Below are 72089 nucleotides of genomic sequence, written 5' to 3' on the forward strand. Positions count from 1 at the left end.
TAGATATGACAATGGCATCACAAAGCCTACACAAGCTCAGTGCCCAGATGAAGAGCAGCTGGCTCATACTGAAGCCAAAGAAGACTGAAATGATACTGTTGAGCAGTGCCAGAACCATGGCACTGACCTCTCCATCAACCTATCCTCCATTAATCAAGATGGTATGACATCTCATGGTCTTCCTAGTGTCATCACTAATCCTGGATGCCTAGGCAGAAACAATGTCAAGAAATGCCTTCTTCCATCTCCTTCTTGCCAAGAAACTGCACCTGTTCCTCTCAGATGATTATTTCACCACAGTGACCCATATGTTTGTCATTCTCTAGGGCTGAAGATGGAAGCAAGATGGAAACTCCAGCTTACCCAGAACTCAGTGTCCAGCCTTGAGAACAAATCACATCACTGTCCCCACATACCCTGTCCTCCACATCCCATCCAGTTCCTGGCCAATGCCAATTTGAGGGCTTGAAGAAGGCCCAGCTACCTCAGAAACAACCCCGCCAAGCACAACCCATCAGTACAGCTGAACTTCCATGTGTCAGAACACAGAGTCCAGGGTAAAACTCTTGAGAGACAGAGATAAGGTTTTTTTTTGTCAAGAGCCTTCAGTAGTGGGATGACATACCAGCATCAAAAAGACCGAGCCCAACTTGGCTTATTTTCAGAGCATGTTTTATAGTTTTTCATAAAAGTTTTCTTGCTATAACCAAAGGCAAGGAATTAGAACAAGAAGACAAAACAAACCACCCCAAAGACACAGTTAATCAAGGCTGCTGAACCAGGGGAGGCAAAGCAAAGAGACTGCTATGAACAATTCTGGTGAATCTTCCTACTTAATTATTTGATGTTCTGTGCTCCCTAGAAACACTTTAGATATACTATCTATATCTATATAAATCTATTAATTTGTGTTGCAAAAGCATTGCAGTATTGAATATCTGGCAGCCATTGCAAATAGTAACTAGAAATCTCAATGAGAAATGTCAGAAAAGTATTAAATTAAATATATACTTGAAAAAAGGAAACTCAAATGTAATAGCTGCTGGTTGAATTATAACAGCTCTATATAATGAAGGGTATGACCCACACCCTGTGTCTGGGGGAGAAAAGGTTTAAACTCTCAATGAGCAGAGAAGGGAAGCCCGTTGTCTGTTAAACTGCAAAGGTTGCACTGGGGTGGAAAAGGTGGAATCCAGCGGAGATTATTCTTCATCAGGACAAGCAGGATGGAGGGACACAGTTTGGGGTTCCTCCCAATGAGAACTCAAGGGACAGAGTCTGTCTGAAGAAGTTTTTATGGAATTGAAAGACTCTGGCTGCAGAAGTTGGCTGCAAGGAAGGTGTATTAACTCCTTACAGGCTCTGGCTGAGAAGAATTTATATTCTTCTGTTTAAATACCTTGCCTGCTGGACACTTTTCTCTCTCAGAAGGCTATGGATAAGACAGCTTTCTTTAATTACTAAGCACAGACCTGGGCCAGGCACCCTTTGCTGTGTGTCTCCGCAGAGCCCTAGTTTTAAATCCTGAAAGCTGGACAAGGAATAGATGCTGATGTACGCTTACCAAAATAACTGCTATATGCCCAACTCACCAAAGGAGAAAGGAAACGAGGAGGCCAAAAGAAATGCTTTAAAGACATCCTCAAGGTAAACATCAAGAGATGTGGCATCGACACCGCACACTGGGAGACAGCACCCCAGGATAGGGGTAACTGGCGAAGACTTGTCAGAGAGGGAACATCTACTTTTGAGGAAAATCGCCTTGCCCTGGTCTCAGAAAAACACCAGAAAAGAAAAGAAAGACAACGGTCATGCAGCAATCGCGGCCCAACCGTATCTTCCAACACCACCTGCAATGTCTGCCAATGAGGCTGTGGCACAAGAATCGGACTTTTCAGTCACCAAAGGACCCATGAAAAATAAAACCTGTGAAAGAGATCATCCTCGACCTTGAGGGATTGCCAACGATGATAAATACCTATATGGGGAACAACTATCTAATAACAGGCTCTTCAATCTAGCACACAAAGGTATAACGTGATCCAGTGGCTGGAAGTTGAAGTTGAAGCTACAGAAATTCTGACTGGAAAAAAGGAGAAACAATGAGAGTAAATAATCATTGTAACAACTTATTAAGGATCATGGTGGAGTCTTCATCAGTGACAATTTTTAAATCAAGATTGGATGTTTTTCTAAAAGCTCTGCTCTAGAAATTATTTTGGGAAGTTCCATGGCCTGTGTTACACAGGAGGTCAGGCTAGATGATCACAATGGTCCCTTCTGGCCTTGGAATCTGTGAAATCAACTGTTGTCATGAACAGTAAAAATATATTGTTAAAATCAATTAAATGCAAAGTGATGCCTTGAAAGATTTATTTAAAGTAAGCTTCAGACAAACAGATGTTTTAGAAATAGTAGCAAATTACTTTTATGTCTTTAAAATATTGCAGCAGACTAGCTAGTGTGCCCTCTGCTGGAGAGAATAAGGGCTGCTCAACCACGTGGGGGTTGGCTCTGTACTAGTGACAGAGATTAAGAGCCTATGCTTTTGGAGTAGGAAGAGTTGAGGCTCTGAAGTTTCATGTGGCATGGTGACAGACATGATATTCATAATTGGCATCAGATCTGTGACAATATGAATTTTAAATATTCTAAAACTGGGGAAACCTCAAAAGCTCTATAGTTCAGGTGCATTTAGTTTGAGCACTCAAAATTTGGAGGCTTTTTTTTAACTTTCCAAAATTATAGATTCTGCAGAATTGCACTGGAAATCCTGAGTGCCTGGTGTCTCTATTTTCCATTTCTACAGCTGAAAATGCCACAAGTAGAGCCTCTCTCAAGGGATTTTGTCATTTCTGGTTTTGATCTTTGCCAGAACTGGAAGGGAGGAAGGGGAAGTGAGGGAAAGAGAGGACCTACCTGAACACTGAACCTATGTAAACATTTTGGAATCTCACAAAACATTCAATTAGTGATTGAGTCTAGAAATGAGCAAATGTTTTTGGGGAAAATTCTGAATTGCTTCACTATATAGATTGTGAAGACTGGGGGGCTTTACAGTACAGTGCCTAGCACAAGTGGGAGCTGTTTCCTGACTGGGGCCTCTGGGCATTATACCAATATAAATAATAATTCACCCCTCCCTAAATACTCTCTTCTACAGAGGTTTTATTGCACTCAGCACCATAGTATGTGGGCCCAATCCTGATAATAAGGGTCTAATCCCAGTCCCAATTCGTTCATCGGGAATGTTGCCATTGACTTCAATGGGAGCAGGATGGGCACCTACGTACCACAGTAACGGGGAAGTTAATTTAATGACATGTTTCCTAAGTTTTGCCCTTCTGAGAAATCCCGTAAGCAGCTACACCTGTGAGGAGCTGCGGTCAGCCTCGCAGACTGGAAGTTACCAGGGGAACCAGCTCCCTCCTCTCCTAGCAAGAGCGATCAATCACTGACCAAGGGGAACCGCTCCACTGAGGGAGGACACCTGAGGTTTACAGCGGGCTGGGACTGCAGCCCTGGACTTGTCAGGCGTTAGGACCCAAGGGAAAGGCTGCTGTAGCCGGTGTCAAGGAGAGCGCTGGGCAGGTAAGGAAGCCAGTGCCTGGGGAGACAAGGGAAGAGGGCAGAGAGCTGCGGCACCAGAATCGCTTTCAGGGGGAGACAGGCGGGGAGCGGCTGAGCCCAGCACCAGCTGTGTTACGGGGGCAGGCGAGGGAAGCCCTGGCAATAAAAGCTTAGAGCTAGCTGTGTACAAGAAGGCTGGGGAGAGGCTGTAGCTGGGAGGGAACCGCACTGAGCCTACAGGTAGCTGGGGCAAAGTCCAGGAGGTGGGTGCCTAGAGCCAGCTGTGCAGAGGAGGCTGGGGGATAAATGCTGGGCATTGAGTCCTAAAGGCAGCTGTGTGCAGGGGACAGACGCTAGGCACTGAATGCTAGAGCCAGCTGTGTGCAGGTGGGATGGGACAGACGGTGGGGATTGAGGGCTAGAGCCAGCTGTGTGCCGCGGAGGCTGGAGGAGGAGCAGGTGCAAGCGCCGTCCGCTCTGCAGCATGGCGAGGAAGCCTAGCACCCAGCTGCCAAGTGTCCTGCCCGCCCAGAGGAAGCTCCGCAGCGGTTTTGCCGAGCCCCGGCCCCTGTGAGGTGGGGAGTCTCACACAGCAGCCAGCCCCCAGCCTCTGCCTGGCCCCGGCGCCCTGGGGAGGAGTCAGGTGTCTCCAGCGGGGCAGCTCAGCTGCGCCGGACGCCGCTACACCCGCCGGGAGGAGGATGAGGAGCCGCCCTGCCCCAGGGGAGATTGCCGAGGTAACCAGCCCAGTCCCCAGCGGCGCGGCCGCTGCCCGGGGGAGCCCGTCTCATTGGGATTTTTGCCTGACGCGGGGATCTTGCTGGTCTGTTTGAGGAGGCTCTAAAGTCCCACGGGGTAAAGTTCTGGGCTCTCCCGCGGTCGGCTTGTCCCAGCCTCGCCACGGCCCTTTTAGCCCTCCACGGGTTAGAAGGGTTTTCCCGTTGCACTAAACATAACTAAAAAGTGCAGCCGAAGCCCCGAACTGAAACATGACCCCTCTGTAAAGGGCTAGCAGCAGCATGTGCTTGAAGAAGAACAGGAGTACTTGTGGCACCTTAGAGACTAACAGTTTCTAAGGTGCCACAAGTACTCCTGTTCTTCTTTTTGCGGATACAGACTAACACGGCTGTTACTCTGAAGTATGTGCTTGGTTACTTTACCCAGTCTGAAAACCCGGGCAGAGGTCTTCTGAGCACGTGCTTGCTTTAAAACAAAAAATTACTCCCTGTTAGTGAGTGATGTTGCTCTGTCCTTCAGAGGCCTAAAAATGAAAACCACAGGCCCATGCGAGCTACAACCCCATGTCTTGTATTCTTGCACTCTAACATTAGGGAAAGTATCCAGGGCATTATACTGTGATATTGTCTTCTCTTTGTCAGATGCAGCCAGCCTGCTGTCTTTGGCAAATTGCAGGAGTGAGATGGCAATGTAGCTACATAACTGATAAAGCACTTATTTTGAAGGAGTGTCAGACAATCCCCACAGTCAATGGTTGGGTTCTAGAAACAATTGAGTTAATTCCACCCCCTCCCCCTCTATATAATCACTAATCTGAAGACTAAAGTTTAGCTCTACAGGTTTCACAAGAACTACATTATTGTAAACCCACACTGCAACAGCAATGTGCTCTGTAATTCATGCTGTGTCTGGCTATTGCAAGAAGTGTTCCCTAAGAGTGACTAGGAACAGAGTTAGGAGAGGGTGTTGGAGAAATTGATTGGGGCCAGCCTTTAACTGTAACCACTTGGTTTATTGGTATTTAAAAATTTAAATATTAAGAGCTGATTGAAATGTGAATTGACATGTGCATGCATTAGGTTTATATACATACAAAATGTAAAATATTGGAGTGCAGATTATCATTCCATGCTGATATATACAAGGTTCCTGTGTAAGGAAAATAAACTGTGCTTAACTTTACGTACCAGACTGTTCATGTGTGTAAAGTTAGACATGCATAAATGTTTGTTGGATCAGGGCATTAGTTTTTATAACTTCACTCAATCTTTGTCACTTTTGCTAGTGGGATAAAGGTAGTTCTGTGTAACTTCAGCTGGCAAAGTATCAGTTGTAGACATTGGTAATCACTTATCTGTTCATGAGAGGTGCTGAGGGCTCACAACTTCCATTGACTTGAGTGGGAAGTCAAATTGAGTCAATGGGACTGAAGAAATCCATCTATGTGCTACAGCTTGCAATATTGGGGCTTTTTGTTTTTTATTACAATCTCATATTAGTTTTAAGCTGACAGTATCCCATTAAAAATCTGCTTGCAACAGGTCTTTCCTCCAAGTTGCAAACAGCCAAGAATGGAGCTTGATGGTGGAACTAGTTACATTCAACTATAGAATCATTAACTTTGCATAAATTATGCCATAGTCCATTTGTAATTCAGAATTCTCACATTGAATCAATTACTAAATCATCATTACTGCATGAAGTTGTTTGATTTAAAATTAAAATATTTCATGTAAACCAAGACTGATTATGACCAAAATCCAACTGGGCATTGTTCATTCTTAAACTCAGACAAGGAGCATTGTAACTAATCTAATCACGTGCAAAGGAGCTCTTTACAGAACTAGTGGTTTAGCCGAACCACAAACAAAAGTAGAGTATTGTCAACGAGGCATCTCTCCCTTATTAGCAACAGAACACACCTCATATCAACATATTCCAAATTTATAATATGCTTTGTCTATTAACCCTGGTCTATTAACCTCCAGGTATCATTTGTGAATTGGAAGTGGCTTCAAAACATCCTGTTCTAAAGCCAGGCTGTACTTTTGTTAATGCATTCTGTATGCTTGGGTTATTGGGTGTGTTCAGGCACTCTAGTCATTAAAGTAGCACTGTAAGAATAAAGATTCGTTGTAATTAAGCTCATCTTATAACTTTCTTTAAGCATTAGGCATGCTGCCATACTGAAAGCAACACATTTCACTAGTTAAGAATGAAAGGGCAAATATTGTGGCACTGAATCTCCTCTAACTTACACTGGTGTATATTGGCAGTAACTCCACTGAAGTCAATGAAGTTGTAACAATGAGAGGAGGAGAACTAGGTTCTGGACTTTCCTCACTAGCAAATATGACAATAATACTCTTAACTTTGACTTTGCTTGATTGATTGAAATGACCCACTGATTGAGATGAGTTTTGTTTTGTGTTTTTTCTGACCATTAGCAAAACTACTCATTCCCTTCTTACTTTGGGCTTTTATTTAATTTTGCAACCTAGCTAACTGTATTTAGAGCAAGCTAGTACATTTCTTCAGATGCCTTAAATCTGGTAAATATCCTCTCTAATCTTACTCAGACAAATCCCTAACTCCCCAAAAACAGAATTTGGGACCTGCTCCTTTTGAAGTCAAGGGTCAAACTCTTACTGACTTCAAAGAGAGCATTGTGTTAAATCCGGTTATCCACCCACTGAATAACAGTATTCCATTTCCCTGGCAGCCTGATTGCATCAATGGATGAAGCCCCTCTTCCTCCAGCCATCTAGATGATGAGAGAATTGTTAATGATAATGGGTGTGTGTGTGTGTGTGTGTGTGTGTGTTACGATTAAAATGTTCTAAATAAATTTTACTTGGATAGCAAACAAACAATTTGAAGATTTGCATTGTGACCCTTAGGGCTGGTCCACACTAAGCCCCCAGTTCGAACTAAGATACTTCGACTTCAGCTACATGAATAATGTAGCTGAAGTATCTTAGTTCGAACTTAAAGGTACTTACTGTGGGTCCACACGCGGCAGGCAGGATCCCCCGTTGACTCCGCCTACTCCTCTCACGGAGCAGGATTACCGGCGTCGACGGCGAGCACTTCTGGGATCGATTTATTGTGTCTAGACAAGACGCGATAAATCGATCCCAGAAGATTGATTGCTTGCCGCCGAACCAGCGGGTAAGTATAGACGTACCCTTAGGGTACGTAGCTGAAGTTGCGTATCTTAGTTCGAACTGGGGGCTTAGTGTGGACCAGCTCTTAGAGAGAACAGTCAGCGATTGGGGATACATCATGAACTCTGAATACATTTTATGTAAATATGAGAGGCGGTGGCGCGCGTGTGTGGTGTGTGTGTGTGTGTGTGATTGGATTCTGAATAAGAATCTGCTTAGGGATTTCCCAGAGGACCTGATCCTGCAAATAGTTATGCACATGCTTAACTTTACTCATAGGAGTAGTTCCATTGAACTGCGAAGGTTTACTTGTGAATATAGTTAAACATGAGCATAAATATATTTAGGATTGGAGCCTAAACTGGGAGGACAGTCAGATCCTGGGTTTGGTTTGAACCTATCTGTACTGCACAATGTCTCCTAACTATGTTAGCCCATCAGAACATACAGAATTCTCTAGGTCATGTGTCTTCTGCTTAGTGTGTGTGTTTGTCTGCCTGTCATCTTAGCTAGGTTTTACCTGATCAGTGCTTTAATAATTAATAATAAAAACCTAAAACCACCCTCACTATAAATGCTGATGCTTATTTTCTCTCTGGATTGCACCCCTGAATTTGTTCTGAAATTCTGTACTCTAGTGAAAATTGAAAATATTTCCTCAGCTCTAGTGAGGAGTTCATTTTCTTGAGCTGTCCGTCCATACACCAAAAGTATCTTAGGTGTGTCTTACATAGTTTTGGGGCTCAAGAGATCTGGATTCTATTCAATGCTCTGCTTAGTGTGTTACTTTGAGCAAGTTACTAAGGGACACACTTTCCAAGTTGGGCCTCAAATCTAGCCTAAGGGTACGTCTTCGCTACCCGCCGTATCAGCAGGTAGCAATCGATTTATCTGGGATCGATATATCACGTCTCGTTAAGATGCGATATATCGATCCCCGAATGCGCTCACCGTGGACTCCGGAACTACACCAGAGCGAGTGGCGGTAGCGCGGTCAATAGGGGACCCGCGGCTGTCGATCCCACGCCATGTGGACCCCAGGTAATTTGATCCAAGATACTTCAGCTACGCGAATAAGTTGCGTATCTTGGATTGATTTCTCCCCCCCTGCCCCCCAGTGTAGACCAGCCCTTTGACACCGAAGTGATAAGATCTCTTCTGCCTACAGTATTCCCTCCTGGTTATAGTGTTTGTGAATGCTTACAAATGGCTCCAGTTCTTCAAGTATCAAAGGCATAGCAAAATACCTGATAGTTCTATTCTCTCACTACTCTTTTTTCCATCTCATGTAAGAAAGAGGAGAGAGACTTCTGGGTGCAAAAACATCTTGGAATCACAATAAATTTAGAACATGTTAGATAAAGTAAACCCCTTATACTTAAACTACATCTCTACCCCGATATAACGCAACCTGATGTAACACAAATTCGGATACAATGCAGTAAAGCAGCACTCGGGGGGGGGGGGGAAGGGTGTGTGTGCGCACTCCAGCAGATGAAAGCAAGTTCGATAGAACGCGGTTTCACCTATAACACAGTAAGTGTGTTTTTGTTTGTTTGTTTGGGGGGGGGGGGAAGCTCCTGAGGACAGCGTTACCTCGGGGTAGAGGTGTAGATTATAAAGTAACCATTGATGACTAGGATAAAGTCACTAGTCTGCTGGGTTAGAATGGATAAAGCTTCTCATGTTGGAACTACTTCCACATTTTCACTAAAAGTCATAAAAAGAACAGGAGTACTTGTGGCACCTTAGAGACTAACAAATTTATTAGAGCATAAGCTTTCGTGGACTACAGCCCACTTCCACGAAAGCTTATGCTCTAATAAATTTGTTAGTCTCTAAGGTGTCACAAGTACTCCTGTTCTTTTTGCGGATACAGACTAACACGGCTGCTTCTCTGAAACTAAAAGTCATGTTGTTCTTGCAGAAGTTTCATTCTCAGTTTTCTTTCATTGCCAGCCCCCATCTGAATCTGAATGATCATGCTAGCTGACATAATCGATTCATTCATTTGCATTAACCACCTCCACAACTTATTTCACTGTCCTTTCTTGTCCAAGTCAGTGAACATATCTCCAGCTCTCAGGAACAATGTTATCAATACAATAATTGCAGTGGTACTTGCCTAATGCTGTGTTAGGCACATGGTTATAGTACTTCGAACAGCTATTACAGGCCATGGGTGGGGCGTGCATGTTTCAGTATATTTAAAAAAAATAGGTCTTAAGCATTATCATGGGACCACTTTATAATGTCCTTTCCTTTATATTTGAGCTAATCTTGCATGTGAAGAATTGGTTGAGATTTATGGATATTATGCTTTTGGCCCTCTTTAAACTATATTAATCCTCTGGTTATTAGGACTTGGATGATGAGTGTATTTAAGAACTGCAGGTGCAAGACTATAATACTAACTTAAAAAAAGTGATTTGGACACCAGCGAACAGCTGCTCAACTCACTGGAGGCTCCTGTTGCTGCAATGTTTTCCTCCAAGGGGCTTTTTAAAAAGTCTTGGCTTAAGATGCTCTTTCACTTTTTTTCCGTTAATTTTTGTCTCTCCAAAGCACACTGGCCCAGCATCAGGGGAAGATTGCCTCCATTCTTGTGACTATTGGGATGCGGGGGAGGAGTGTGTGGGTCAAAGCAGAGTTGTCATTTGGGGCTATGTCACAGGAACAACTGCCCATAGTATTCTCCTGCCAAAGTTTAGTTCCCCCTTCTCGGAGGGGTGTCTTAAGAGCAGAGGCAATTGTTCTGACAGCTGCAAAGGTTCAAACACACGCTTGCTCAACTTTATTTTTCTTCAGGGAAGTAGCTAGCAGCAATTCAGTTTTACTTTGTGCCTTATTACTGTGCTGGTGGTCTGTTCCTGGGCTCTGTGCACAGATGTATTGGTTTGGGGTGGGCGGGTGAGGGGGTTTTATCTACCTTCCCCAGTATTTGCGCTCTGTGCCTGACGAAGCAGCTGCTAAACCCATAGAGCTAAAGCTAGAGTACACAAGTTCTCATCCTGCAGAGTTCAGTTAAAGGCCCGCCTGGAGGGAAACATGTACGTAGATCTTCTTTGTAAGGGCGGAGACATCTGAACAAGTTACTGTTGGCCAAGCACGGTAGTTAAGAGGTGTCGGCTATTCTGCTGCAGGCAAAACCCCGTTCACAGGCCACTGTGGTAGTTCAGCTATATCTATGTGCCCCCTCAGCACAGGAGCCAGTGAAATGAATAGTAGAACCACAGTGAACTGTATTTCTGTTATCAACAAACCATCTTCCTTTGTCTGCACATGGATGTTACATCAGAGTAACTGTAGTTTGTTTGCTTCACAGTGCCAACACATTTTGGGGGGCGGGGCGGGGGGGGGGGAGAAAAGTTAAGAAAATTCTTTAGTGTCTTAGGCTGCAGCAAGTAATCCCTCTTGGAACAGGAGTAACTCTACTTTTGCAGTGAGTTTGTTCATTTAAGGTACAGGTGGTCCCTTTCCTAACTATTCCACTGCTGGCAGTCTTCCCAATGCTATCCTACACTGCCCTGCATCACACCTCAAACAGCCTGCCTGTGTGCCTTCCACTGCTCCAAAGTCGTCATAATTGGGTGTCATCTCTCTGTTTAAATGTTAGTGTAATGCTGACAGACCCTGGTTATCAGTGGACAGGATTGAACCAGGGACCTCTGGAATTTAGTGCATGAGCCTCTACTGCAGGGGTAAGCAACCTATGGCACACATGCCAAAGGGAGCACGTGAGCTGATTTTCAGTGGCACTCCCACTGCCCGGGTCCTCGCCACCGGTCCGGGGGGCTCTGCATTTTAATTTAACTTTTAAAGGAAGCTTCTTAAACTTTTTTAAAACGTTACTTTACATACAATAGTTTATATGTTATAGACTTATAGAAAGACCTTCTAAAAACATTAAAATGTATTACTGACACATGAAACCTTAAATCAGACTGAATAAATGAAGACTCGGCACACCACTTCTGAAAGGCTGCTGACCCCTGCTCTACTGCATGCACTAAAAGCCAACTGGCTGTTAGCTAAGGTTGCAGAGCAGACTCATTTTCTCTCTCTAAGTGGTCTTGGTGCCACTAGATGGGACAGAATACCACACCCAGGAGGTGTGTGGGTTACATTAGCACTTAACCAGGTATAACCCTTATGGATACCAGGTCACACACCTAGTCGTATACCTGTTATAGCAGCTATGCTCCCCCGTCCCTGCTTCTATGTAAACCTTTGCAAAACTCCTGGAATTGACTGCCCTCTTTGAAGAGCTGCATGTTCAGTCCAATCTGGAGAAGTCACCAGAATGCAGACATCTACCAGATGCTTTCTGAGCAAATGAAGATGAGGGAATGTTCCTGGAGGTGGGGCCAGTGCTGATTCAAAGCCCAGGAGCACCAGCACAAGGCAAAGGACCAGAACAAGACTTCTAGTAATGCTCCCACTGCCTCCCCATAATGTTAGTACCTGGAATTTCATTTTTCGAAGGGATGCTCATGCCACCGCCACGACACAAAAATGATGTGATGGAAAGCTTTCCAGAAAGCAACCAAAATCCACGCAGGTGCTTTTGACTGCCCTAAAATCCAGGGGATCCAAGTAGGAGGGATTTTTTTTCTGGGCAGGCAAGAACTGTGTGACCCAGCAGATTCAGAGATTACATGGGAACCCCATGCAGTGGAACAGAGCTCTACCAGCAGCCAGCCTGAAAATGCTGCAAAGGGGAGCTATAGCAGTCAGTATTATGGGCTGTATTACAAAACAACCTTTTCTGGGTACTAGCTGTCCACCACTATGTTTGATGGAGCTGGGAGCCTCTCTCCAGCTGCTTGGCATTTTAACCCTCACCCTATAACTATGCTCAAAATGGCATCTACACCAGAGAAGCGACACTATCAAGTTTTAGTTCCCTGTAGTATCCGATCCCAGAATCACTGGCCACACTTGCCACCCCCCAGTCCCCTTCCTGAGCTGCTTGCTGTTGTGGACCCCCTTTTTGCCCCTCAAGCTATCAGCACCATGGTGATTAAAAATCAAATGCTTTGCCTGGCAGATGCAGTCAGAGAAAGGGCAATAGACAAAGTAGCTTGGCTCAAAGTTCTATAAAAGCCCTCAGCTTTTAGCTAACATGAGAAATTCCCCCAACCAGCCTTCAAAGATAGTTCAGAATGCGTAGACATTTTAAGCCACGAGGCATTCATTCCTGGCTATCTGGAACTCTTGGGTTCAGAAGAATTACTGCAGTTTTATATATTTTTGCAGTGCACCTTATACTGAGGGGAGAGTGTCATAAAGAGAATTTAAGACACAGACAGTGCTCTCTTGGTGCGCACAAATTACATGGAAGGATGGAGAGGTTGGATGGTCCAATGGTTAGTACCCTAGTCTAGGATTTGAGGCACGCTAATTCAGTTGCCTGCCCCACCACAGACTTCCCGTGTGACCTTGGCCAGGTCACTTAGCTTCTCTGCATCTCATTTTCCCATCTGTGAAATGGGAATAAGAATAATCCTCTACCTCCACAGGGGTGTTGAGGCATTTGATACTATTGTGATAGGGGCTATATACATTCCTAAGACAGAAGGCAATGCACCTCTGCTGGGACACCTGTATATAGCTAGTGTTTCCCTCCTTCTACTCCTGCAACAATTGGAGCATCACCCTCCTAGCCAATAACAGGGCTGTATAGCTTTCTGGTTTGCCCATTGCCTTTTTGAATAAGACCCTTCTGTGTCTCCTGGGGAATTTGTCTCAGAAGGACATATGACAGCCTACAGAAGTGCACATGTAACTACTAGCCTGCCTATGCCCACCCAACATTTTTACAGTGCTATACAAGGCAGGGGAAACTTGGAAAACACAATATTGTCTCAAAGCAAACCCCAGCATGGGAAGAAGAGATGGGAATGGCATCCCCAAATGGTGGGGAAAGCAGCCCTTTATCAGTGCTGGCACAGCAACTAGGATTGGGAAGATAAATACTTGGGCTTTTTCTGACTTCCCTCAGCACCTGCAATGCCCCAGCTTGCACATACAGGGGACTTATTACTTGCTGAGAGAGGGACAAACCTCAGAAGGAGAAAAAGGCAAGAGGCGGTGTTCAAAGGATGAATGACTGCAGCCCAGCAGAGGGCTGGGAAGCCCAGAAGTGTGGAGGGAATGGCTTCCTGGAGCACAGTCAGAGGCTCAAAAGGGCGTGTGTGTGGTCCTGGAAAATGTGATGCAGAGGCAATAGCTGCAGTGCAGCACCTTCTGTTACAAAGGTCAAGCACAGCGCCTGATCCTAGCACTGTCCTGCAAGCTATGGGGAGCATGCCATACTGGGATCACCCTTTCAAGCAACTAAATTTCAGGTTCTTCCCACTGCAATCCACCCCCTGAAACTAAAAATAGCTTACAGGAGTGTGTGAGCACGCTACACTTTGAGCATGCCACAGTTCCAATGGTTTTGTGTTTGCACTATGTTCTTGGTTATTTTTTAAGCTCAAGCAGTGTTATCTGTTACCTATGAAACTTATAAATGGTTTTTAATATAACTCTGCTGATAAAGTTTGAGGAAATTGAGGAGGGAAAAAAAATCATCCTGATCACAGTGCATGTCTTCCATGATGCCTGACAGCAATGCGAAAATGGCACTGGCAAAATACAGATGCCAGGAGAGGAATGATGGGAGTTTGATACTAGGTCCCAGAATTCCTTAAGTTCTAGTAGGCATCCCACAGCGCACTGCGAGAATACCACTGTACACAGCTGAGTGGCAGAACGTTGTACCACAGGATATCTACCCAGAATGCTTCATAGTTAATTTAAACAAGCATAGAGCGGTGTATGCAGTGATTCATAAGGAACGTACTTTAAACCAGCATAACAAAGCGGTGAGAGTTCAGTTCAATATAGTTGAACTGGGATTGTTTAGTCTCCAGAAGAGAAGAATGAGGAGGGGATTTGATAGCAGCCTTCAACTACCTGAAGGGGGGTTCCAAAGAGGATGGAGCTTGGCTGTTCTCAGTGGTGGCAGATGACAGAACAAGGAGCAGTGGTCTCAACTTGCAGTGGGGAAGGTCCAGGTTGGATATTAGGAAAAACTATTTCACTAGGAGGGTGGTGAAACACTGGAATGCGTTACCTAGGGAGGTGGTGGAATCTCCTTCCTTGGAGGTTTTTAAGGCCCGGCTTGACAAAGCCCTGGCTGGGATGATTTAGTTGGGACTTGGTCCTGCTTTGAGCAGGGGGTTGGACTAGATGACCTCTTGAGGTCCCTTCCAACCCTGATATTCTATGATTCTGTGATAGTTAGTTCACTGTTTCTAGAGGGAACAAACTAATCCAATGGAACATCTTCATGTACACAGTGCCTTAGAGCAGTGGTTCTTAACCAGCATGTGTGTAGCCATGGGAGTACGCACAGGTCTTCCAGGGGGTACATCAACTCATCTAGATATTTGCCTAGTTTTACATCAGGCTATATAAAAAGCACTAGTGAAGTCAGTACAAACTAAAATTTCATACAATTACTTGTTTATACTGCTCTATATACTATACACTGAAATGTAGGTACACTATTTATATTCCAATTGATTTATTTCATAATAAGGTAAAAAGGAGAAAGCAAGCAATTTTTCAGTAAGTGTTCTGTGAAGCTTTTATATTTTTATGTCTGATTTTGTAAGCAAGTAGTTTTTAAGTGAGGTGAAACTTGGAGGTACGCAAGACAAATCAGACTCCTGAAAGGGGTAACAGGTCTCTGGAAAGGTTGAGAACCACTGCACTAGAGATTTGCTCAGAGTAGGGTCATCAAAAGTCTCCCATTCGAGGATTCCACAGAAGACTTTCTTTTAAGAACATTTCTGCTTTTGTTGCATTGCTGGACAAACTATTGTGTAACGTCATCCATCTGGAATGATGTTGACACTTTAAATGAGGCCTCTAGGTTTGACTGTTAAGAACTGGGATGCTAGAAAACCTGAAATGGTTTCTGCAGCACAGGGAACTGCAGTATCTGTATTTGGCCTGTGATTTTTGATTGCCTATTATTAGCTCTGTTGCACAATAGCAACATAGTTTATTTGTATATTATACCCCAACTAAAGACTGCTTCCTGAGCTGATGCTCTTCCTCCACCTTGGCTAACAACCTTCTAAAGTTGATAGTAATAGCAGTACTTTCTAGACACATCTTGAATGCTAGCAACAAAATGCAGGACAAATCTGTTGGTCATGAATACTTTTTAAAGTTTGGTCTAATTTTAGCTGTGGCTGTCTTCCCTGGTGAACATAGCAGTCAGCTCTATCTGAATCTGAAGGTTCTGTCTGAGGCTGTTAATGGAGGGATGGGGAAGATTGGAGATCATTCATAATGGCAATGGGATCATTGGGCTAGGGAACGAGAGTGAAAATGACTCTCTAGCCTGGTGGTTAGGACAGTCACCTAGGATGTGGGGAAACCCATGTTCAAGTCAATGCTCCAATGATTCTTTATTTACACACAGTGGAACAGCTTCAATGGGAGAGTTGGAGGGAGCTCTCTGCCAGAATATCCCCTAGCCCTATGGCTAGGGTGCTCTCCTACAAAATGGGAGACCCAAGTTTAAATCCCTTCTCCACATCAGGCAGAGGGGGGCAGTTGAACTCAAGTCTTCCACAGCCCAGGTGAGTATTCAATTCACTTTTTTTTTTTTTTTAATTGCAATTTTTGTATTTGGTTTGGGTTGAACCAAATATATATTTTTAAATGGGGCACTCCCAGCAAACCAAACAAAATCAGTTATTCTCCCAATTGTAGGTTTAAATTTACATGGAGGACTTGCTGTGGGAGACCTAAGGAGCTCAATCTATTTATCAAAGAGAAGGCTAGGAGGTTATTTGGTCTATAAGTGCCTATGTGGGGAGAAGATATCTGATATTAAAGATTTCTGTTAATCTAGTGGGCAAAGGCATAAAAGATCCAATGGCTGGAAGTGTAAAGATAGAAAAATTTCAAACTGAAAACTTTCAACCCTGAAGGTAATTTACCACATTCCTTGATTATCTGTTCCAATGGTTGATTCTGTTGTCCAGTCTTGATATCAAGACTCCATCTTGCTGAAGGACTTGCCCTAGTTCAGTCATATACTGCACTTGATGCAGGAATAACTGGATGTAATTCTCTGACTTGTATTATATAGAGGGTCAGACTAGATGGTCGCAATGGTCCCTTTGGCCTTAAAATCCATGATTCTATTGTAGGTGAGGGTTATCCTCATTATGATTGGGAAGCCTTCTGGAGAGGAAAGTCTGGTGCCTGGAGAAGTGGTGTTGGTGTCGTGGTCTTTTGTTTTTGTGTGTGTGCGCAAGTTTCAAGCAGAGGACTCGCCAGTGGAAATATGACGGGTGGGCTGCATGCTGATTAAGAAGAGAAACAGAATGGTGGGCATGCTGAAGACTATCAAAGCTATGTCCTGCTGTGCAACCTGGGAAATCCAACTACTTGTATTTACAGAAGGAGAAAATATCTTTTGTGGTCAGGCCTCAGAAGGAGCCACTTGTCAGGCTCAAAAGAAAAAGCACTGGGAACTCTATGGACCCTCCCATCCTGCATCAGTTTCTTCTTGCTCCCACCACTCTTGAAAACTAAACAAAATAAGCATGTTCCCTCCGTTTCTATGGATCCAATTAAAGTAGTGAATACACATAAGAAAAAAATCTCAGACATTTTAACTTTAAAATGGATGTTATGAGTAGTATATTTTAAATGTAGTTTTAAACTTCAGCCTCCTTCCTCCTCTGACCCTGAGGTTGTGAGGTGGCTCTGGTTGACTCATCACAGCGGCTGGCACTTAAGCATCTGATACAAATATGTAGTTGTCTATATCCTGGCAGCTGCTCAGCAAGCACCAAAGCAGCACTCCCAGAAGATCAAAGGCTGAGGTAGCCAGGGGCGGCCCCCGATTTCCGCATTACAGGATATAACTCCTGCTGACTTCAATGTTACTCATATTCTGCAGTGACTCTGAGCTAGCAGATCAGATCTACATCTCACAGTCCAGGACATTCATTTCCAGTGTCCGGGTATCCTCAATGCCTCTCTTGTATTGAGGATACCCAAACATGGATACTGCCATGCTGCTGCCGACCAGTATTCCATCTAGTCCTGTATCCTGTCTCTGACCATTGCTAGTACCAGATGCTTTACGTGAAGGTATAAAGCCCCCACACTGGACCATTATGCAATAACCTAAGCAAGTGGGACATTTCTTCCTAGCCCCAGGCAGTTAGTGGTTTGTTTGCAGCATGCCGTTTTCTCTTACCCTGTGTAACTGTATTTTTATTACTCGTATTTATATGGGATTTTTTTTAAACCCTGCTATGCTCTTTGCCTCAGTACTGTTTTGTGAGAGTCCATCATAGCTTTGTGTGTATATTAAAAATTCCACAACTTTTTATCAGTTAGAAATTTATTCTTTTATGGTGTGTCATCTTGTTTCTTGTATTATGAGAGGCTTAATAGCAAAGCCAGATTTACTCTGTTCATGATGTAATACTTGGTCACATTGCCTCTTATTTGTCTCTTCCTCACATTGAAGTCTTTCTGCCCGTAATAATTTTCATTGCCCTTCTCGGGAACTTTTCTATTTCTACTCTAACCCTTTTGGCATCTCTTCCAAGATCCAGTGGTTTGAGGGGCTACATCTCCTGTCTCTCCTGGGGATGGGAACAAATGCCCTCCCTGCATTTTCCCAAAAGACACAAGAATTGGAAAGAGACTCTGTTTGCCAACTCCCAGGGTTTCCACGCTCTTAAGTTATATCTATCTAGGGAAGAATAGGGTCCTTGGTGCGTAGATATTGTAATGTACCACTAGCTTGCTATAAGCATTACTGGCTGTAGGGGTTCTGCTACTCTAGGCAAACCTGCTAGCATCCCTCTCTACCAGGCTGTAGTTACATACATAGTAACTTCTACCAGCAGAATTCAGTAGTCTGATCACTTAAATTTTTACTTGTTTAACTTGAATTCACTAGAATTGAGTAATGGTAACTTGGACACAAGTGTGTGTTCCTACTCAAACAACCTTCTGCTGCCTAGGGTTAAACTCCACTAGGAACAAATGTTTGTGTCTGGCCTATTAACAATTGTTTGTACACAATTAAAAAGTCAAGTTTAGATCTACCTGAAGTGACAGCATATTTTACCTGTATGGTCTGAACCAGCCAAGCCTAGCTACAGAACTGTTTGTTTTAAAAAAAAAAAAAAAAAAAAACCAAAACCAACACACTCACTTTGGCTTATGGGTGAACGACGTACACGTGTACTTACCTTGCTGCTACTGTTGCAAAACATCTTTGTCTGAAGGCAAATTTCTCAAAACCATTTGCTCTGCTCCTCCAGTTTCTTGATATTTTAATCTGGGAGCCTTCCCTTTCCAATTGCATGGTCTCCCCAGCCCAGCGTCACTTACGCAGCTACTCCCAACAACCCACCCGACATTCGGCTGCAACCAGTTGGTCCTGCTAAGACATGCACTGAGTGTCTGAGGGAGCCTTTCCAGCCTGCAGTGGAAGCAGTTTTTGCTGTAGTGTGTTTTGTTAGACCTCCAGTGATGTGTGGTGTTACAGCTATGCTCTTTGCAGGATTTACAAGGCTTAAAGTGGACTGGATCTCCTAGGATTGAGATCCAGCCAGCAGAGAAAACAGAGGCTTGAGTGATCAGTACCTGGTGAGGGAGTGGTAAAGTCCAAAGTGGCACTGTTCAAGGGGCAGATGGTCAGCTGGCATAAATGCTCCCAGTGCCAATGAAGTCAGTGGAGCTATGACCTCTGTCAGCTGAGCATTTGCCCCCAGATGGCTAATAGGTACTGACCATTCCTCCTCCTAGTTATTTTGCTGAATACTTCCCATTTTGTCAGGACACGTTACTATTTGCAGTGGTGCTGTAATGTACTTGTGGAATGAAAGTCTGGGAATGAGTTGCATGTATTTCAGGCTCGAAATAAATCTCATAACTGTTTTGGTGTGTCCTCTAAATGTAATCCTTTGGGAAACTGCAGTATGGCAGATCCAGTCAGGGATCAGAATATTTCACTTTTATCTTCCTTTAAAAACATCTGTCCACCTCCAAAAAGCAGTGGTATTATTAAATAAACAAGCTATTTTAGCTCTAATTTTTTTAAATAATATATTTGCATCATGGGACAGTAACAAGTCTGCCATTTCTTTGAGACCACTTCCAGCCTTGAATATTTATACTACATTCAGCTATTTCCGATCCTGTTTAGTTTATTTAATGAGTTGTTGAAAATATTTGCATCTCTGTCCAAACATTTGTGTCTCTCATCTTGCAATTATTCTGAAAGCATCTGGGAGTAAAGTCTTTTGATATCCAGTTTATCTGATTTAACTCATTTAAAATTTCTATCTGAGAAACCTGGAAATCATTAAGGTAATTATCTTCTCTGGGCTAAATAAATTAAAAAAGGAGTGATTTAATTCTCTGGATTGTGTATGGTGTGTGTGTGGTTTTTTTTTTTGTTGTTTTTTTTTTTTTAAACAATTCTTTCATCTTGTCTTCTATGTTATTAGGGGAATAATTGGACTTTCACTTTATATGTTTTGTTAGAGTATTATCACTGAGTTATATTGGATTATCCAACTGTTGGATGATCGGGGAAGATAAAGCTTACTAAAGTCAAATTCATATTGAGATGTGATGTGAGGAAAGATTGGGCTTTGTGGATAAAGCACTGGATTGGCACTCAGGAGAGCTGGGTTCAGTTTCTGCTCTGCTACGGTCTTCCTGTGTGACTCTTGGGCAAGTCACTTAATTTCTCTGTCCCTCTTCTGTAAGTTGGGGATAACAACTCTTCCTTTCCTCCATCCTCTTTGTCTTGTCCATTTTTACACTGTAAGTTCTTCGCATCAGGGACTCTCTATGTATGGACCTAACAAAATGGGGCCCCAGCCTCAGTGACTGGAAGATAAAGCAGGGCAGGATTCCTGATGCTGACACAGCCTTTCTTTGGTGCAGTGGGACATCAATCTCTCATGTGTGCTTAACATATATTTTTGCTATTTTATAAGTGTTTCTTTCAATTGGGGCTAAATATAGATTGGCCTTCATTTATATGTGAGTATAGTAGTGAGGCACTGTACTGAAAATTTGTAACTAGATGTCTGAGCAAAGGGTTCTGGTTTACAGAATCCTTCCTCCTTTAGAGCCAGCACCTAAATCATGCAGTACTTGATAATTACTGGAACCTAAAGGACAGGCCTATACTATTCCCCAGCAGGTTTTTTTTTTATTAAATAGTGTATAAAACAGAACTTCAGTATTGCCAATCTTAAGAGAACCAAAATCATGAGTCAGAACCCTCTAAAATTGAGACTTGCCCCAAAAAATCACAAGATATTTTTAAACAAACCAATCCTTGTGTGTTTTTTAGTCTCTTTTGACTTTTTAACTCCTCTCTATTCCTCTGCCACTGTGTGTGTGGGAATTTCAGGTTGAAAAGTCAACTTTAGTACAAACCCAAATATACACCTCTCCCTAGCTGCTCAGGTGGTGACTCCTTCCCTCATCCCTATGAGAGGGAACAGACATCCATTTTCTAATACTCTCTGGGACTTCTCCATCCAGGATCCACCAGCATCACCCTTCCCCCATTCTACTGCCCCAGGTCCCCCTCTCTGCTCTAGGACCATACATGAAGGTAGGGCTCAGTGGCAGATCGCCATCACTATTCTCTGCCCCCACCATTCTCCTGCAATTCCATGATCAGCCCCCTTCATTCTCCCCATCTTCCTTTCAGAATCTCTACTGCTCCTCACAGCCCCGGTGTCCTGTCTAGCCCTCTGAACCCTGGAGTGGCAGCCATTTTGCCTATGGGCATTGCTTAAATCTCACTGAAAACAGTGGGAGATCTCACCCAACTTTCTCAGGCAGCCTCACTTCCATGTGCACACAGACTGTAGGGAAGTATCGGCCATATTGCTGCCCTCAGCCCCATGGGCAGTAACCGAAGATATTTTCAATTTTGAATAAGAGAAGATTCATGAGTTGGCAGCTTTTGATCAGGTTTTCATGAGAAGTTAAAAACATGCCAGAATTGCTAAAGTCCTGATAAAATTGTGGGAGTTGGCAATGCTGGAACCTGTTAACAAATCTCTATCCCACATAACTTCACTATTACTAGATTCATAAAATCAGTGTCAGTTGTGGCTAATCCTATATGACTCTTTGAAAATGTAGGAGTGAGAAGCTAAGTGCACTGCAGACTGGTAGATAAATTTTTCTGAATTATTTTAACTGCTACTTAGTTTCTAAAGTGGAAACAAGGGGCTGTAACATCTGAATATAGCGAAAGGCTTTACTCTCAAATTCAGGGTATTCTGTTGTTCATGGTTAGCTTTAAAAAGTAGTTTTTAGAGCATCCACTTTATCACACAGCAACCATGTCAGACACGCTAAGCAACATAAGTCAAAACCATGTTTTAGATGATCAGTCCCTCAGCAAGCCTTCAACATGCTTCTGTAATGTGCTTGTGGCACAAGCAGAGGCTTCAAAACTGCATCCAAAACATGCCACCTGCTTTGAAACCATTATGTTCTTTAACACACACAATGCTAGCACAAACATGGCTTTTAGTTACCCATTTGCTCTAGGAACTTTCTTTTTTTAAAAAAGTCTAATTTAAACTAATGCTGTGATGTAGACATTAAGTACGTGTCTATATACTCTGCAGCTTGCCATTGATATTTCTCTGCCAGTAAAACATTAATGTGTAAATAGCATTATCTGAGCATGTTTGTTTCTGTACAGTAGATGATGAATTACTCTTATACATACTTACAGTACAGAAATGTGTGGCTGGTCCCACACTGGACTTGACCTCCTGTTTTCATTAATCAAATGATAAAGTCATAGTTTGTTTTAATGTGGCCTGCTTTTATTTAAAACAAAAATCTGCCTAGGATACAGAAATAAGATACTACTATTATTATAAAGTCCATTAAAACAATGCTTATGCCCTTCCTCCCAAGCAAGGGACTCAGCACAGTGGTGAAAAGGATAATTTTGTCATTGGGTATAACTATATCTGTATCACAGTGGGTCCTGCTCAATAATGTTAGGAGTATGAGTTAGTAGATCTGTTACTTACTGAACTTTTTCTGGTACGTGTGTGGAAAATTAGTTTTTCCTGCCCTTGGAAGCCTGGGGCAGTTCCAAAAGACTTTTGGTCTCTGTGATAGTGGTGGTGATAAATTCAACCTGGTCATTCTAAGATAGAGAATGTTCTGCCCAAGCAAAGTGTCGTCAAGTCTTAGGTACCATTGTTACAGAGGTTAGAGCAGGGGTGGGCAAACTCTTTGGCCTGAGGGCCACATCGGGGTTCCGAAACTGTATGGAGGGCCAGGTAGGGAAGGCTGCGCGCCCCCCTCCTCCCCCCGCCAAACAGCCTGGCTCCCATCCCCATCTGCCCCCTCCCACTTCCTGGCCCCTGACTGCCCCCCTCAGAGCTCCTGACCCATCCAACCCCCTCCTGCTCCTTGTCCCCTGACTGATCCCTCCCAGGACCCCCCACCCCTAACTGCCCCATGGCACCCCAGCCCCTATTCAATGCCCCCTGACAGGCCCCCAGGACTCCCACGCCTATCCAACCTCTCCGTCCCCTGACCGCCACCCTACCCAACCACCCCCTGCTCCCTGTCCCCTGCCTGCCCCCCAGAATCCCCTGCCCCTTCTCCACCCCCTGCCCCCTTACCGTGCCGCTCAGAGCAGCAGGACTGGCAGCCGCCCTGCCCGTCCAGAGCCGGCCAAGCCGCCACGCTGCCCGGCAGGAGCTCGCAGCCCTGCTGCCCAGAGCACTGGTGGCACGGCGAGCTGAGGCTGCGGGAGAGGGTGGATAGTGGGGGAGGGGCCAGGCGCTAGCATCCCCGGCCGGGAGCTCAATGGCCGGGCAGGATGGTCCCACAGGCCGGATGTGGCCCACAGGTCATAGTTTTCACACCGCTGGGTTAGAGCAAACTTAGCAGCTGTTACAAGCCCAGTTTAAATACTGTGAAAGAGAGAAAATAATATAGGCTCCAGTTGTGTACTGATAAAAACTGGGAAGGAAAATCAGTAAAGTAAACCTCTAATTCCACAATGCTTAGCCAAGAGGTGGTATGGGCCTGAGGGGTAGGGGCAGTCCATCAGATTTGGTGTTGTATAGTATCTTGCTTCCCTTCATCAATCAGATAAACAGTTAAATTCTTATACTGTACATCTTTTTAATTGATGTGCAGAAAATCTATTGGTGTAATCTATTGGTAGTATTCTAACGTCTGAAGATTGTAGATTCAAATCCCACATGGTAAAATGAGCTCATTAATGATTCTGAGGCCACTTCCTACAGTATATATCACTTCCTTAATGCTCAATGAGAAGTGTTCTCTTTGGAATGGGATATTAAACCAAGGTCCTGCCTATCGTTGAAAGTTAAAGATCCCGTAACTCCTTTTCCAAAGGAGCAGAATATTCTCCAGTTTCCTGGGTAGCATTCTGTCTTTCAGCAAAATATGTCCCATATTCAGGCTGCTTCTGAGCCAATAATAGTTACCATATTTGAATATATAATCATTGGGCTACTGGTGTTTAACTCGGCTCACAGTGAGATCTTGAGCATGAAGGGAAATAGATAAGAAACCATATTAGATGAAGTTGTGGTCTCCAGCTTCATTTCTGAAAATAACCACAACCCTTCAGAGAAGTTAAAGTAAATTAAAATTACCATAGGCTCTTGCCACACTGGTGGAACATTCACTTTTGTGACTTACGAGTGTTTCAAACACCTGAAACTAAAAGCAAGAGGGCTATATGGGACATGTATTTCCAACCACAGCTCCCAGTTGAGAAAGAGAGAGAGTTGATGAAGCAATATCCATTTGCAGTTAGCCATTCTGGACCTTTTATGCAGCAATTGTAATAATGACAAACCTTTTTCTAGAGAGAGGGCATTTCCATTTACTTTTCACTTACATTGCCATCTTGAACTCGTGTATTCACAGCCTTCTAAGTGAAACCACTTGTGGGTTATGCATGATCATGGCTAACAAATTAAAACATATATGCTATGCTTGTCATTAGTATAATTAGGTACCCACTGGTCACTTATTTCCCACTGATAGGTATAGTTGAAAGAAAAGTCTCACATGGCAAAATGCCTGTGTGTTTTTTCTTACTTAGATGAAATTTATACAAGTTACAATGGCTCCAGAAGGAATTTATTGGAATATTTGGTGGCATCTAATAGAAACCGTATTTGTTAATAGAATTGACATTTAGCAATAAAATCATTTGATCAAAGTGTGTGGTGCTCCCTAGCTGTCTCTTTGCATACCAAAAAAAAAAAAAGACCAAACTGTTCAAAGCATACATGGGAGTAGTCTCTATACTGGATCATGAAAATGTTCAGCATAATTTCCTGTGACTAAGATAACCAACCATAAGTCTGTTTTCGTATAACTCCCATCTTTTCTCTTTGTTGTCTTTCCCACCCCATTGCTTGTCTCCGTGTTCTGTTTGACCTCATCTTGTAGCTCCAAAGGGAGGGGATTGTGTCTTCACTATCTTCTGTAAAGAAATGCACATTTGAGATGTGTGTAAATAATAAGGCAGCTAGAATATGGGACAGGAGGCTGTGCAGCTGTTTGTCTCTCTGAAAAGAGATTATCAGCATATGAGTAAAAGAGACATTTAAATAAGAGGCCATTTATTACTGTCATAAAGTACTTTTAATGTTAACCGACTGTTATAGGTTTGTTTTTATTTCTCTCCACTTAGTTTGCTAGAAGCTGTCAGCAATTTCCACTCTCCTATATGTGTGGCGGACACAGTTGTATATGAAATCAGTCTTCCATTTGATACATAAACAACCTGAGAAACCAATAGTTCCATGGAAAAAGTAATTTTTGGTATAGTGCATAAATATCACGTCAATATGTAAAACATGGAATTTACACTGAGTAATGTAAAATTGTGTGTGACAATATTGGACAATAAAAGGACTATGTGAACAAAGGAAGTTGGATAAAAAGAAACATCTTGTAACTGACTTGACTAATGCTAATAAACTCTGTGGAGCTTAGTGGCTCATATGAATGTGAGGAGAGCATTCACACTCTTGAAAAGAAGCATTTTGTTTATCTTCAGTGTCCCAGCCTTAAAAACACCAACTCTTACGATACTTTTCTCCACCTCCATGCTTTATGTATAAGAAAAACTAGTTAAAATACGATACACCTAATGCTGCTGCTCTTGCTCCCATTGAAGTCAATGGCGTTGGCCTCAGGATGTGATGTGGCAGTAATTTTAAAATAATGGTGTTGCATTTTAATTTCTGCTACTCTCATGTTGTGTGTTTTCAGGGTTGACTTCTGCGTTGGAGCCTTGTTTGTGTTTCACTTAAGTTGAAATATTAGAAGCTATGGCGAAAGAATGCCTAAAGAACTGCTGCAAAGGGTGTTTCTACGTGGAGAAGGAAAAGAATGACTGTGAGTTTCACACCATAATAATAAACATGCAGGTTAATAGTTTTGATATTGAAGCTTCATTAATAACACTTCCCGGGGATAAAATGTTAAATCATCCACTTCTTTTGGATTAACTTGAATTATTTTACAGCATCCAAACTATAGCCTCGATTTGAAAGTTAGCATATGCTGATTAACATTTATTAATCGGAGACGAAAATGACAATTGTACAAAGACTGCTGCTTGTTGTATTTGGCCCTGGAATACCAGCAAAAACAAAAACCATTGTTACACCAAGGGTCATGTAAAGGTCTTATCACTCTCAAATAACAAAGGCTAGAATTCAGCTCTCTACTTTCTGGAAGCTTGTAATCACAGCTTTCAATTGGTATAGTGTATTAATCACTTTTCTTACTGGATCATGATACGCTGTATGGTGAAGTCTTGTAAGAACTGAAGTGAAAGCAAGGTGCTCATTACAATAAAGTCTGGGTGGCCACACATTTTGGGACAGAACAAATGCTTCCAGAACCAGTAAACTTTCCAGTGCTGCTCCTATATGCAATGACACTAAGGAAACCCTCTGAATCCTTGATCCTGTTAAACCCAAAAGATCCCTTCAGACTGAATGCACTTTATTTTTTTTTAACAGTTTCCATGGAGAAGGAATCTGAAGCTGCAGCTGAAAACAGGCAAAGCATTGTGGAGAAACCTCCATTGTCTTCTGTGTCAGTTAAGCGTCAAGTTGGCTGTTCTGAGGATTATCTCCTTGCGAAACTGCCATCGGATGGCAGGGAGGTCCCATTTGTGCTCCCTCAGCTTAAACTAGCTTACATACAACCCAAGAATCTTGGCAGTTTGTCGCACGTTGGGGAAATTCAAGGTAAACTAAAAATCACAGTGGCGCCAAAAAAAACCCAGCAGAAAAATGACACCATTTCATTAGATATTTTAATTAGGTCTGTGCCCAAGCGATGTAAATCAAACCAGTCTCCAGATGCTGGTTTGGATTCCAATGGTTCCTAACCAAAATTTGAAGGTAGGTCCAGGAATTTTGGTTTTAGACAGTCTCTCTGTTTCTAATGTTTAAACTAATTTTATCCTGGCATTATAGCAAAATGAGGGTTTGGTGTTTTATTTAGGCTTTTTTTTTTTTTTTTTTTAAACATTCTTAGTAAAAATCCATGCATCTAGAAATTAGTTAATAATATATAGGTCCCAGAAACTGCTGTTCAGCCATTGTTACATCTTGGAGAAACCAAAGATGCTGAATGCCCCTTCTGTAAATATTCATGGCAGATTCTGAGATTAAGAATTTCTCCAGAAGCCCAGCTCCTGCCTTTTCCTCAGTCACTGCTCTCTTGCCCTCCACAAGAGCTGCTTTGAGGAACACTTTCACAGTATGGACTCACTCATTCTGCAAGATGAGAAATGTTCAACGTTGACATCCATCAATAAAGCCCCCAAGTCTCAAGTTTCACTCAGAGTAGAGAAGGACACCTGGAGGAAAACAAGTTACCTGCAAAAAAGCAATGTGAAAAGGCAGTTTTGTAAGGTCTGGAGACCAGAAAAGGCCTTAGATATCCACACCAGCCAAACTTCCCATGTAAGGAATGGGGTGCTGAGACCCACCGGCAGCAGTAGTGACTCAGTGGCTTTCTCTCCAAGGACAATGACCAGTGTAGGCCAGCATTTATGAGTTAGCACACAGCTCTCCAAAGCAAGCATATGTATTTTAATGATGCAAGCGCACAGAGAGAACCTTAAAATGTCCTGTATACCCACTAAATGTGCCAGGAATCACCCATCTTCCATGTGAAGAGTTCAGTAGGCAAATGGCCTTCCAACCTTTCAGCAGAATTGGAAGAAAGCGCACATCCATTTGTTGGATCAGGAAGTCTGTTTAAATTCAGCTTTTTATACCAAAAACACATTACTTGTCTCCTAGTTGTTGGAGAACCCAGTCTGAACGAGTATATGTAAACCACATGTGGGGGAAGTACCTCTCTGGTACTGTACAGTCTTGGCAACTTGCCTTAATCACAGCCTTCCCCATCCTGTACCTGGAGGAGCTGTGATAACCCTCCCCCATGAAGTAGAACAGTAGTGTGCAAACTGTGGGGCATGAAGGAACATTCGGGGGGCAAGCGGCGGCACCAGGCAGCTCGGGCTAGCCCTGTGTGGCGGGGCCTGCACCAGCCCCCACCAGGGACAGGGAGGGAGTGCTATCTCCACCCTGACTCACCTCAGCGGGCCACCCAGCCTGTGGGTCAGGGTGTTGCACCGATTTCTGCTCCTGTCATCCTCTGTGCCCAGTGCTGACTCCGCCCCCAGAGACCGTCACCTGCACCTTCTTCCACCCTGGAAAACCGAGGGGGAAGGAGCAGGTATTGGTCCTGCCCTAGGAGTACAGGCTGGCTGCTGAGGAAGTCTTGACTATGCGGTAATGGAGGGGTGGCATGGACAGATTCCGTTAACGATAAGGGAAAGTTTGCTCGCCACCGGAGAAGAACACAATCCTATATAAACCATTCATAAATGTAATGCAGTGGTCCCCAAAGATAATGCATGGGGTTGTCATATCTTTCACAGTTGCACTGTCAAAACATTTTGTATTTTGAAAATGGCTAGTTGCTATGACGTTTTGCCAACAGAGAATACCAGTGCTTTTCGACTAGCTGCACTTTTGAGGGCCACTCTGGGCATAAGCAGGAAGCTACTGGGGGGTGGGTGTGTGTGTGTGTGCGCGCGCGCGCAGGAAAACACCTCAATTATTCAGTTGTAATAATACGTGGTCCACTACAAAACAATACTTTTACTCAGCTTTGATTGCTTCGCTTTGTATGTTCAACAAACAAATTTCTTATTTTGTAAGAATCATGCTTTTGCAAAAGTGTAGACCTTTAGACTTTTTTTTACTATACATTATGCTACTATCAGGTGACTTTTGTTCATTGGTATCTGGGATCATTGTTTTCTGGAGAGCTCAGAGATGTGCTATGAAAAGTGTCTCTTCACAAATATGCCTCATAAGTAAGCATTTAATATAAATAAATATATGGAGATATACCTATCTCATAGAATTGGAAGGGACCTTGAAAGGTCATTGAGTCCAGTCCTTCACTAGCAGGACCAAGTACTGATTTTGCCCCAGATCCCTAAATGGCCCCCTCAAGGATTGAACTCACAACCCTGGGTTTAGCAGGCCAATGCTCAAACCACTGATCTATTCCTCCCTACTTAAGTATAATTCTTATAGCAGATAATCATTTCAGAAAGACACAGCTTTTTATGTTCATTCATAGCAGTGAAAATGTATATTTTTATATTTGTGAAGGACAAATAGCTTTTAAGAGTTGTGAACGCTATTTGTGTTAAAGGCAAACTGTACTTTTTTTAGGAAGATTTATTGAATTTAGAGAAATGTGCTGCAATTCCTTCTTCACTACAATGTAACACTAACTAAAGCACTAATATGTTAAAGAGAACCATTAGAGTACCTGGTTTTCAGCCCAAACAGTCCAAACTCTGCTTTTAATGCAACACCATTTTCTGTATGTGTGACTGTGTATTTTCCTTTCTTTAAACAGGACATGCTCTCAGAATTGCTGCTTGCATCTTTACTGAAAGTGATTATGCTCTGGCAAATTTTCTTTGCAAGGCTTGCAACAGTTTGTCTCGTGGTCTTGCATGAGAAGCTAAGCTAGCGAAAGGAAATATCAGTTTTTGACCCCATATGTTAATATTAATATTCATTTAAATGGCTGAATGCTCTGAACTAATTTAACTTTCTGGTGTTAGTGCTTCCATCACACTTGAATTCCTGAATGATCATTTTTTTTTGTTATATAGGATTCTTTTAGTTATTCTCTATTTTTATTCATTCTGACACCATCTAGAGGAATGGATGGGGGGCTTCAGATAAATAAAATGAAATTATGTCAATCTGTGTTGTTGTTCTGTTTACCAAGACCTTAATATTTTGCATGAACTCATTAGAAGAAGAGGAAAGAAAAGTAGGGCAGCTATGGTCTAATGGACTGAGCATGCAGGTGGGAAACGGGGATTCTATGGTCCTATTCCTGACTCAGCCAATGAGTGAGTGATCTTGGGCAAGTCATTTTACTTCTCTGTACTGATAGGTATCCTATTGAAATTAAGCAAAGAGTATACACAGCCACAGGCTATATTCTCTTCTTCCTAGACCCTCCTGAAGGTTCTGGGGCTACTATAGCAAAGTGAGATGCCCCACTGGGATAGAGCCAATGTGGAAGCACAGGTTCTCTGCACACATGGCCCAGTTTCCTGTGAATATTTGTATTGCTCTCTGTCTTTGGAACTATCTATGTATAAATCAGGTTAGGTTTATATTAAGGAACTCCAAGGGGTGTGTGTGCATGACTTCTCAATGTACAGTTTCATTTTTGGGCCAGTAATTCCTAAGAGTGCTGAAATCTGACATAACCTGTTGAAAGGCATGTTGCCTGCTTCATGAACCGTGGCAATACGTTCATTAACTGCTAAGACTCTTACACGTGGCTTATGTTGTGCTTCACAGGATCTGCCAGAGCCTTTGTTGGTGACAGGAAAGCAGAACTTTCCAATATATACCAGCAGGGGCCCCACGGTGACGTGGTGTATAATCCATTCTATAGGCAGCAGAATATTTCACCGGATCTGACTAGGCGCTTCCCAGAAAAATCGGATGTGAGATTATATGGATCAGGTAAGAACTCATCCTGTTCTCTTTCCTTTCTGACCAGAAGGTTTAAATGCAGAAGAGAGCACCCATTGGGAATATGGAAGGTATGTCTGAATACAGCAATTCCCAAACTCTGGTCTGTTGGCCACAGAACTAGCTGGTCATGCGATACGGGCGGCTCCTCCTTGTTCCCAACAACTCTGCTTGCTTCTTGCCTCTTCATAGCCTAAAAGACCCCATATACAATCTTTGGTACACACTAAGAAAATATTTGACACTTGATCTTAGTATTAATAAACCTGAGAGCAAGTACTATTGTTCACTAGACACTTAAGTGAAAGAGTTGAGACTATTTATTATTGGAGCAACTTCTGCTGGTGAAAGAGACAAGCTTTCGAGCTTACACAGAGCTGAAGAAGAGCTCTATGTAAGCCTGAAAACTTCTCCCTTTCACTAACAGACGTTGCCTCAATAAAAGATGCCAAACAGTGATGAGTACTGTCATTAACCATTTCCAGCTAACCAGGAGACTCTGCCCTTCTTCTCAAATGAGGACCTTGCTATTGTGATATCACACTTTGTCACCTCCCCGTTAAACTATTGCAACTCGATCTACCTGAAGTTTATGTATAGATGAAACATGAGAACTGCACTATTAATGACCTTATATCCATTTTTCCTTTGCAAGGTTTCTGTCACCTCTTTCAAAATCTAGCTGGTACTCTCCTAAGCCTGCTGTGCTGCAGCATGTAGAAGTGCCACTATGTTGCATGCTTGGGAACTTAAAACTAGAACTGGTTTAAAAAATGTAGAGGAGAGAATTTATTTTTGAATTTTTTTTTTCATTTCATAGGGTTCAAAATAAGCAGTTTTGAAAATGGGTTAATCAAAATTTTTGTTTTTTATAAAATGAAATTTCACAAAATTTTAAATTGTGGTTACCAATTTTTTGTGAATATTTTTTGTTTTGGAAAAAGCCACTCTTTTTTGTCAGTTTGTTCATCTGAAAAATGTCAACCAGCTGTACTAGAAACATACTGTAAATATGCCATCTTCAAAACCTCCAACTGATTTGTAATCCTTTTCTTTAGCTAGAAGAGTAAACAATTTGACAAGTTTCCCAATAGTCTGAGAGTTCCTCTGTTTTGCATATGGATTATATTTCAGTAAATATATTTTCACCTTGTATTAAATCAAGTTATGGGCTTGCCTCCGCTCATTTGCTTCCATTACATCAAAACTATGTTTCAAGGGCATGCATGTTTCTGTAACCCAGTATTTCTGTATAAGATTTTGTAAACAGACCAGAAGTCCTGTCTCTCTCTCTTGCAAACAAAGAGAGATAATTTGGAAGTGATCCCAGACCCACAGATCTTCACTAAAATGTATCTAAATACTGTTACTGCTTTCCCCTCCTTCCTCCAAGCCAAGTCAGAACTATTTTTTCCTTTTTGCCTCTTTCTCCCTCTCAGGAAGAGCATTACTCTGTCATGACCGCTCATACTAAGCAAAATTGATTATTTCCTTTGGGAGGTAGTGAGGAGGCAACTGAAAACGACAACATCCACATTTTCATTGTGTCCTCCTTTTGAACTGTGAATAATGGTAATATCTTGAAATACTGGAGAATACAGACCAGGCAGTAAGGAAACCAGTGTAGCAAGTGGCCTTCTAGAAGGTTTAAAATTGGAGATTAGTCAACATGGTGGAGTTAGAGGTATTTTCAGGCCTCTTGAACAGTGACGTTGGGATGGAGTTGAAAAGCTTCTGAAAAACAGTGACAGTAACTCACCCATGTTAAGGTGTATTTTCTGTTATCAATGTTGGGGTATTTGGCTGGTGCACAGCCACTCTGCACTGCTTCTGGGCAAAAAAAGATGCCAACAGTGATGAGTACTGTCTTCAACCATCTCCAGCTAGCCAGCTCTCAAATGAGGACCTTGCTATTGTGATATAATACACTTTTGTCACCTCCCAGTTAAACTGTTGCAACTCGATCTACCTGAAGTTAAATGTAGATGCAACATGAAAACTGCATTATGCAGCAGTCTGTTCATTTAGCAAGAAAGGTTAATGATAAATTACCTCACTGGTTCTCTGTGCCACTATGGCCTCCAGACTGACTTTATAGTCCTAATTCTAATTTACAAAACTCACTAGGAACTGGACTGTTGAGACTAGTTTCCCATCTGTGACCCAGCAACACAACTATGACCTACAGAGAGACTGCAGCAGGCACAGCCAAGGATAACAAAGAGTCTGGTGGCACCTTAAAGACTAACAGATTTATTTGGGCATAAGCTTTCGTGAGTAAAAACCTCACTTCTTCGGATGCATGGACTCTATGCATCCGAAGAAGTGAGGTTTTTACTCACGAAAGCTTATGCCCAAATAAATCTGTTAGTCTTTAAGGTGCCACCAGACTCTTTGTTGTTTTTGTAGATACAGACTAACACGGCTACCCCCTGATACTAGCCAAGGATAAGACTCCTTGGTGCAGAAGACAAAGCACTCTTGGTGATGAGACCCTTGTTGTGGAAAACCTTAACTAAGGAGGTCAGCTTGAACCCCAAGTCTGACCAGCTCTAAAGATCAGACCCATCTCTTTGCTAAGACATTCCATAAGCAATGCTACTTCCTGCCATTGAGGAGAGAGAAGCGCATGAAGAAATAAGGAGGCAGCAGAGGATGTCAGTTTGGTATTTGGCACATAGGTATTTCTAAGGCATCTATCATTTCCCTTTTTCTGGTTATATATGTAGTTCTGTATATTGCAGTTTGATCTTATAAAATTGTGTGTAATGCAGCAGTGTCAACTTTGCTGCTGAAACCTTAACTCTTGCACTTCCTTATTGCTTACAGTGTGAACTGTGCACCCTTGTGCACGTAGCCTGACTGGATTTGCTGAGCACCTAATGGCTTCTTGAACTTAATAGTAAAATAAAAGCTGCAAAAACGTTTGGAAATTCTCATTTCCTTATGTCTCTTTCTTCGTGATTTATTCTTAAGTTATAACTAGCTTTTCATTTGAAAAATGATGACCAGCTCTTTCTCATCCAGCAATGGGTTTTTTCCCCTCCCCAAAACAAAATTCATAAATCACTGACTCTTTCAATCAAAACTCCATTTTCAGTACCCCTTTTTGGTAAAAATGCTGATCTTTAAAAATGAAAGGGAGCTGGGTCTTAACCTTTCAAAATGGAAACAGTGTTGCAATTTTTCATGATTGGTCCCACCCCCTAGGCACTTTTAATGAACTATCTTTTAAGGGTTATTTTAACTTGTTCAGCAAAAGCCACAGACAAGTTTTTTCCCGCTCCAGGTATGAACTGTCACTAACCTAGACTTTGTTTTGTAGCAAAGTGTATTGTATGCTGTAATTAATATCCCTACGAAAGTTATTTTTCATGCCCTTTGCGGTTACAATGTGTAACCCTGTAGTTAATATATTAAAAAATGCAGTGATTTGGGTCTGGCTCTGGGGTACATGTGTGTGTGCTCTACCATGCAGAACATCCACATGCACCTAAATGGTTATGAATGTTTTCAAACTTATAATTGTTTGGCTTGAGACTGGATGAAATAAGCAAGTTTAGGGATGGACAAACATTAACTTGGCTTTGAATCTGGCATTTACGAAGAACTACTTTCTCTTCTTTTCTTTTCCTACCACTAAAAATGTTAGTTGTTCCTGCTGTTCAAAGTAAATATGTTTGTCCCTTTCTGTTTCAGTTTGTGATTTAAGGAGTAGCACACTTCCTGGATCACCTGGTTTAAGCCATTCGCTGTTTGATCTCACTAATCCACCCCATCGTGTCATCCAGGTGAGTTTTTAATAATTTAGGCTACACCCAGAACTCATTTTCTTTTGTACGTGTGCCTGATACCATCACATTTCAAGAGTAAACATTTAAGGGCCATTCTGATGTGCAGTGGAAGAGCTTGAAGAAAAAGTTCAAAATCGTAAATAATTTCACTAGGTTCTTTCCTAATCCCTCCCTTCTCCCCCACAGTATAGTTGGGACATTTGAGTCAGTTGGTTATCAGAAAAGTATAAGCAACTGTGGTTCCCTGTTTTGCACTTCCCTTGCAAAATATAAAACTGGACAGTGGGGTGATGTAAGGGGTTAGTTTTCCATTGGTGCAACAGGAAATAAAGATCTTACTAACTCCCATTTATGCAAATGGGACAGAACCTTCATGCATCAGTAGGGCAAAAAAATCAATGGTAACTGTGAATGCATTTTATGTTAAATCCCACCACCAAGGAATTCTGCACTACCAGTTTCAAGGGTTAGTAAGGAATGAGAGAACTTCAATTTACATCTTCCCAATTATCAGTGTGTCCCATCTTTTATGATCTGAACTTGCTGGGCTCTTTGTCACACTCACTGCTCTGATTAAAGAGGCATTTTCTTTGCAGAGATATGATTCAGTCTCCAGTGTACCCAGTAGTACCTCCTCGAAGAAGGATTCGCAAGGCAGTAACAGGAGCCTGGGTAATAATTGTTTGTTTTTGAAGCCAGCAATGGAATAATTTCCTTCACACAGTGATATCTAAAATATTACACTGTATTTCTGCAGACAGTGATTTTATGGATTGGTATTGAGGAGCAAAACAATTGGTGGGTAGTTTGTAACTTGACGTGTAAGATGCCTACTTTACTCAGTCCTCCATCTGCAGCTTTCCTATTGAAAAAGATTGATCATGGGATTTTTAAGAGCACCTTAACGACCCAAGATATGGAGACGCTGTAATTGCAGCTTGTATGATTAAAGCTAGCTAGATCGGTGAAGCTGTGGCAGCGCAAGCTTCAGCTTGGGCTAGCCCCGTGAGTAATTACCCAGAGGTCCAGGCGTGCTTATACAGCCCCCGTTGAAGCATGTGTTGCCACAGCTTCACTGCTCCAGGATCTGAGTTAGCTAGATTAAAGCTAACTCAGGTATGTCAGCTCAAACTGTAGTTGCACCCTGTGATATACACTATAGAGATACCCATAGGAGCACAAGTTTCAGTGCTCAGGAAAATCCCACCCTGAGTTGACTAATATCCTAATTAACTGGCTAGTTAACTCTGTGGGGGGGAGGGGGAAAGTGGAGGTATGGTAATAGCTCTGGTCCTTTCTCCTCCTTTTCTAATGGAGAAACTTGCAATCCAATACCACTGTTATTATTGAGACAGATAGTGGAATACTGCATACAGTTCTGGTGTAAACATTTTGAAAAGGGATGGTGAAAACCTGGAGAGGGTGCAGAAAAGAGCCACAGAAATGATTTGAGGACTGAAAAAAATGCCTTTTTATAGTGAGAGCCCAATTTGTTTAGTTTATGTAAAAGATTGAGAAGTGATTTAATTAGTGTATAAGTAAGGCTGTAATTTTGTCATGGAGGTTGTGGAAATCACTGAATCCGTGATTTCCAGAGACCTCTGTGATTGCAGTCCTTGGGTGGTGGGACTGGAGCTGTCAACTGGGGGGCCCCCCACGTGCAGCTCCCTGGCCACTGTGAAAAGTGGGGGACCCCAGAGCCCCAACAACGATGGGTTCTGGAGCCTTCTACCTCCCCATTTTGTCACAGATATTTTTAATAAGTCAGCAGCAGGTCATGGACTTCCATGAATTTGTCTTTATTATCTGTGACCTGTCCATGACTTTTTCATTAAAAATATTTGAGACAAAAATCTTAGCCTTATGTATACGTTCATTGATGGGGAGAAAATACCAGCTAGTAAATGTCTCTTTAGTCTAGCAGAAAAAGGCATAACAAGAACCAATGGCTGGAAGCAGAAGCCAGACAAATTCAAGTTAGAAATAAGGCACAGATTTAACAGTGAAGGTGGTTAACCACTGGAACAGACTCCCAGGATAAGTGGTGGAGTCTCCATCTCTTGATGGTTTCAAATCAATACTGGATGCATTTCTGGAGGATATGTTTTAATCAGCTATACATTATTAGGCTAAATACAGAGCAAATGGGTGACATTTAATGCCCTGGAATATACAGGGGATCAAACTGCATCTCTATTGGTCCCTCCTGGCCTTAAAATCTGAGCTGAGATATTTCAAACTCAGTTTGAGAGAGCTTTAAAATATGCGGGTCACAAAAGTGAACAGCATCCCAGCTTTTCAGAATGGGCTCTAAGATATTGCAAGGCTTTTAAAAAGACTTGTTGGCTTTTTCCCCAGATACCATTACGTTATCAGGTGATGAACGAGACTTTGGAAGAATGAATGTGAAACTCTGTTATGTTCCTTCTGCAGAACAGATCTGGATCACAATCTTGCATGTAAGAGAATATTGCTGGGCTTATATAACTGACTCAAATGGAGACTTTATTGTACACCTCTACCCTGATATAACGCTGTCCTTGGGAGCCAAAAAATCTTACTGCCTTATAGGTGAAACCACGTTGTATTGAACTTGCTTTGATCTGCTGGAGTGCACAGCCCCACCCCCCCGGAGCGCTGCTTTACCGCGTTATATCCGAAATCCTGTTATATCGGGCCGCGTTATATCTGGGTAGAGGTGTACTTAGTAATCTGTGGTATCAGTTCTCCCAGCTAGATTGGACTCTTTGCTTCTGTAAAACAATCTCAAAACTGAAGTATCAAAATATACCCTCCGTTTGGCCTAACTGTGATACACCTTTACATGCTTCTTTTAAGATGTCGTCTCCTCCTGGATTCTTACTGTTTTAATCACTAATCCCTGCTCCCTTCCTATCCTCCCTCCAAGATTTAGTCAGAGGTATATAGTACAAGTCATGAACAGATCACGGGCCGTGAATTTTAGTTTACTGCCCGTGACTTTTACTAAAAATACCTAAAACGTAGCCTAAGCCATGGTTAGTCATGCTGGATAGTATGACTGCTTGTGGAGTAAGGTAGTGTGCAAGAGTGGCAGAATCGGGTCCTATGTGATTGCTTCACTGCATCTTATTTCAAGAGCAAAGCTATGTTTAATTCTGCCAGTACTTCAGTGGCAAAACCACAACACCAATATTTTGGGATGTAACTTCTTGTGGCTTTTCTGTTTGCGTGTGCAGCAAGTTTTTACACAATTCCATGAACTGTGAATGATTTTGCAGTCGTGGAATTTTGAATAGCCAGGGTCCCTGCAACTTTGCATGGAACAATACACAGTGCCTTAGGGGCATTTTCCTGACTGACTACTACTGTAATGCCATATAATTAATTCACTAAAGTTTCCTGGATAACTATTCTACCTTGCTGCAGAAATTGATTATCAAATACTTCAAAAATTAAATTCTAAAGCAACATGGACATCACACGTGGTCTGATTTACCTTAAAAATATTTCCTGGAGCTTTTTCCTTATGCCATACAGTAAACAAGAATGCATGCTTCTGTATTAGCCTAAAGCTAGGGGTTTATGCTGTCTAAAGTGACTCTCTGTTTTCAATGTCGTAGTGCAAAGATCTGAGTTGGCCTTCTAGTTGTGGAGAAAATCCTTATATTTCTGTCAAAGGAATTCTGATGTTGCCTAAGCCAGTGCAGTTCAAATCTTCAGCCAAAGAAGGTTCCAATGTAAGTGGTGGTAGAAAAACATCAATACATTTTTTTTTCTGCAAACATAAATTATTTTGATCCTGTTTCTACTTCATTCATTTTCTTTGTGCCATGTTTTCCATAAGAATTGTTTAGTGTCAGGACATTATCACTATAGGCTTCTAAGAAGTTAAAGGGACAAATCTTGTTTCTCTCGCCATTCCTCTCTCTTTCACCGACCCGCTTTTTGTAGAAAATGCTGAAAAACAGCAGAGTTGTTGAGGCCCTGCTCAATTAACAGTACACTTTGGAAAATATGAACTAGTATTGGGGGGAAGTGGAGGAGCAAGACCTGATTATCTTTGTAGGCAGTGTTGTTGTAGCCATGTCAGTCCTAGGATATTAGAGAGAGAAGGTGGGTGAGGTAATAGCTTTTATTAACTCCTGGGAGAATTCTGTGCCACTGCGCATATGCAGAATTCTTGTTATCCGCAGATTTCTTTGCTTCCATGCAGAAAAATGACTGCTGACAGGGAAGCAAAGGGAAGCCCCAAGAGTAGTCATGTACCCTTCCCCGGCAGTGCAGGCACATCAGTTCAGGCACCTAGAGCAGCCGGTAGAGACGTAAACCACCACTGCGGGGGGGTGGGGGGGGAGGAAGGAGGCTGGGCAGTCGTGTGTGAGAGAGTGCTTGCTATTTCAGCACACTCTGCGTGGAGGGGTAGGTGTGGGGCAGGTTCTATCCCCTCAGGCAGAGCAGAATGTAGCAGCCTTCCTTCTTAGTGAATTCCCCCAAGAGTATAAAACAGGTGTAAAAGTTATAAGGCTCCTTTACATTGCCAGAGTGGTGTAAAAGAGCCTTATTGTAAAGGATAGTGTGGCCTTATAAATGCTTATGGTGCTTTATTGATTAGAACTGGTCTAAATTTTTGTACTGAAATAAATTTCCTATCAAAATGTGCTCCATAAACTGTTTGCTACTGACCTTTCTGGAGATGGTCAGTAGCCAATATAAATTGTGAGTTTGATTGCCACACTTGCTCTTCAGTTGCCTATGATGTAATACTGAGCATGTGGCTGCATATATTTGTTGACTAATAATTAGAAGTAACGGGTCAAACCTAGCTACATTACTATTACGCAAAGGAGGTTTGGGGATTTCCTCCCATGCTCCCCACTCCCATTCTCCATCCATTGTATTGTAGTTTAAATAAATTACCAAAATAATTGAAACCGGCGTGATTACATTGCGTTAGTTTGACAAATGAAATATGCAGAATTTTGCAGAATTTTAAAATATGGTGAGCAGAATTTTTGATTTTTTGGCACAGAATTCCCCCAGGAGTATTTTATTGAACCAACTTCTGTTGGTGAGAGAGGCGAGCACAAAGGAAACCTACACACCACTTTCAAAAGATGAGCCTTGGAACTTAAATTCATAACTCTGCTAGACACTAAAAATCATGACCTGAACAGAGATGCTGGATTTAGGGCTTATTACAACAACCTATAATCTACTAGCAACTCCCCCCTACCCCACGTTCCTTCCCACCCCCTTCCTTTCTCTTTTATGATTGGAGGTGTGTTAACAGGCTACTTCACCTGGAATGCTCCCTTGAAATATGTGTTAACTACTTATGTTAAACAATCTGTTCCACCTTATATGTAGCTGTGACACTGAGTACTTTCCCCAGACCTGAAGAAGCGCTCTGTGTAACCTCAAAAGCTTGCCTCTCACCATGACTATCTTTGGTGATATTTAATTATTAAAATTGGGCGTGAAGGGAGAAAGTGGCACAGTCTGAAATGTTACCCAACACGTCTAGATCCTCCCAACCCTTCTAGAGAAATGTGCAATTTAACCCTTTTTTCTGAGTTCCCTTCTTTCTGCTTCTTTGTACAAATATGAATTGGGGACTGTATCATTTGGTGCCTTAAATTTTACTCTGCATTTCTCATGTGTCGGGGTCCTACTGGCTGATTAATGACTGAGCGTCCACTTCGACCTGTCAGGAGGGCTAAATGGGAAAAAGACAGGCCTAGATTCACCTTGCTTGTGCAAAGGGGATAGAAATCCTAAAGTTAGGGACCTACTTTGTGGAAGCCAATCCCCAAACTCCTACTGACTGTGAGAGCATAATGATATGTTGTGGTACTGTCTAGAGGTCAACTGAGAATGGGACCCCACTGTGCTGGGTACTGGATAGGCAGAGTAGTGGGTAGTCCCTGTCCTGAAGGATTCATAGTCTAAAAGAGAGGTCAGACACCCGGAAGGAGCCAGAGGTGTAACATACAAGCAGAGGAATGGTTTGTAAACATCCATGTTGGTGCCACAAATTTTTTGTTTGGTTTTGTTGTTGAATTCCTTTTGGGGGGTTGGTAAGGAGGTGATTAGCTATATAGAAAGTCATCAGAGATGGTAAAGACAGGTGGGGCAGAGAGGGCAGTGTGGAGGGCAGGTGGATTGAGGCTGAAGTGAAAAGAATGAGAGAGCTAGGGTGGGAGGGGTTGGCACAAACAGCCAATCAGCACCAGGCAGAGAATGTCGTGACTGAGAACTTTGTAAGGCTATGTCTTCACTGCCAAAAAAGGTGTGTGTTTACAATGAGATAACCAAGGCGTTTTAATTGTCTCCTAGAATTTTATAGTGAGACTCGGTGAACGTAGTGTATTTCTGCAGTGTATCACACGATTGGTCTCTCATGTGCAGTTGACCTTGCCTAGTTACACTGCAGTAAAAAGTACAGAGCGTTCTCTCTACTAGGATTTCACCCGAGATAGCTAGTCCATGTTAGTTATCTAGCTATAAAAACACACCTCTGTAGGCAATGAAGACAGCCTAAGAATATTTCCAATTACACCTTTTGTAAGGCTTAAAACATTTTTTCCCCTGGGTTTCATGGTGTATAGGGCTCTTCATTGTTGAATTACATATGTTCCTTTCTTCTAGGACATTGAATTCATGGAAACCTTTGTGTTTACTATCAAATTGCAAATTCTGCAGACTATAAGACTAGTGTTTAAAATCCAAACTCAGACTCCCCGGAAGAAAACAATCGGAGAGTGTTCCCTGCCACTACGAGAGCTCAATTCACAGGAATCCGATCATTGGTTGGATATAATGCCTCCTTCCAAAGTTTCAGTAAGTGACTGATCGCCAGTTATGCATCATACGCCATGGTAGCTAGTGTTATCACATACACTAGAAAGAAAGCTGAAGATTAATGGAAGGAAAAGTAAAATCACAAGTGTAAGGTTAATTCTGGAAATCTGAGTGTTATAATTAATATCTTCCTGCGCTTTGTATTTCATTCCAAAAGACTTTACAACTGTACACTTTATAACTAAGCTCCTGAAACTCAGCCGCTTCTGGGGCAAAGGGCTGCAACCAGCTGTTACGCGGAACACGCGCTGTGGCAACTGGGGAAATTTTTGACCAATGACAAATTCTCAGCCCTCAGATCTTTCTTGTTCACACAAAGTAGACGGCCTGAATTCTTATGGATTAAAAGTACTAAGTAGTATTACTTGCTCTTTATTGATGTTTTAACCATTTAAATGTGTTTGTATTCAAGCTGCATGCTCTGGAGCAATAATTCAGGCAGTTAACTGAGCAATAAACAGCAGGTGGTTGCTAAGTGTTACAGGAAAGAGTAATAATAACCGGGGTTAATTTATAGGACCAATTAAATCAGAAACTACAGTAAAGCTATCTTTTGAGAAATGTAATAAAAGGTTTGTTTTACTGTCTATTCCCAAGCCCAGTGCAGCGACACACCCACAGTATGGCAGTTGTTACAGAACTGCGTGTGTCACAACAGCAGGATCATCTTAATTTTCGTTGTGGGGTTTTCCCCCTAATATGTTTGCCATGAAAATGTGTGCAGATGCTAATACTTTTTATAAATCAAATTTGAATTAATACTTTTGGAAGCAAACTGCATCTGAATAAATCCGTAATGTTCCAATGTAAATGATACTTGCCATGTGTAGATATTGTTATTGAATAACCATAAATACTCCTCATTCTTCACCTGAATCTATAATCCTCTGTGTGTGACATCAGAGAGCATTAAATAATTAGTGGTAGGATTCAGATGAACTCTTAAACACAAGCAGCCCCACAAAGAGCCAACTCCTGAGGCTTGCCTGGTTACAAAAATCTAAATTTTGTTTCCAGATTGTGTTCATGAAATTCCATCCTAATAATTCAAAATAGGGAGAGAGATACTGGAAATAATGTATAATCATAAGCATTATTTTTATAGAGCTTTCTAAGATACTCCAACAGGTCTTAAAGTTTGTCCTGAGCATTTCATTTGTGTAGTGTTCATTAAACTCCGAGATCTTATTACATTTACACTATGTTTATTTATGGCACAAATACATTTTACATAGTAAAACTCCAAAGCCTCTGGTCATCCATAATCGTATTGGGTAAGTGTCAGGGTATTTATGGAATAAAGTGATATTTATCTGTCTCTACCTCAGTATACAGAAATGCATGAGGAAAGGGTCACCAAAGCACATTTTGGGTGCTTGTGGAATAAATCTGGTTTCTATTTCAATATCCATATAAGTAAATTCATGTGTTTCATGAGTTTATATGCAACTTAATCCAGATATTAAAGCAACATTCTTCTTTTTATAGGTGTGCAAAGCAGAACTTCAAATAGGAACCTGTTTTCAAGCAATAAACAGCAGGATTCAGTTACAGATTCTTGAAGCCCAAAGCCTCCCAAGTTCATCCACACCACTCTCTTTAAGTAAGTACATCAGCTGTCTCATACCTCCTGTCTAGAAGCATTTGTAACAGGTAGAGTACTGCTTGAATGACCTGGCAATTCATAGCATTCCGCACAAACCTCGAGCTAATATTACATAGCACAGTAGATTTCCATTGCCAAGATTCGTTTCCATAGATGTCATACTAGATTAAATTTGTTGTTTGGTTTGATGCTATGTTGGTGTGTTTGGGGTTTTCTTTTGTCCTAATATTAATTCTGACATGCAAGAGCATTAGCCTGCCCTTGCCATTTGGATGCTGTGTTAATCAGTTCAATGTTATGGAATGTATTAGGCATGTGTGATTTTAATGAAAGCTATTGTATGGTTCTTGCAATGTTTAAGTAAATATGAACACATTTGGCCCAGCTTTTAGGTAATTATTAGAATATAAACTACACACATGGCTCTTGTCAGGTTTTAGTGCACTAACCCCTTTGCGTGTCACACATTTTTCCTTTATCCTAGATTGCTTTGTGAAGGTTTCAATGTTTACTACAGAAGGGTTGATTTATAAGAAAAAGACTCGTCTATTGAAACCCACCAATGGCCAAGTGAAGTGGGGAGAAACAATGATTTTTCCAGTTAGCCTGAATGAACAAGGAATTAATTTTCTCATCAAACTCTACAGCAGGACCTCAGTGAGAAGAAAACAGTTCCTGGGACAGGTTGGTTTTTATTCTTTCCCACCCCCAACCCCTGGTAACTAGCATAAAACCAGAGGTTAAAAATTTACTCACCAGGATCACTGCTTAGCTACTAAGTTACGTAATCTCTGAATGTCAACCATTTTCGTTCAATAAACAGCCAGTAGCAGCTTTGGGCCCTGTCCTACAAGGACCTGAGCATCTCCTGAGTGGTGCTGTGCTCCTACAGTGCTCATGCAGTGGTAGTTGAGGGTGCTCATTGCCCCTCAGAATGCACTTTATACCTCACAGGATTGGGCTCATTGATTATTCTTCCCCCAGAGTCCCACCATGTGAAATACCACTCTCTCTCTCTCTCTCACACATACATAGAGATAAACTCCTCCTTGCTGAATACCTAACAGACTAAAGCTTTGTCGGTCTTTTGTCAGTCAGAGGTGTGGGGAAAAGAACACCTTCCTGACCCACAAAAGTTTCACTGACAAAAGTGCCGGTGTGAACAGCGTTTTGTTGGCTGGAGACGCTCTCCCGCCAACATAGCTACTGTTGCTCATTACGGGTGATTTAATTAAGCTCATGGGAGAGCTCTCTCCCACAGGCATAGAGCATTTACATGGGAGACCTTATAGCAGCGCAGCTGTGCCACTGTAAGGTCGGTAGTGTAGTCAATAGCTTAGACTTTCTAAAGTAAAGCAAATCTGGCATTCACAGGAGCACTGCAGCTCTGAATAGCCTCTACAAAAAGAGGGTGTATCAGCTTGCAGTGCTCAGGCAAGTATGCAGAGAAGGAAATGTCAAGAGCTTAAATGACTGCCTCCCCTCCCGTCCCCTACCATTAGAACATTAAATGTTACCTTTACTTCCGTCTCAAGTCCCTGAAAGGGAAGCAGGAAGCTCAGGAATCTATTGCAATGGATGTTGAAACTAGCACAGTTCTGAGTACACAAGACCTAATCACAATTCCATTGTTATCTTGAACCTCATAATGATATTTGTTTGTCTGTTAGATAAAATGCTTGAGGGGAATACAATATTTTCTTTTATGGTAAAGTTGGTGGTTTCCATTGCATCTTCCTGAAAGTACCGTGTGGCTACATTTATTTTACTAACCAAGAGTTTTTAGTTTGGCTTTTTAAAATCTCCTCTCCCAACTTCCTGTCTCTTCTGTCCTCCTTTCTTTCTCTAGTGGACCACAGGCCGGTCTTGATAACCTACCCTCAGTGCTGTCTGATCTGTTCCAGAGCCCTCAATGCTAGGTAGTGGTAGTTGTCTCTCTGAGAGCCATAAAATAACATGTATCTGAAGGGTAGCCGTGTTAGTTTGAATCTGTAAAAAGCAACAGAGGGTCCTGTGGCACCTTTTAAGACTAACAGAAGTATTGGGAGCATAAGCTTTCGTGGGTGAGAACCTTTCACCCACGAAAGCTTATGCTCCCAGTACTTCTGTTAGCCTTAAAGGTGCCACAGGACCCTCTTTTGCTTGTTATAAAATAACATATGCACCTAAATTTTAGAACCCCAAAATGTCTGGGTTTTTTTTGAGAGCCTCACTACCTTTATAATGACAGGTTTCAGAGTAGCAGCTGTGTTTAGTATGTATCCGCAAAAAGAACAGGAGTACTTGTGGCACCTTGGAGCATAAGCTTTTGTGGGCTACAGCCCACTTCTTCGGACGCATGCTTATGCTCGAAGGTGCTTACGCTCTAATAAATTTGTTAGTCTCTAAGGTGCCACAAGTACTCCTGTTCTTTTTACCTTTATAATGTCCACATCCCACTGAGGTCCTATGCTCTTTATCACAGTAAACATGTAACTTACCATTGTATCAGTATACCTTGTGCTTATGACATTAGAAACGTGCAGTTACTGGAGAGCTGTAAGTGCTATGGAGGCCATATCCTAGCATGAATGACTGTAAGGTGAGCTTCCCCATGCTGGATAGAGCAGCATTCCACACTTGTGCTGGATCTCATCGTGATACTGTTAGTAAAACTATATTAAAAAAAAAATAGGCTTGTGCTTTCTAGCTATTTTAATTTGGAGTAAATAACGTGTGCATGATGCTGCAGTTATCAAGCTTTGTCACTTCATCTGGATTAGTGGGGCTGCTTTTAATAACAAACCTTGCGGGGGGGTGGTTTGAAGAAAAAGAAAAGTGCACTACCTCTGCTCGTTAGAGCTGATTTGGAAAGGCTGGTTTAGGCTGAAACAGGCAGATATTGCTATATAACACAGGCAGACACAAAACATGGCCATAGGAAAAATGTACTGCGAGCAATTGGCTGTAGAGCTGGAAAAAGATGAATATAGTTGAATCCAGTAACTTCATTCTTTAGAGAACGTGAGATTTAATTGGATGACATTCTCAGAAGACAACTTAAAGCTTAGACTGTGCTGTTTGTAGGTGTCTTTGATCATAAGCATGACTATTTTAATGCATAAAGGAATTTATTTGGTGATCTTTATTTGGGGACCCAATCCTTCAGTCCTCTGGCTGGCAAAATTCCCACTGACTGCCCTGAGAGCCAAAATTGTGTATGCATAGTGTATTTTGACAAAAAGTCACATTTTAATCATTGGGATTTGTATGAGCAAGATTGGTCCTCTGAAGCACGGAGAAAAGAATGAAAAGCCTTCATAAATATTGATAGAGGTCTGTTTGTCCCAATAACTTTTGTTAATGGAAGGGCGGGGGTGTGGGAGGGAAATGATTAGACAGAAACTTCCTTCTTTGCGCTTTGCACTTTATTTCCTCAGTTTGTATCTGCCATCTGTTACTTGAGCACTGCTGACAAACTGATTTTTCTCACATGATTATACATGGTATGGGCACATTCCTTCACATGTTGTTCTGGCCACTTCACCTGGAATGGCCTTTTAGACTGTTTAGCAAAAGTGGTTAACACATAATCTGTTCCACCTTGCCTTTAGTTGAGACTTGCTGAGTTCCTTTCCCAGACCTGAAGAAGAGCTCTGTGTAGCTTGAAAGCTTGTCTCTTAGTCTTTCATCACCACCAGAAGTTGGTCCAATAAAAGAGATTACCTCACCCACCTGGTCATTCGGGCAAGAATGGAATGCACAGTTAGGCCATATCTGTTTTTTAATTGTGAATTTAAATGCATTGTGCACTTTCGGAGAAAGTGGATAAGGAAAAGTTATTTACTTATTCCCATAATATAAGAACTAGGGGCCACCAAATGAAATTAATAGGCAGCAGGTTTAAAACAAATGCAAGGAAGTTCTTCTTCACACAGTGCACAGTCAACTTGTGGAACTCCTTGCCTGAGAAGGTTGTGAAGGCTAGGACTATAACAGAGTTTAAAAGAGAACTGGATAAATTCATGGTGGTTAAGTCCATTAATGGCTATTAGCCAGGACGGGTAAGGAATGGTGCCCCTAGCCTCTGTCAGAGGATGGAGATGGATGGCAGGGGAGAGATCACTTGATCATTGCCTGTTAGGTTCACTCCCTCTGGGGCACCTGGCATTGGCCACTGTCGGTAGACAGGATACTGGGCTAGATGGACCTTTGGTCTGACCCGATATGGTCTTTCTTATGTTCTTATATTCTTATGTTAAGTTCTGTAGAGCCATTCCAAGTCCTAATGAGTTCTGAGACTCCCCCTGAGTGTTGACTTGCAGCACCCATGGAATTCAGAGATCACAAACAATGCTCAACTGGCTGTGTGTTGCACAGTGGAGATATGTATGTTGCCTATGATGAGTCCACCAAACTCCTAGTCACTGTCCGGGACAGAAATTGAACTGAGTGTTTTAATACCCTGTGCTCCCAGCCCGGGGTCAGACCATACTAACTTTGACAGATTTTTATTATACTCTGCAGTACATGCTAGCTTTCATTATATGTATACAATGGTTAGAAGTAATGTTGAGGGGATTGGCTGAGGCTGCCAGTAATGTGTTCTGTATGACAACTCAGCTGTGGTGTGTTTTTTCTTTTCTTACCACAGGTCTGGCTAAGCTCTAATAGCAATAGTAGTGAAGCAGCAGATCAGTGGAGAGATACAATCGCAAACCCCGAAAAGGTAGTCATTAAATGGCATAACATAAATCCATCCTGAAGATGTCAAAGAAGAATTCAGTACTGATATGGACTTGCTACAAGAAACTCTTGCACTCTTAAAATGAACTAATACAGATAAAAAGAGGGAAAATACTATCTACTTGAATGTTTCAGGAAGTCTGGACTTGCATCACATATTGTTAACGGGAATAAGCCAAAAGGAAAAGGGATCAGAGCTTTCACAGAGTACTGCTGGCAAAATACTGATATGATAACAGGTGGGAATTAGTGAAACTGTACACTGAAGTAAAACACCACCTTGAGAAGTGAACTGTTGTTGCTATAGTTTTTCCAAGAAGGATTATATAATATAGTGTTTATGTAAATTTAAAGCCTATTTTAAAAGGGGGTGTGTGGAATTGAACTCATGTCCTTTTGTATTTTAAACTTCTTTATAGAAGGCTTGAAAGGGGTTTTGTGTGTATTTTTGGTTTTGTTTTGGGTTTTTTCCAAAAGGATTTCTCTGAACTTTTTAAGTAACAATAGAAACGCAGTTCTCATCTCCCCTGGAAATGTCTATAGATGACTGGAGAACGGGCAGGATTATATCTTTGATACTAAACAAGTGAAATCAGACTGAAAGGGAAAGTGTTGTTTGTTCAAACTACTTATAACTATTTTTTTCTAAAAGGCAACAAAGAGTCCTGTGGCACCTTATAGACTAACAGATGTATTGGAGCATAAGCTTTCGTGGGTGAATACCCACTTCGTCAGACGCATTTTTTCTAAGTAACTCCTGAATAAACAGGAGAAAAGATGCAACATCACAACACTTCCATTAAGGGTTGAGAATTTTTCCCTTCCTCTTGAGACTGTCACAAAACCAGGGAAATGAAGACATGATATTCCTGATATTTCAAAGACCACACAAAAGCAGCAGAATTTAAAAAATAAACAAACCCCTTTTAGGCCTTTTATTTTTTTTCCCCTTTTTTAATTAAAAGAGGCAACAAACTTTTTTTTTTTTTTCCCCTTGCAGATTCTGAAACAATGTTGGTATCAAGTCTCTGAAAGCAGAAACTTGATTCTGATTTTTTTCCCCATTGTTCTCTGTCATGGGTCTACATGTGAAGCCTTTAGTTGGGCAGGCTCACATTGACATCAGTGGGAGTCTGCCCACGTAGGTACTTCCCTTTTGGGGACCCTCCATTAAGATCGAGGGGGTCGCATGAGTATTGACTCCATTTGAATGGAATGAAATGAACATCTCTACAAATGAGCAAACTTCAGGGGGTAGAGCCTCAGCTGTGGCTTTGGAGCACTTAGCAGAGCTAAGGAGTGGGGAACACACAGGGATCCTGGGGTCACCCCAAGCAGTAGTCAGAGCCCAAAGACTGCTCTGCCTTGTGCCAGTTGGCAGCAGCCACAAAGGGTCATTACAGCAGCCAGGGATAGTGGTGGGGCATAGGCGCTCTTTTTTCTTCCAGCTGCCTCTGCTATTTTGACACAGGGGAGTGGAATAGTGCTGTAAGAGTTACTATGGCTACTCTGTGCCACCCAAGGATCTCCCTATGCGGGCGAGGTACTGCAGGGGCTGGATCTGTTTGCTTTAGGGCTGCTTTGTGCTGGTGGAATGGGGAAAAGTGGCCAGAGCAAGGCCTGGGATTGGGGCCAGTATTTGTGGATAAATTTCTCCATTTGTATTTTTTAAAACCATAAACCACTTCCTATCTAATCAATGATGCTGTAGTGTTTACTTACATTTTTTGAAAGCCAGACTAACCTGTACTGTGGAACGAGCAAATATTTACTGATCTAGCAGTGCTTATAAAATGTTCATTGGAACACAGCACACAGTAGGACTCGGGTTTTATTTAAGAGGTAGGCCGAAAGTGAGAGAATTTTAGTACAGCTATAAGAATCTGAAGAGTAACAATTTGAGGTTTATCTTCAGTGCAAATGGCACCAATATTTATTTATTTTTATTTTTTTTTTGTGGTGCCACCTTGGCACGCCATAGCTAAACCTAGCTTCTTTTCATTCCATATCTTCACATAGCTGTTTATGAAGAATAATAATTTTCACTCTGGGCTTTAATTTGATAAATAAGATGCATGTATAATATACAGGCATCTAAAACCCATAACCTTTTTGCACTCCTGTAACTTTTGGAATGTTAAAAAAATAAATCTATAAATACGTATTTACTCGATCACTCATCCCTTACCAATTCTTTATTCGCTACCTATACAGAGTGCACAGACACTGTCTGCGTACTCTATATAGATAGACAAAATGAGTTTACCCTATTGGTTTAACTTCAAATCCACTCTCACATGATGTGTTTGCATATTTGGATTTGAATGAGAATGTTTTTGGAATATGCTCTTCTTAGAGGAGAGAGAGGCTGTGGGAAGGAACAGCTGAGGGGCCAGAGAAAATAATCTAATGGAAGAACACACACCTTGTAAAGACAGTCCTGTAATATTTGTTTACAGTTTGATGCGGGGGAGGATTTTCATGAAATGTCAAACTGGAAAGACCAGCTATATTATGGGCTGAAACTTTTCAAATGTCAGCAAATTTTCATTGATGTTTGAACAAAAAACAAATGGGGGAGAATGCAACGAGTGTGTGTGTGTGTGTATGTGTGTGTACTTCCACTTTTTTCACCATCTCCAGAAAACAACTAAAACAAGATTTTAATATTTTAGCCCTGGATCCTCACCATTAGGAGACAAATATTGAATCCTGCTCCTGTTGATGTCAATTGCAAAATTCCCATGGGGTCCAACTCATCCTTGGTTATAGTACTGATTTATGTCTGATCAATTTGGCCAGCTGACTTCAGTGAGAACAGGATCTGGCCTTCACTGATCTTTCTGTAATCTCTCTATTTTAATATGTCCGATGTATCTCCTTTCATGATAACAAAAGTATTGTAAGCAGGGGTGCTGAGTATCTGTTGCTTCATGCAGTCCTGGTCAGCACTACTAATGGGGGAGGGAAGGAGAAGGGCAAGGAATGTTCCAACATTTTGGAAGCCACAATTTATTACAAAGTCTTCTCTAAAGAGAATTAGTCGTGTTTAAAATTACTTATGGTTGTCTTCAGACACTGAGCCTTGTTTAAAACATAATTGGTCATGTTCCCTTCTTGCTATGTTGACATTTTAATATATACCTTTATGTTAACATTTTATTCCAAATACATAGGTAATAAACAGAAGTGTGTTATTACATCTGAGTTGTTGTTGGTTTCTCTAATGCTTACCTAGTCCTCCATACTCCACTACAGTTCCTACATTTTTCTCTACCAAGCTCCTTTCAGCTTGGTAATTTGTGAGGGGGTTGAGGTTTTTAATTAAAAAGGGGTATTTAAATTAAAACTGCAGTTGTGCATGGTCTCTGCATTTTTGAGCAGGTGCTCAGCTATCACAGCAGTAGTGTAAGTGTCTATGCAGAATGTACTGATTCCCTTGGCTCACACAAAATGACCCAGAGCTTTAAAGAGCTGTACTTAAGGCTCTTCGTACTATTGTGTAACAGTCGCATAACATTCTTAGTAGCTAGAAAGATGAACAGAGCAGTGAACTCCACTGTTGACCTTAAGGAACATTACTTCTCTGAAGTCACTTAACCATCATGGAGAAGAGGTTTTACAGCATCATCTATGTGGAATTGACTTGGCAAGACTCGGAAACTAACTAAAATGCATGGAAACACCATCTCTCTGCCCCTTCTCAACACAATTTCTTGACCTCGTCCTCAACTGCTTCCAGACCCTTAGCATAGATGAGCTTCTTAGCTACAGAATGAAGATCCAAGACTACCTTTAAAAAAAAAAAGGGGGGGGGGGGGGGGGGGCAAAAGCTTATTGTGGGTCTTATTTTTATTTTAATTATAGATAAAAGCAGTTGAGCACCCATAGCCCTAATTAAACTTTATAGCAGTTATAGGCACTCAGAAGCCCTGACATTGACAATCAGTACCCTATGTACTAACCTGTTTCTAGATGAAGCTTCCCTATGCTGTCAACTGCTTTATACATTTCCATTCAGTGGTGCTTTGTTCTACTCTGGTCTCTATACTTGGAAAGTAGGAAAATTTTATCCATATTACACATGCCTTTTTGGGGTTTCTTGATCTATTGTAAGACTGTCCAGTCTAAGCTTCAAGCACAAAAGGATAGGGTGTAAAAGCAATTATCGGACTCCCTTTTGTAGCACAATATAATACTACTTCTTTATAGGGTAAAGAGGAGACTCTGCAAGTTTCTTGAAACCATAATGTTCAGAAGGAGGTGGGTGGGGGTAGAAGGGGTGTGTGTGTGTGTGTGTGTGTGTGTGTGTGAAAGAAAGAAATTAGGTGACAAGGTCTTCTACCATCTAGAAAGAAGACACCACTGACCACATACAGCAATTAATATTTTCCAGCTTCAGTATTTTTTTCCACTGACAAACTGGAGGGGCTTCACATGAGTCCTATGTTAAAGGACTACTTGTTTGGGGCTCTGTAAAGGAAGGTCTCTCATTTAAAATTAGAACTTGATCTCTCTTCATTGCCAAGGTAGCCTAGAAAATATAATCAATGCAAACTGATTAATAAGATTGAAAGGAATCTAGAGCTGTATGATTCCTTTGCATTAGGAAAGTGGGGGATGGGGAGGAGAAAGGGGTGAAAGATCTTTTCTCTCTCTCTCTCTCTCTCGCTTGCTCTTTTTTTGTGTAAAATAGATCAGCCGAATTGGGAGTGTAACCTCAAGAATCTTTCCCCCCTGGCTATGTTATGATCTGGATGCAACCAGGTAAGACAGCTGCTCACCCAACGCAAGCCAGAGACTGCAGGATGACCCACCTGACAACACTGCTGATGGTCTCAAGGAACAGCTACCAACTAAGGGAGTTGCCTACAAGCGCTTCTATGAGGTGCTGGGAAGGGGAAAGAATACAGTGGGTTGGAAGGTACTGGAACAGAGGATTGGGGTAGGGAGGGACTGATGGATTTGGAAGTATGGAAGAATGGTCCTCCCTGCACTCCACTGCCCCAGTTCCCTCCGCCTAAATGCCGGCGGCGACTGGGGCAGCCGACGATTTGGTCGCTGCCAAAGAAAATGGTGCCCCCCAAATCCTGGTGCCCTAGGCGACCGCCTAGGTTGCCTAAATGCTTGCCCCAGCCCTGAACACAACCAGTTACTGACAGCAGTGTGACTACCTGTCATGTAAGAGAGAGGGTTCTGCAACAATTTTATAGTGGGGGTTTGGAGAGCCATTGAACCAAACTGAAAACCTGTATATAATGGAAACCACTTCAAGATGGGGTGCAGCAGCACCCCCTCACCCTGCTAGTTCCAGCACCTATGGTAAGAAATCCTGCTGCTTAACTCCAGAATCCTTTTTTTCTTTTTTCTTTCTTTCCCAAGAGCTGGTAGCTGCCATGCTATCAGAACTTGTATGAGACCCTGATCCCATTGAAGTTGATAGCAAATCTCCCACTGACTTCAATGGGGGCCAGGATTTCACCTGTAAAACTGTAATAGTGGAAAAATAGCCATCACGTTAGGAGCAATCTTCTGACACCAGTTAGTGAAGTCACATGTACACTTGATGTCTACTTCTGACCATCCAAAAAAGATGGAGGAAAAGGGAAAATGTAGCAAAGAGCTTTCTTTAAAGGGGCAATCTAAAGACATTACTCTTGCGTATGAACATTTTAAAACTACTTTGGTTACAAGTAACACCCAAGCTGGCTATCGCTGAAAAGGCTAGAGAAAATATTTCTCTTTATTTCAGTTAGTTTATTTTGTGCATTTGGCAGTAGGTGGTGTACAGTCACTTTCACCATTTCTCCTGAATAGTCCATTTCTCCTATATGTTAGTTTGATTCTCTCACAGCAACAAAGGGGAGAGAAATACTTTTCAAAATGTAATTGTAAAACCACAAACAATGGGAAGAGGATTTGGAAGACACACCAGGGGACCGCCACAGCTTAGTTTATCAACAGTGCCCCTCTCTGTAGTCCAGGAGGAAAACCTGCTCTCAGGTGTCAGCTGTTGCCTTTCTTGGGTGGAGACCTGTGTGTCTCTCCCTCCTGAATGGGGTATCTCGGGCTGATCAGTTCCCTGCCTTCACTGTGCTAAAGAGAGTCTGCCTCAGCTGACCTGTTTCACTTCTCTCCTCAGAGATGGTACACGATGTGATTGCTACAGTTATAAGGTCCCAAACATCGTTTCCTATGCAAGCCTATTTTATTAAGGCGAAAGCACTACAGAGAAAACATGCTGAAAACAGTAAGAACTTGCATGCATGCTAATAAGCTTACCAGAGATCACCCCCTCCAACATGGGCTCTGGGAGGAGCAATCCTTCAAAACCCCACCCAAGGGTTTTCCTGTGATTTCAAGTTCAAGAAGAAGAACTTGAAGAACCCAGTTTTATGAGGGCCTCTGCAGGCCAAAGTCCTTCAGAAGAAGAACCCAGTTTTATGAGGGCCTCTGCAGGCCAAAGTCCTTCCAAACCTTCCCTAAAGATTGGGACCCACCATGGTCCTGTTCATCTGCTGTATCAGAAAGAAGGCCCTGAATCAGTTTAAACTTGGGCTACTTATTCAGAAGTCCTTTCTTTGTCTGTTGGTCCCTGGAGAATCCAGTGTGAGTCTTTGAACTATCCTTATGTAACAGGTGATCAGCAGACAAAAGGTCTCCTCCTTCAAAGGCTGTTCATAAGTGGGGGTTTACAATTCTCCCACCCCAAAACCCAGTGTTTCCTAATAATTCCACTTCACACATATAGTCCCAAAAGGTCAGTTGTCTGCTACGTTGTTAAACATAGTCTTTTTTGGAGTTCACAATACCCCAAATATCGCATTAATCCGGTCCTCCAAAAGTACTTCCATATATCCCACAATAGTATGTAAACATTTGCATTTTTAATACAACCAGCTCCCAAAATACTTAAACTACATTCAACAAGGTTTAACTTAATTCACTAAGGTTTGTCCAGGAAATTGCCCTTACTCACAGAGATAAGGAGCCAAGGATTGGTAGCTGTCACTCTAACAGACCCATATCCTCGGTGGGTTTGATAGATAGGGACATGTTTACACACACATACTTCTTCTGGACAAAGGAAGTTCATCCAAAGGATCTGAGGTCCACAGTAGCTTGGTTCCCAGACATGAACTCTTTCCCTCTGTGGATCAGCATAGAGGGAGATCTGTAGCATGCATTGACCAGTGGGTTACAAGTGCATGGCCTTGTCTTAACTCAGAGGTTGCACCAGTACAACTTAAATCAGTTTGAAAACAGACATAGTTGAACAGGCACAGACACCTGCCTGGGCACACTTTTCAGTTGAACACTGGCTATAAACCAGGTTTAAACAGACTTTTAAGAATGTACATACATAAAGTTGCACCCAGTTTCACTAAATCAGTTTAAAATAAACGTTTAGTTGATGTAGACTTGCATCTAGACCAGGCCCATGAAAATGCACTTAACTCTCTAGCTTTCAATTTGATGGCGTTCCTTTGAGAAAAGAACACAAGATTCTTATTTTAAAGATGGTTGAATGTTGTATTGAGCTTATAAGTCAAAATATAGTTAAAAAAAACCCTCAACTCCTTAAGTGATTGTGTTTTATAATTAGGGCAATAATAGTTTGTAATTTTCTGTCCTGGAAAATCCAGTTGAGAACACCAGCTCCTTTGTTTGTTGGCAAGACATGTGTATGTAACGAGATAATTTCTAAACATTAAAATAAATACACATGCTGCTTAACTTGACATTTCTGTCTGACACACATAGCTTTAGCTCTGAGTTATGAGTTTGTTTTGCAGCCAGAATGTATGGCTGATTACAAACCGGGAGTGAGGGTGTCCTCCTAGTTGCTTTTAGTCTGGCAAAATATACATTGCTTAGCTACATGGGGGGGAGGTTGTGGAAAGCCTGTCCAGCATGATTTATGCTGAGAGTCACCTTCCTTGTTTTTCCAGCTTCTGCTGTAAAATTACATCATAATGTAAATACAACCCTTTACGTGATGTAATGCTTGGTGCTGCTCTTAGCAATGTTTTTTCCCATGCACTATGTTCTACAAACATTGCTTTAGATGGCTTACATTCTTTTACCTGGCTTACACTGAGACCCCAGTCCATATCCCATCAAAATCCTTGACACAACTTCCATTACATTCAATGAAAGCAGGACTGGTCCCGAAGGCTATTTTAGGTATCACAGCATCACTATAGTATAATTTATCTCCTAAAATAACGTGTCTCCCATAATTTTTTACGTAGAGAAGACTGTAGAAGGGCTTCTGTCTTCAACCATATTTCTATAGATGTACGTAAGATATACAATTTTATAGACAATGGGCATATTAAATACCTGCTCAATCTCCATTTCGGTGCAGATTTAGATCCCTACAGTCCATGGAAAAGTGCCTTGACTATTTTTTTGTTTAAAACACCGAAGTCATGGTGCTTCCATCTCTTTCCTTGGGAGAATATTAGATGTCCTAATAGATCTCACTGTCATCAGTGCCTTCCTAAGAGGGTGATTCTAAAGCTTATTGAACTCAATGGGGGGTCTTTCCACTAACTTTAATGGCCTTTGGATTAGGTCCTATTACTGCTAGAGCTATGTAATCCCTTTCCTTGCTTTAAATTATTTGTAGACTCTTTTGTGCACATTCCTCCTCTTCCTGCCCCACATTCTCCATTGATCACACTCCAAACCCTGGATCATTTCTCTTGCTCGTCTCTTAACTTCCACCATTTGGTCAATATCTTTGCAGGTTTGGGGAGCTGAGGAGCAGCTGGTCTCTATGGCACACTACTTAAGAGACCATAATGAGTTCCAGTCTCTAACCCACCTGCAAGTAACAGCCGCAGTGACCTGCAAAAACTGATCCTGTGTATCTGCAAATCTCCCTCTCCACCAAGATTTTTTTTTTTTCCTGCCACTGATAGGAATGCATGGTAGCTTGATTTCCAAGACACATGTTGCTATACTAGAAGGGAACATTAAAGGAACTGTGCTGAGGCCCAGAGCCTCCAGGCAGTTGTGTTCCATGTACAGCAATGTCCCCAAATCCACATGCTTCTTGGGCTAGTTATTAACTTTAGAAGGTTGAACCCCTGCCAGGTGTGCTGAGGAAGGAGCAATCACGCTGCTTATTGTACTCCCAGGGGAAAATCAGGGAGAAGCTCTTATGGTGTTTCCTGGCATCTACATAAGGAAGTCCACGTAGGAGTAGCATGTGACTCATAGATTTCTGTGCAGTGAGAACTCAAAGCATGAAATATTTGGGGACTACTTTTAAAATAAGTATGCTAGGAATCCAACTTTTCCTGATTTGTAGCCAGCGTTTATCACTACCATGACAAAAGAATGGACTTTGTCCTGCTAGTTGGTAGCACTAGAGGAATACTTCACATTGTTCCCCAAATAAGATGTGGAATCAGTGACATGGGAACAAGGCAAACCTAGTTGCTTTCTTGCCTTTCTTGTACTGCAAAAAAGAGGTGCAGGTTGGAGGGAAATTAGTGCAGGAACAAAAACAAGGGTTTGTTTCTGAAAACAGTGCAACATACTGGTAACTATTGACAGTCTTTTATTGCAGTGATTTAGTCTTTTATTGCAGTGATTTAGCTGTTTATTTAGGAACTTTCAATAATTTCTCAGCTTTGTTAAATCCCACATACTTCCTGATGCTTCATTTTGGTGCTTTTCTTGGCATCTATAAAACAAAAAATGGCAGATGACATCACTTTCTGCTTTTCATTAGATTGGACTGCATTAGCTGAATGTGAATGTTCAGTGGTGGTTAGAAACTAGGATACATCCTTCCAGAGTCTTGCTGATTGTCGCACCTATTTTAATGGCCAGTGGGCAGAAATATTGAATAATGCTATAACTCTTATAACACTTATGCATCAATCTCAAAGCATTTTACCAAGGAAGATAATGACAGTTATCTAGCTTATATTATGGATGAGGAGGTGCCTAAAGCATTTGTGAACTTCAAAGCTTGTCACGGTGGATTTGAACTTTTCTCATAAAAATAACCCCTCTGTGATAATCTCAAATCTTACTAGATGTGGAGAGTTAATTTATGTTGGCTTGTAAGAAATGCTTGCTAAGTTTGATAGGTAATATAATGGCCAGTGGCAGCATTCACAAGAATGGCACCATCACATGCTCTCTTATCTGATCTGAGAATTCTTTAAGGTCCACAGCTAGCCAATGGTAACAACTTTTCTTTGCTACCAACCTATGCCTCACATGAACCAGTGAACTGAAGATGAAAAGTGCAGGGCAATCTAGTCCTCTCCAGTCTAGTGTGTATCTATATTAAAAGATGGCTGCCTAGACAGAATTCAAGTGCAAGCTCCTCTGCTGAAGTATAGTCTTTGTTTGGCACTCTCCAATTCGCAATCCATTTTCAGCTATGCTCGCTTCCTCCCTAGCCTGTGGAAACCATCCCTTGACTAGTCAAGTACGAGTTGACTTGAAAATTCATAACTATATCTAAGTTATACAAGCCAGAGTGTTAACTTTTTACCACAGCTTCAAGACTTGCCCTGGGATCAGGACAGAACCTCAGAAGTTCTGCCTCTCATATCTGTGTAGCTTGAGGCAATGTTGTTTGTTTTCAGAGCACATAGACTGCATCTCATTGGGATCTTGCCAAAAAAAAAAAAAAAATGCAGGCCTGGGACACGTCTTTTACTACAAGACCTTTCTCAAAGTACTTCATGATGGACTGAAGTGAGAATGCAATAAGAAACTGGAACTACTTGAAAATCAAGTTTTTAAGTGCAGCATATATAGATACTGGGAATCATGGATGGTGAAGGTGCAACATGTGCTTGACATTATGATGAAATACTCCCAGTTTTCAACAGTAAGCTGATACATCTTTGTAGATAGAAGAATGCCTCAAAGCCCCTACAAAAGAAAAGTATGAAATGGGATAGTTGCACTCTTACAGAGAAAATGCAAAAAATGAGGATAAGTATATTATCCTCCTCAATGTACAAATGAAGAAACTGAATCTTGGAGACATTAAGTGACTTGCCCAAGCTCTCGCATTAAGTTGGGCTGCAGTTGGGAATAAAACCTGGGTCTTCTGAGGCCCAGTCCTGTGTTCTAACCCCCTAGACTTTGCTGCCTCCATCCACACCAGGCATTTATGGGCCATGCAGTGTTTATTCTCTAAGGGGTGGGGGAATTTCTTGAGCAAACTATATCCCTTTTTTTATATGACTGATTTCAAAGCAGGTTATAATTAAAGGACTTATGGTATTAACTTTGTTTTCAAAGCCAAAGCTCACAAAACACAGAATCTGTTACATTTCCTTTATTGTCCATGTAACTCTCCAACACCTTTCTGAGATATAGCAGATGCTGACATTCTCACCCAGCTCAGACCAGCCTGAACAGTACTCAGCACCTTCTGATTCTCAGCTACTTTTATTTCCTCAGCACCCTCTTTCTCCTCCCCACAATTGCACCTCGGCATTAGTCACCTGACAGGCCAGGGGTAGTCAAATATGTCCAGCTATTACTACTACCTCTAACCTGCCAAATAGTTATCACCCCCAATGACTTACTTTCTTCTATCCGCTGGGAAAAGTTTGATAATTTATTTGCAAATGGTCAGCTGTATGACCAGATCAAAGTGGTCTACAAAAGCAGCCCGAGTATCAACCTTGCCACCTTCATCAACACATCAGCTTCTGGCAGAACATGTAAGTGAGAAATTTGACTCTGAGCTAGATCACAGTTGATATAAATTGGACTTCACTTCAACAGGGCTATGGCAATTTAGCTCAGAATCTGGACCTATAGAGATGAATGAGCTCTCAAATCATAGAAACAACAGTCTTTGGTTACAAAGGGATTACCATGGTTACAGCAATGGATGCAAGAGTCACCATTCCTTACCCAGCAAGGCTGTATTTGAAGCTCAGAAGTGGATATTATGGGATGAAAGTGCAGCTTCAAAATTATAAGTATGAGGAAGGAGATGCATGGCAAATGTTTCAAATAGATGCTGATTATTTATTCTTCTCTTTTCCCTTTCCCATGAAGCTCCATGAACTATCTGAGCTGGATATTTTAAATACTAGTAGTTAGAATATGGTTTTATGATCACTTAATAAACCTCATTCATTTTTTTTAACTTGCTGAACAAGATTTCTTGTTGGGGGTGGGGGGGGTGTATTGTAACCTTTGTCAACTGTTTAGTGAGATATTTTGATCATTTTTTCTGACTGACAGAACTCTGAGCTGCAGGCTGACCCCTTTGTTCTTTGTTAGTTGAATGCTGGCCTTGTGGGTAAGGTACTGCAACACAAAACCCCAAGTTTTTATTCTTGGCTCTGTTCTATTTTTTGTGATTTTTGGGGAAACCACTGAATCTTTGTGGGCTCACAGGGATGTTGTGAGGCAAAATTGAGAAGTGCTCAGATAAATGCCATGGGGGGAAAAAAATCTACCAATAAAATACATTATTTGGAATTGCAGTAAATACTACACATATTGTGACATTTGTACTATTTAAAAAAAAAAAGAAAAGGTTTAAAAGTCTAACCTGTTAAACAGTTTAGATCATTAAAACTGCAAGCATTTTTAAATGTTTATTTTTCCCTATTTATGCTGTTTGTTAAACTCTTGGATTTCTCTGAGCTCAATCAATGCAAATAGACTGGTCAAGTTTACTTTTTTGAGTGAATTACACTTTTCTTCATACATGAACAAAATGTTGCAGTGTTTGGGCTACTGGGTGTGACATTCCCCAGGGTACAATCTGGACTGTTGAACAGCTGTGTCCCCTCTCACTCTCCAGTCTGGGGCCTGGTCTATACTACCCGCCTGAATCGGCGGGTAGAAATCGACCTCTCGGGGATCGATTTATCGCGTCCCAACGGGACGCGACAATCGATCCCCGAATCGGCGCTCTAACTCCACCAGCGGAGGTGGTAGTAAGCGCCGCCGACAAAAAGCGGCAGAAGTCGATTTTGCCGCCGTCCTCACAACGGGGTAAGTCGGCTGTAATACGTCGAATTCAGCTACGCTATTCACGTAGCTGAATTTGCGTATCTTAAATCGACTCCCCGCTGTAGTGTAGATGTACCCTAGGATGCCTTTTACACTGTTTGCCTTTTACACCATTCCTGGTCTGTTCACACAGAGCCTGTAGCATGCAAAATCACTCCCAGCTGAATATATGAGTGCTTCTAGCCAGCCACTCCTGAATCATATTACAGAGCGACATCAGCAAATTCCCAGTCCCAGACTTGTCCCCAGAAACGTGCATCTTGTACTGCCCAGCTCTTTCGTTCTGTGCACTACAAGCTCATAGCAAGTCTGTCATTTCATTAGTAGAAAATGGTATTCACAAACCCTGTTTCTCAGTGGAGGTTCTCAAGCCCTTCAATCCAAACAGACTTGCTTAGATAAAACAAGTTTAGTAACTACAGATTTTAAATGATTACAAATAATGAGGCATAAAAGAATTGGTTACAAAGAAAATGTAAAACTAATACCTAATTTATCAAGCTAAGTGAACTCAAAGCAAAGATTTCTCTCACTATAGGCTTACAGCAGTATGGCTGGATCTCTCAGCCAGGACCACTCTCCCAGTTCTATGATTCTTCTTTTGTCTTTCAAACATTTTGGATGCCATGAGTAGAGATGAGGGGACAGAGGTGACTTGTGTTCTCTGTTCTCCCTTGTTATAGCATTTCTCTTCTTTGAGAATCATCTCCAGCTGTGGTTCAGGCGATAGCAAGTCTGACTGCCAAGATGTAAATTTCTCGCTCACACCCTTCTTCCTACTCAACCCAATAATAATCCATTTGATTATGCTGACAACTCGCTGAGGTAATAGCTAACCTTTTGTCTCTGAGGAACTGGTCTGTGCCTGCTTTTCTAAACTTGGAACATGTCTCAATGTCATACCGTAAAATCTTATAACTTCACATGTAGTGTTGCTACCCACATTTTACCAGGATACTAGTGCTCAGTAGATTGGGTTTTCAAAGGATACCTTACAAGGCATACTTTGTACAAAATTTATCAGAGTCTTGTAAAATTGGTGAATATAAGGGTACAATCTGTGACACAGGAGCATGTTTATTTGTTCAATAATTGTTTAAATGAAATTTCCCTTTAAATGAAGCCTCTTTATCACTGGTAGCTTTTGTGGAAGTTTGTTCCAAAACCTGAGTTTGCAGTTCAATTTGACGTTGCACTGTCCATTTAACTGCAATGAGCCAAATAAAGTGTGATGTAAGCATGGGCAGCGTGTATCGTAGGCTGGGGGAGGCTATACCTCCCCCAAGCAGCCCAGCATGGCCCTGCACACGCTCTGTCTGGAAGGCCCCCTCTTGTCTTGCTTGCTCTTTCCCCTTGGCTCCAGCCCAGGCAGGCTGGCTGCTCCTCTTAAAGGGAGTGTGCTGGTTGGTACTATGCATAGGGCTAAGGTGGCTGCGGCCGGCCGGGCCAGGACTTGGGGTGACTGGGGCCACCCAGCGCTTGGGGGCCACCAGGATGCTGAGGCTGTGCCACTTGGTACTCGCGGGAGAGGGGAGGAAAGACTGTTGGAGCTGCTCGCCTGGCGCTCAAGGGTTGGGGGAAACTCTGGGCTCTAGTGGGGATAGGGGGGTGGGGCCGGCCAGGGGCTAGTTTCCCTGAGCTGGCGGGTCACCTACTGCCCATGGATGTAAGATTGGTCAGATGTGAAGTCTATCAGTCTACTCCAATGTTGTAAAATATTATTGCGAGTTGGATAAACCTTGTCATGGGTTCAGTTAAGCCGCATTGAAACTGATGGGTGTGAATGTATGCTGCATTTAAGACTGCTTAAGAGATCGTTAAGAAGCCTCACCTGAAACAAAGCATTATGAAGTCTGCCCAGGCATTTGCACTGCTGGGTAGAGGGGCTTAAGTGAGTATTGACGGTATGGGTATGTGGAACAGACGTCACAAGAAGTGACGCTCAGGGACAGAGAGAGCGCACAGAGATAAAACCCAAGCAGACACAGCCTGGAAGCAAAGCAATGTGGCCCTTAGATAAAGCTAAGTCCTGGTGTACACTTAAAATTTAGCTCAACCTAGCTATGTTGCTCAGTGGTGTCAAGCCCCAGAGTCAAGCCGATCTAATTCCTGGTGTAGATGCAGCTAGAACGATGGAATAATATCCAGGTTGAGTAAATAGACTGCACATCTATTTAAACCATACTACTTTAAAAATGCAGCAATATTTCCATATTTATCTATTGATAAATTAATCTTATTGCTGAAATCTACGGTAAGGATGTAGGAAAGCAAAGGAAAAACAGCAAAACACTAAATCTATGGAGCACCATGTTCAAAACTCTCATTTTCAGCAGAGGAAATAAACATACTTCAGAGCAAAGAACTTATCTTCATTTTTTCCCACCTGCCTTTGCCCTACCTAATTCTGTGTTGCACATCACACTCCTACTCAGCATGGGATGGTTTAAATTCTTTTATTTAGTTAACAAAACAGTACTTCACAACATGAGGAAAAAAATCAATATTAGAGGGTGTCTCTCAGCTCTTAGTCAGAACCTAAATGACTTTACCACATAATAAAGCATTACAGCTTGATCTAATAAGGGAGGACTTCACTTTCATCGCAGATTCTACAAAACCATTGCTTTCAGTAGCTCAACCCAAAATGTTCTGTTTGCAGTATTTTTCCCGGTCCCCTTTAGGCCTGGTCCACACTAGAATAGTAGGCTGGCATAACTACATTGCTCAGGGGTGTGAAAAATCAACATGTCTGAATGGCAAGAGTTAAGTTGATTTTAATCACAGTGTAGACAGCACTAGATTGACAGAAGAATTCTTCTGTCAACCTACCTACTGCCTCTCAGGGAGGTGGATTACCTATGCCAACAGGAGAATCCACTATTGAAAATTTTCTTTACTCTATCCCTTCTCCCTGGCCCCTTTCCAGATATTGGTACTGTGTACTACCCTGGGGGCTCTGTATGGGTCACTATAAATATTTGAAGGGAACATATCCAATGTTTAAAAGACCATCCAGATGATGAAAAGCACTTTCAACAGGAAAGTAAAGCAAACTGCAACCCTTAAAATTGTGTTAATCAGGTAAAATGTTATGCGATCTTCAGATCTGCAAATCAGACCATTCACTGAGGTGTTATATGGGTTTAGGTTCCTAATTTCAAACTCTTGTTTAGGACAGTCTAAGGCCATATAGTAGGTCAGTATCAGAAGTTGGAGTAGAATGCAGGACTTTCTGACTCTCTCTCCCATGTTGAATTCCCTAGGCTCTAATTAGCAGGGAAATTCTTTACCACTTTTCTGTAAAACTTATGCTGTTTCATCAAATGCTGTTTTAAATAGGTACGGCTATTCCTGCCTTAATGTTAGTCACATACATTACTTTGAAACTGAAAAATCCACAGAAAACAGGAAAGTACTTTAGAAATACATCAGCTCTTTAAATATATATGTAAATATTGTAAATCCTTTTGGGAAGAATTTAAACCAGAAAATCCGGAAGCCTGAGATGTTTGTATGGTATATCAATGCAGGGAAGAACGCAGCTGTTAGCCTTATCTCTGTGCATTAAAATAAAGGCAACACCAAGTCCATCTGTGACTGCTGTTCACAAATAAACGTCACCTAGAGAGTCTCTGTTTCTACCTTTAAATTGTCTTCACCTCTCTCTCTTGTTAGTGTTTAAACAGCTAAGCAATGCAAATATGTTGGTGTAACCTGAATGCCACAAAAACTCACTTATAAAGAATAAAACCTATAAAATCCTTCCTTTGGGAATTTACATTCTGCTCAATACAAGTAATTATCAGTCCGTTAAGTAACTTTAATGCCACTATTACCATAGTATATAGATGTAGAGTATGCCAGACCCAGGCTCTGCATACTGTGCCTCATCCACTAATTCCTCATGGTCTGGGTCTGGTCCACATAAGATGTTTAGCTTTGCATCATAAAAGAAATGCTTCTTTGTCCCTCCCCCCTCCTTCCTTGATTTCAGAGGGAGTTTGGGGTGTGCATGGAATGTATTTTCAGGCCACTCCTGCCTTACTATGTACTCCAAAGAGAGCTAGTGAAAGTTTTTTTAAAGCATTTATTCAATGTCACTTTGAACTTGCTTTGGAGGATTTTGTATTGATTTCCACTGACTCTATCCCTCATCTGCTTAGCTGATGACAAAGATGTTTAATAAAAGAGGATAACTGTGTCCACAGAAAAGCTGCAGTGGTATGCAATTGAAGGGGGATTTGTTCCAGCAGCGTGAGTTCTGGCTGCCTCCGGGACCAATCCAGGACTGGATAGAAATCGGTGAGAATGCTTTCTTTTTTTTCCTTTGAGAGGGTGTCTCCACCCACACCACTATCATTTTCTTCTTTCACTTAACAGCAAGAATCTGAAATCTCTGGTATTATGCATCTCTGTGGGGATTGCAACTATTTACTCATGGAGACTAAGTTAATAATGTGGAACACAATACAGACAATAAAAAAAAACAATTCTGAATTCAAAGCAGGAGTGAGAAAAATGTGAGTTGTTTTAGTGTGTCGAATTGGTGGTAAATTTAAACCTGTTTCTGCACAGGCTTATTAAAGTTCAAAGTGTCATTCTGTGGTAATTTATGCCCTGAAATTTAAGATTTTTTTTTTTTAAATGCAAGTCCTATAATCAACAGGAACGTTTTCATAAAGTGAATTTCAAAAAACAGCTTGTGTTGAAACATGATGTTTTTATTGTACTTGCAGTAACATGGAGCTGAAAACTCTGCCAGCTCCATGGCACAGTGGTATTGAGACAATTTAGATTTTAATGCCTAATATTTATTACGCATTTATTATTTCCTTTTCCCTCTTGGTTGAATGTTCTTGAATTTTAAAACCCTTGTTGACCTAGCCTGAATATCTGTTTTATACATAACTTTTAAGATCTGATACTGTGGTCTTCATTCAGGTAAAATTTCCACTGGCTCATCTGGGAGCCATCCCTGACTGCCCCAAGTCCAAGGGCTGCAGGGCTAGGCCTAGAGTGTCTGTGTTGACTCAGTAATGATCCTTTATTGTACCTTACTGACATACAGAAACCTTTTTCCTTTACAGAGCTTCCTGCTGGCACACGGGATTTTCTGAAAATACATAATCTTGGCTAGTTATGCAATATAGTGCAGTCTAGTGCCAGCTCTTTGTTTAAGAAGGGTGTGAAAGGATTTGACCAACGAGAAGCACCTGCCTCATGAATAATCCCGGATCCTCTCACAGATGTACGTACACTTGGAACTTTTATCAACTTAAACATGAAACCAGCCATAAAAATCACGTGATTCCTTTTTAATTGTAGTTACTATACTAAATAAGAACTAGTTTTTGTTTTATATGAACCATGAATGTAAAGGACTTATCAGACATTTAATACTTATCAAACTGCTTTAAACTCTATGTTCTGGACAAATTCCAACTGTAATAATTATTTTGACATTTGTAAATTTCTCCTGCTGTTTCATTTTGGTACTGCAATCTTCACTTCCTGTCTTAAGCTATTGTGTAGTGTTGCAGGGTGCTGCTAAACAACTGAGAGTCACATCGGGGTGGCTGTACTTCATTAGTTGTGGGTTATTCCTATATATCCCTTTCTTGAAATAAAAGGTTGTAAAGAGCTTTGGTTGTGCTTTACCAATGCAAAATTATTCAGCAAGGCAACAGCTGAGAGTCTTTTTGCAGGACCTGATGAAAATGGATACTGAGTAGTCACGAGATTTTGGTTCAAAATTTTATTTTCTAACAATTTAGGGCCCTCTGCCTTTGCATGTTTCTATTTATTTAGGTTCAAAATGCCAAATCTTCTCTTTGTTACTTTGGTGTCTCTTTAGTAATTTCATTGACGTATAACTGAGTGAATTTGGCACAAAAAGCAAACTTCAGTTTTTGTATGTGTTTGGGCATATATGTAGTGAGTACTTTTAGCAATCTTTAAGATGAAAAGCACTGTGTGACGCTAAGAAAACAGTACAGATTTTAAAAGATTTACTTCTGTATTTATTGTCCATCTTGTCAAGGGCTGGGATTTTTTATGTAAATAAAGTTTAGATATGAACAGAGAAAGGGATTTAACAAAACACTGATTGCAAGTAAAGCTGCTTTTTGAAATAGTTGGCTTAGAGCTCAGGCAAGTGTTAGGACTCAGGGTAGGGTCCTTCAGTGAACAAGTACTGCCTTCGATATTCAGTCAGTGATTATGAATCTTTTAGAATTGTCAGTATGCTCAGCAATGTAGAATTCAGAGGAAGAGGGTCCTTGCTGAAAGGTGCAATTTTGTATTAGAATTGTTTTTAAAAAAAAACCCTCAGATTTATAACACAATGAAATTTGTAAGATGGGAAAATATAATATAGGTGTGAATTAGTAAAACCATTATCCCCTGATACAACAGTTGAATATGCTTCAAAGGAGACTGAGGTTTGTCATATAATTTCTGTGTTTACACACACACGTGCATCTCTGGTATACTGCACATGTCAGAGACTATAGGATTCTCTGTTACAAAGCTCTGTGTGTATTTATAAAATGAAGTTATAGGTGGGGCTGGTAGTGTTTCCTATTATTAAGGTTGCCTGACACTTCCCATTTTAAGATCCTGTTCTCAGTTGCTCATAACTTTGCTAAATTTTTATGGGCGAGGCTATAATTTTCCTTGCTGGGTGTCTGCCTCATGCTGAATTTGTTCTGGAAGATTTCAGCCAAACAGTTCAGCTGATTCCAAGAATAAGGCCAGGAAAAAATACATTGTTTTGCTCTTTTTTTTTTTAAACAAGAGACCTTTTACTTGAAATGTTGAAGGGCCCTCTATTTTAGAGCAAGGACTTGAAAATCGGTAAGGGGATTTGTATCATGGATGTGCCTTTGTATCATGGATGTGCCTTTTGCCATCCCACAAAAATCTGTCCCAATTTTGACAAGTTATAAACTTTTGAAAAATCACAATGTGCACATGCCTAGACACTTCTTAGCTTTTAACAGCTTAAAATCTCCAATGTCCATCCTCTCTGAGCATGCTCCATCCCCTCTGCTGACTAGACTGCACATGAGCAACTGAATATGCTCCAAACCAGGGATACAGATGCGAAGCAGGACTTGCCCTGTAATTGCTGCTACCAGCTGTTCCTGTTAAGGGCCAGGCACTGAGAATAAGGAGCCTGTTGGCCCTGTGCTCTCAATGATCCGCCATCCCTGCGGGCACCCAGGCATATGGAGAAGGAAGCCATCCGATTCAAATGCAGAGGAGACAAAAGCCAGACCAAAGGAAAGGGAAGGAAGTAGATTTGGAAAAGGAGTCTGATGAGATTGGGGTGGAAGGAGAAGAAGAGATAGGGTTGCCAATTTTGGTTGGATGTATTCTTGGAGGTTTCATCACATGACAGTCTTTACTTAAAGATTAATCGTTAATTCCTGGAGACTCCAGAACAATCCGGAAGGGTTGGCAACCCTAGGGAGAGAAACTATGACTGACAGTTGGAGGGACAAAACTGGGCCTGGCTGGTCAGGGAGCATGGGATCAGGAACCAGTGGGAGGGAATGGGGCAGAGGGGTAGGAGAAGAGAGAAGTCTGAGAAGCAGCTGGGGAGAAATGGAACTGGCTAGGCAAAAAGACTGGGATTGGAAAGGAAAGACAAGAGACTGAAGGAGGAGAATAGGACTGGGTGGCTGGGACAGGAAGCTGGTGTGGGTAAGCCTAGGACAGGGACAAATTGGAGGGGGTGGAATAAAGAGTCAGAATTGGGGAAAATGGGCAATAGGTCTGTGTTAACTAGAGCACACTCCCCACTGGAGCCTGGAGTGGACCCCAAGATGCCTGAGTCTCTCCATTCCTCTGCTGTGAGCAAATACCTGTGAAACCCAGTGGCAAAGTGAGTGCTCCATCCCCCACTAGTGCTGGTCCACATAGAGGATGACAACCTATTATTCCTAACATTTTCTCCATTAGCTCAAATCTCCATTAGCTCAAAATCTCAAGCAGAGGTCTGTGCCTTGGATCTAAAAGTTCAAACCCTGCTGATGACCCATGTAAGAGTCAATAAGATGCCACATGCTGGAATTCTTGTGTTTTTCATTTTGCTTTTACAAAAATCTAGGATATTTCACAGGAAAAATGTTAGAAGAACATTAAGGTTGCAAAGTCAAGCACTCAAAAGTTAGGAAATACAAGAATTGAGATTGCCCGTGTGCATTATAATATTATCTTTAATTACATGATCACAAACTATTTTTTTTCCACCGGCCCTCCACCTCCTTCAATACCCAATGTAGACCTGCTTTTGGGATGGATCAAGGTTGTGTAGTGAAGGTGACTGACCCCTTGCTTTGTTTATTGCATAAGATGGAAGCTGTGTAGTGAATGAGGCAGGGGACTGCAGAAAGAAGAAAATATGGTCTGATGGTTAAGGTAGTTAAATGCTGCTCTGGGAAATTGGATTCTAACCTTGACTCTGCCACACTGTTCCTATGTGATGCCAGCCAAGTCACTTAAACCAGACTTTTCAGAAGTGGTCATTAATTATATGTTCCTCATTTTGTGTGAGTTTGACTTCAGACCGTGAAAGTCTGATTTGCAGAAGCGCTAAGCATTCACACAACTCCATCTGACGTCAATGGGAGCTGTATATTGAATGTAATACTAAGTACTCTTTTTAAAAAAAATAATAAAAAAATCAGGTCCTACGTATCTCACATTCGGCACCCAAAATTTGTGATGCCTTTGACTCTAATTTCTGTTTCTCTACCCATCTGTAAAATGAGGATAATAACATTGTCACCTCACAGGAGATTTATGAAGATAAATTGTTTCTGAAGCATTCAGATACTATACTGATGGGTGCCAGAAAAAATCCCATGAGGAAGGGGTGAATAGTGTGCAATAAATAAGGCATGAAGCCACATGTGGAAAAATGAGGATAAAACAAAATATTGAGTAGTTGCTTATTAAATGAGCACTGTCCATCCTATGCACTGAATAAGGCAGGAGTCATGTAGAAACACTAAATGTGATCATGTAATTAAAGACTGTATCATATGCATACACACACGGGCAAAAATTAAGGTTGCCCAGGTAACTTGAATTCTGACATTTCCTAACTTTTGAGTGCTTGACTTTTCAACCTTTAATGTTTTAACATTTTTTTTATGTCTTATATGACTATATGGGGGGTGTCTGTGTAAAATATATATAGGAGTCAATAATTTCAAAAATGGTTAGTGATTTTGGGTCCCAACTTAAGACACTACAAAGGGCCTGATTTTTCAGAACATGGCTATTCAGCTCTTTCTGAATCACAGACCCCTTTAAAGTGTCAGATCATCTCAAATGGGCACCCCAAATCACTATCTCTTTAACATGTTTGGATTTCTTTTAAGTTTAACCTTAACTCTGGATTGATAATGCTTGGTTTTGTGATTATTATATCATTCCTCATTCCTATAATAGATTTTACCCTAAATTATTGATCAATATGCTCAACCTACCTGTATCTTAATTTAGTTTTTGTCTGGGAATATAATTGCTTGAGTTGGTGGAAAGTTGTCTGATGAAAATGTTGAGGCTTTTTTGCCAGAAAATTGGATTTTTGACTAAATGCAATTTTTTTTGGTGAAAGTTGCCTTTCTGTGGAAAAATTCAACTTTTAATTGAATAACCAAATACCCCAAAACTATAAAGTTTTTGATTTTTGGCCAAAACCTGAACATTTTCTATTGCCAATGTGATACATTATTGGAGTTGTAATTTGGGTTTATTACTCTCCTCAATGGGCAGGGTTTCCCAGCCAGACTACATCTCCCAGGATACACTTCAGCAGATCATATGGTGTATCTTGGTAGTTGTAGCCCAGCCAGGGATCCCAGGTCATAGAGGAGAATGGGAACATGAGGTATCTGAACTATGAGGCACCATGATAACATGTCTGAATTTAATTTTTTTTTTTTGGATGAAAGATTGGGTTTTTTGGGTTGTGGCTGAAAATTGTCACATTTTTAAGATTGTTTTTTTAATTATTATTATTATTATTATAATAAAAAGTCAAATTTTTCCATCAGTGGGTGGGATTTCCAGCCAACCTTACAAATCGCAGTAGAAATAATGAGCATCATCTCCCTCCCACTCTCCAGTCCCATCATCCTTACTCTTTCTTTAGATATTGCCTTCTCTGAGGTTGTTAATGTCCCTTATTTGTACATTTTAAGCTTCTCATTGAAAGGAAATCCCTTCTAAAGTGTTAGAGTTGAGAGGACTTGGCATCTTTCAGGATTGGTGCCAATATTTTCAGCTAACAGTTCCTCCAATTGACAACTAATTTTAATAGTTTAAAAACCCACTAGCTCAGGGTCTGTTTGTCTTATAATGATATTTTTGAAGATGTAAAGTACTACATAAATTTTAAGCAATGTACAAACATGATCTAATCCTCAGAATATCCATTTATGAATCGTAAACAAATAGTCTTACCCTCATTTTACACTATCCTCTTCATCTACCAGTAATTCACACTCAACATCTGGTTTCATCTGGAAAGAAAAAACTTACGGTAACCTCTAGAGTCACTTGACTCTGGTCCAAACAAACAATAATTCATGACAGAACATCTGCCTGAGAGACTCCCCACATTTTATGATAGATGTTTAATGGGCCTTAATATGATATTTTTTATTTATATATTTCTTGCTGGGTGTCGTTTAATCTCTCTCTAAGTATTTCAGACAGACATTCCCCCAAAATATTAGGCACTCTGTTTTTTTTTTTAAACAAGTACAGCTTAGCTTTTTATTACATGTCAGAGAAACCATGACCCAGGTCCCCTGTATCAGAAGCAAATTGGATCTATATTTTGCAACAAGAACATAAGAATGGCCATACTGGGTCAGACCAATGGTCCATCTAGCTCAGTATCCTGTCTTCTGATAGTGGCCAATGCCAGGTGCTTCAGAATGTGTAACATTCTATACCTTAGGGGAGCATCCTGTAACCCCCATATTCCTCATTTATATATACTTGTGATATTGCATATATAGCAGGCTATGTGAGCTATCCAGGGAAAGATTATGATCTGCTGAAAATCATTTTTCTATCTAAATATTTATATCATTAATGCATATGAAGTTATGAGAATGTGTTGTATGGTTGTCACTAAAATATACTGTGGGTTTGGGAGGTGCCAAGATACTAGCTTTCCAGAGACAATATCAAGGGAGGTAACCAACACCTGGGTGGGTGCTGAACAGACATCTCCAGCAGAGAAGGTACAATTCAGTGACTCACTCACAGGAGACACACCAGGGTATTGCTTCACCTTGTGACTCTGCCGTGTCCACCAGACATGCCTGGACTTGTGTTCTCCAAGCACATGGACTAAAGGTATAAAACAGAA

The 72089-nt window shown here is 41.5% G+C and overlaps 1 protein-coding gene across 1 annotated transcript; it reads left to right on the forward strand.

Annotated features, from left to right (window-relative positions):
• The first annotated feature begins 3684 nt into the window (after window positions 1-3684).
• TC2N (tandem C2 domains, nuclear) lies at window positions 3685-50843 on the forward strand. Its single transcript, XM_034770274.1, has 12 exons — window positions 3685-4307; window positions 25854-25979; window positions 26612-26842; window positions 30518-30685; window positions 34394-34485; window positions 35085-35160; window positions 36847-36947; window positions 38091-38207; window positions 41119-41310; window positions 42820-42934; window positions 43422-43621; window positions 47571-50843. The coding sequence occupies exons 2-12, from the start codon at window positions 25913-25915 to the stop codon at window positions 47679-47681; spliced, it is 1470 nt and encodes a 489-aa protein (XP_034626165.1). The 5' UTR covers window positions 3685-4307; window positions 25854-25912; the 3' UTR covers window positions 47682-50843.
• The last annotated feature ends 21246 nt before the right edge of the window (window positions 50844-72089 follow it).

The sequence above is a fragment of the Trachemys scripta genome, chromosome 4 (assembly GCF_013100865.1).
Source record: "Trachemys scripta elegans isolate TJP31775 chromosome 4, CAS_Tse_1.0, whole genome shotgun sequence".
Lineage (NCBI taxonomy): Eukaryota > Metazoa > Chordata > Testudines > Emydidae > Trachemys > Trachemys scripta.

Bases quoted from the DNA above. Each gene is read 5' to 3' on its own strand.
- TC2N (XM_034770274.1), top strand. From the start codon at position 25,913: ATGGCGAAAGAATGCCTAAAGAACTGCTGCAAAGGGTGTTTCTACGTG. The intron at 26,843-30,517 runs GTAAACTAAAAA...TGTGCTTCACAG, and splicing joins GCACGTTGGGGAAATTCAAG to GATCTGCCAGAGCCTTTGTT. The intron at 30,686-34,393 runs GTAAGAACTCAT...TTTCTGTTTCAG, and splicing joins TGTGAGATTATATGGATCAG to TTTGTGATTTAAGGAGTAGC.